This window comes from Salarias fasciatus, chromosome 14 (assembly GCF_902148845.1).
Source record: "Salarias fasciatus chromosome 14, fSalaFa1.1, whole genome shotgun sequence".
Classification (NCBI taxonomy): Eukaryota; Metazoa; Chordata; class Actinopteri; order Blenniiformes; family Blenniidae; genus Salarias; species Salarias fasciatus.
In genome coordinates, this window is record NC_043758.1 from 5,974,308 (window position 1) to 6,035,255 (window position 60,948).

At 42.9% G+C, this 60,948-nt stretch overlaps 1 protein-coding gene across 1 annotated transcript; it reads right to left on the reverse strand.

The window, feature by feature from the left end:
- Window positions 1-25,406: 25,406 nt before the first annotated feature.
- On the reverse strand, window positions 25,407-39,412 carry abhd15a (abhydrolase domain containing 15a). Its single transcript, XM_030109140.1, has 3 exons — window positions 38,569-39,412; window positions 29,510-29,862; window positions 25,407-28,294 (listed from the first exon to the last, which is right to left on the reverse strand). The coding sequence occupies exons 1-3, from the start codon at window positions 39,070-39,072 to the stop codon at window positions 27,640-27,642; spliced, it is 1,512 nt and encodes a 503-aa protein (XP_029965000.1). The 5' UTR covers window positions 39,073-39,412; the 3' UTR covers window positions 25,407-27,639.
- Between the last annotated feature and the right edge of the window lie 21,536 nt (window positions 39,413-60,948).

Below are 60,948 nucleotides of genomic sequence, written 5' to 3' on the forward strand. Positions count from 1 at the left end.
AAAGATAAAATAATGTAGTTTAAGTCTGACTCTCAACACAAGGCCTTCTGTTCAGTAACACCCTCTATGTGTAAAATCAGTGTGTTTATAATGTGCTCTGCCACCCTCACCACCCGCAGGTCCTTCCTGTTCTCCACTGTACAGAGCTGGAGAACCACACCGTGCAGTCAGGAGGCTCTCTGTGGTTCTCTGTGGCGGACCGGTAGAAATGAATCAGCAGGGTCTGGAGGAGACAAGCCTCCTCCAGCTTCCTGAGGAAGTGCAGTCTCTGCTGGGCCTGTGGACACCAAGGAATTTGAAACTCCCCACCCCCTGTACCTCCCGGCCATGTATTCAGAGTTCAGAGCGCTCAGTGTGCCTCCATCGTCTGAAGCCTAACAGTCTTTATGTTGTTAATGTCCAGAGTACACAGGTAGCTAAATATTAACTGTAAGGAATAGCTCACATTCAATACTGAAACTGAAATAAGATGTTATAAAGACTAAAATACCAACAGTAGTCAATCAAATCAGTTATTTCAGAGCTGCCCAGTGGTGTGGTGGCTATCATTCTAGTTTCAGAGAGATGATCATCCAAGCAAGACCTTTATTTGTAACTTTGTTGAAGAAAGCAGATTTTCGCTCATTGGTCATCCGTCCTGTGAATAACTGTCAGCTTTCCAGTTTCATCACCTGTCACAAGACTTTTTGTCAGCTGGTGTAAAAGTGATTTGGTGTACAGGTGTTCACCTTTTATTGCCAATACCTGTGGAATGCTAAAATTAATATTTATCTTTCTCTGTTTAAGCACGAGGCGACTGCACTGCAGATAAAGAGAGAAAAGTGGGGAGATTAGACATTGGTCCAAAGTGCTGTCATGCTGCCTTCTTGGTGCTTGTCGTGCTCCATTGCAGTTGTTGAACTGTAACCGCTGGCCTCTGTCTCTGTCACCTCGCCGCACTGAGCTTGTTTGTTCCAGGAAATGTTCTCACTTGAACCCTGAACCCTTAGAGGAATCACCTACTTTCTTCACAGCTCTGTCCAGAGGAAAAGAAGCAGCTGTTTCCTCATTGATTCATGTGACATGAATCCAGCTGTTTCATAAGCCTGTTGTGGCTTCCACGTCACCCTCGTTTTATTCGTGCATCTGTACTTCTGCTTCGCTCCATCTTTCATTTGTTATATCACTCACCTACACATTACCTTCTACGCCCGGCAGAGAACTCTGATCCCTTTGTATGTCAGGACATGGAGGCCATGGCAAGGTGCAGTCGTGCCCGAAATCAGCATTTCCACAAGGTTTATCTTGGTTGCCACACTCAGGGCCAAGGCCTATTTACTGATATGATTAGCCTTGCAAGTGGAAAAGGAACACATTATCCTCAGACAGTCTGATCCAGCCTCTCAGTCTGTGATGTCCAGGCCGACTAGTGATGAAGTCAACGCTCTTGTTTCTTAAAAATAGTTTTAAGAGAAAGTGAGAAGTGTCGACGGTCATTTATGGAAACAGGAAGACAGAAGGGTCCGAGAGGGAGGCGCGCTAGCGACGGGTTGGGACTATTGGAGCTGACAGGCCACTCCTGGGCTCCCTCTGCTTCTTGGCATCAAAGAGCCACGGCCTGCCTGCGATTCCACACAAGCAGGTTAAATATTGATACCAAATCTCTTGTTTCACTTTAAAGCAAAAAAAAAAAAAAAAAAAAAAAAAAAAAAAAAGCCTGCTCATTGGATCAGCTCGTGGCAGTTAGTTCACCTCCAGCCAGCCAGTGGATTGTCAGCTTCCCATGCTGTGACACCATGTGACAGCGTTGCGGCAGACGGGCCAGAGATCTGCCTCAGCGCCCCGACTGGCACTCTGTTTTCCGACGTGCACTCTCATGGATCAATAACCTCTTACATAACATTCTGGTTTGGACTGGAGGCGAGATTCCAGCTGACTGGAACATGTGAAAGGACTTTGACTGTGTTGACCCACATTTTCCCTTCCTCCCTTGATCCCTCCCTCCCCCCCTCCCTCCCTCCCGTCTCCTCTTCCCTCCATTAAGCCTAAGCCCCTCTCTACCCCTTCACACCCTTCAGGAAAGCGGTCGTGTTCAGACCTGGGTGGGTCAGGGCTTTCCACGTCGTGCCCAGACATGCGAGCAGACGGGACGACGGACAGCGGCGGGGAATAGCTGCTGGCCGGGCGGCGCTGTTTACTTGGACAAATGACATAAGTGTGCAATAGTAGTCATGGAAAAGACCTGACGTTGTGTGGTATTCCAGAAGGAGGGGATGTTCCAGCATGATGCTTTGGCTCAAATGATCAATGTTTTTCCAAATGCTGTAATGATATAACTGCGGCCATTAATGGAGACCACATTCAGAAATGTTGTTAATGTATTAAAGTAGCAAACATCAGTGACTCACTTGATATTCAGAATTACAAGAACTGTCAAAATATATCTTCTGTTTTACCAGAAGTGATACAAAGTTGATCAGGAAAAGAAAAACTCTTGGGAAGTGTTTGTGAAGAATGTACTAACTTATTAAGCCTGATTTTACTCTTTTTTTCCAGAGGGATTTCTTCTTGCCTGATTTAGGTGTTGCACCATTAACACCATCAAAAATAAGCTATTTGAGATGTATGTATAAGACACCAGGAATGGGAGGGTACTGAGATTCTAAAGTTCTGTATAAATTGGAGCTAAATCCACCAAAATGAAACAACTTGAGTTGAACATGAAGTAGCTGGGTTGAATCAGCGTTCGGCCTTGGTTCTCCCATCATGCACTTCATCAACCAATAATCACAGCTGGCTCCATTTCAGGGAAACCAGCGATTTTAAATTTTTTTTCATTATCTCGTTGGACCTCTATTCATCTTAGTTATGTGAACGAAACCTTAAGAGTAAACAATAATGATTTTATTGACTGCTTTTATCTGTTGAGTGAGGACAATGAGGTCAATATGAAGTGAAGTGATCACGTCTGCAGGCGGCCTCACTGCGGATCTGTACGGTCACACGTCCATCCATCCATCCATTTTCCGCGACCCTGAAAAGGACGGGCACACGCGCTTTTTCCAAATGGTAATGTCTCCGAATGCCTCATACTGAATTTCAAATTAAAATTAAAATAAACTCTTTTCAGCTGTTTCATTAGAACCACGGATAAGAAAAACTGTTTGACGTGCATCATTTAAAAAAAGAAATTAATTATAAGCATCAGCACAGTGTTCTGTTGTTATGCTATTGATGGTTGAGCGCTGTTGATCAATCTAAAATTTGAACTGAAATAATTTATTCTGCAGGAAGGCAGGGCAAACTCTGTCCATGTTATTGACCTGATGCTAACACTATTGGACACATCAGCTGCAGCTCAGCCAAACGTAATATATCGTGTTATGTCAGTCCACGTGGAGTCACGGTGGCAATATGGACACGAATAAAGCGCAGACAACCTCGACCCCTGCAATCTGACATGTAAAGCTAAGTTCATATCATAAAACAGTCTGTTTCTATGAAAGATTATGATTAATAATTAACCAGTATTTGACTGATCTCCACATTATTTGCAGGGACTCAGCAATTTTACTTGTTTATTGTTTTTCCAAACATGATCACAATGTTCCAGTTGTGATTGTGCATGAAACATTATTAAAGTCAATCGCATTTCACTTCATCTATAAGAATATTACACTATTATGGTGTTGCAGGATGGAGGAAGACTTTGATCTACAGACAAACCTAATTACATAAGACCTTAATTCCCTAATGATTAGTACTATTGCAATTGATTACATGAGTTATTTTCTCTGTGGCATAACTTTGAAAGAAAGAGAAACTTTGCTGTCAGACTTGCGGTCATTTTCTGCAGTAAAATAGTCTTTCCCCACACTCTTCCCACAAATTGTTTAAAATTACAGACTATCAAATTAGGTTTTGTAATTTCAGTAATCACTGGATAAATATAATAAAATACCATGAATTAGAATAAAACAAAATATAATAAACAATTTGAAGGGACAGGATGATAGTTTATCCAACATGACTGCAGAAATGAGAAATGAGAGGAGACACTTTGCATGGTTTTTTTTCTCCATTTGGGAAATGTTCTAGCTGTGAGCGGACCCCTGATGGCTCTACGTAACGGACGCACGCCTGCCGGTCACAAAGAAATTGTCGCACTTCCAAAATACATCTTCTCAGTGGCCAGTTTTTTTTTGCATCCAAAACAACATCCAGGCGAGGAAACATCGCTCCAGTGATGCAAACAGTCTCTGGCGTGAAGCGAAGTTCAGCTGTTGATGGGCAGTGGAATCCCCTCTAACCGCAGGCTAACTGTTTACTGTAGCAAAGATGGATTTTTTCCATATACACTGTTTGTTACTTGCAGAATATAAAGCAAAATCATGACGAGTGACCACGCTTTTTCCAACCTTAGACATTTTTAACATAAAATACTCCTAAAGAATTATTCCCTGATAGCTTAACTCTGCATGTGTATTTTCTTTATGACTCTTTTTTATTTCTTTTCCCACATTTTAAGATGGACCACCATGCTCATGCAAAGACAACTGTCTGGCGAAGAAGCATCTTAAAAAAGTACAGTCACTCTCGCCACCACAGTGAAGCACAGTTCCTCTTTGTAAATATGTGTGAATCAATACAATTTTCCATTAAGCAGTGACGTTAATTGTGATGAAATGGTTATGAGCAAAGGGTGACTACTTAGTGTTTCCATAGACAACATTACCTTGTTTTACCTGTAGGCAAGAAAAGTCGTCATACCACCGTATACCGTGTGTATTTGTGCTACACACACACACACACACACACACACACACACACACACACACACACACACACACACACACACACACACACACACACATACTCAGAAGATACACCAGGCTTACATGCATCACTGCATGTGCAAAGTTGCATGATGCTGCTCAAAGCAAACAGACAGTATTACAGTGCAGGACGCCAGCCCCAGCGAGGTGGAAACCTTCCCCGTTTCCTGCCACATTAACCTGTCTGACACTGCATTACAGTAAGCTGATTAAGTCACCACAGGTATCAGATTTAGGTGTTTGTTTCAGTAAAACTTCCTCGCGTAAGGATGTCCGCTTGTTGCGAGTGAGTCTGACGGTTTATCCCCTGCAGCTATAAGTGACAGCTGGTGAATCAGCTGAGAAATACAACCTCCATCACCCTGAGAGTAACTGAACAAGCCAGTCGCAGCTTTTTTTATTTCTTCTTCTTCTTCTTCTTCTTCTTGTTACTGCCTCGTCATGACTCATCCTGATGGAAAAAATTACTCCAAGTGTTCTCCATAACATGACGGTAGAAAAACATAGCTCTAACTCTCATCTCAGTGCCCACTTTGTCTCTGTGTTGTCTGCTTGGTTTCGGTATGTGGATAATTAGACGATTGTGGATTGAATGCGTCCTGCATTCAGTTCTTTAGGAAACAGCCGTGAGTCATCAGAAGTTTGCTTCCTGCTTCTATAAATAGCCAATTATTCACTGGCTTGAACACGAGGTACCAATCAGACCACAGCCATGTCTTCTGCTCTCGTTTTCTTTTAATGTACATATCAGTCAAAGGATTGTTTCCTCCGAGTAAACTGAACTTTATAGATTTAAAAATGTATCGCAGTTGGATCTTTTCTCTATATAAATTGAAGCAATGAAAAGTTTGAAGTACTTCCTGCACAATAAGTTGTGATGAAGGATAGTCATGAACAGTGATTGCTGGGTTAGTTTCTCATTTAAACTTTCTGTTGGCTAAAGTTTTAAAAGAAGCTCCTCACCGCTCATCATAAGTCCTAATTTGTGTTTAACATTAGTCTCAGGGTGTCTGGTTCAAGGGTATTTCTGAGAGCGAGGAATTAATGCACTGAAAGGAAACTGAAATTATCAGATCAATGACGACTCATTTCCAAGAAGATGAACAATTCACGAAACTAGAAGCAGTGACATGACGACGGTACTAGGTCAAAGTCTTCAGAGAACCAGTCTTAGCCTTCATAAAGAACTTAAATCACTGATGTGGAACACATTTAACATAGATGACTCAGGTGGCCCAGTTTGATCATGTTCAGCTAAATGCAAATACATTTAGATAAATACTAAAAACCATCACATTTATTGTACTTTTTAATAAACTGTTCATGAATTAGCAGTTTAAGTTTTCAAAAGTTCAAAAGCATCTCTTTCATAAACTTACCCTCATGGTTCGGTTTCTGTGCTAATGGTGTTTCATTAGCAGTAAGGTTGCTAACCATCCCCTCCAGGATTTCACGATGTTGCGATCGCAACAATAGTGCAAATTCAACCAGTCTCTGTGAATTCTGCATGGCTTTGCAATTTTGTCCTATCAGCACTACTTTTTCTCAGTTTCGTCCAGCCTCCCGTGAGTTCCACCAATCAAAGCATAAAGCTTTGAAGGCGCTGACATGTGCTATTCTGTCTCTCATTTACCAAAAAGAACACCCCCTAAAGACCAATTCCCTGGTCTTCCCTGAAATCAGTGGTCCACAGACCAGACAAACCAGCGCGATGGAAGCTGGTGCAAAACAACAGAGTTAAGTTGGATTAATTAATTGTTGTGACAAGCTGTGACTGTGCTTGAATACATCTGCCAGGATGTGAAATTAACTTTATAAGTCACTGACAGATATGTCCCAACATGATTCATTTAATAGTAAATGATCATTCTGTGCCTTCAAGCAACCAACTGCTCAACAGTATCTGCCCGGTGCTAATTTCCCACTGTGGTGTGTGTACCTGTGTGAATGGGCTGCAGCGTGTTGAAGTATTATTTAAGGCACAAATAGTTCTAAAAGTAATTTAATTGTCTTTTTGAAATGCTAACAGTTGCACGTCTTTTTGGATAAGTAAAGACAATATCATTAACTATCTGTAGTCCTCTTAATCTCTTGTTTGTCATGTTAATTTTATGTAGAGGAATAATGTAAAAAAGAAGTGAAACACCGATAAACCACCCCAACATTAATCGCGATTTTTCTAGAAAAAAAAATCAAGACTTTTGAACCCCAACAATTACATAAAAGACTAGAATTTGGCACTCAGAGAGCGCAGACCTCCGCCACAGCTCAAATCAGTCACCGACAACAATAAGAACACCATATATACTAAAAAACATTGTATTTCTCCCCAACACAAACAATGTCTGGGAGAAGGCTGTTTGTTGCATGTTCATATCTCAATGTGTTTCCTCACAGTGACTGACACTCCGGAGTCCCCCTATTTTTGTCTGTTCTGGATCCTGGTATCCGGAATACTTCCGTGATCTGGATCAGCAGCTGATATCTCTTAGAGTCATTGAAGAACTTACACTGTAATTTTTTTGCTAAGCCCCCTTGTCATTTATTGTTGAGTTATGCCCAACTATGTGAAAGACTGCCCTATCTCTCAATGATAAAGAATCCTTTAAAAAATTCCTGGAACCAGACAGTGATCCGGATCCATCCATCCATCCATCCATTTTCTACCGCTTATCCGGGGCCGGGTCGCGGGGGCAGCAGTCTCAGCAGGGATGCCCAGACTTCCCTGTCCCCAGACACTTCCTCCAGCTCCTCTGGGAGGATCCCAAGGCGTTCCCAGGCCAGCCGAGAGACATAGGCTGAATCCCATTTCACCCCTTAGCCCTTCCCCTTGGCCCTACCCCTTGTTTTGCGCGTTCACGTGGAGGGGTAGGAGTGTCCCAATTGTCATTATGACGGAGGGGTAGGGCCAAGAAAGAGGGCCAGTCACCCCTCCAAAAGGAGATTCTCGAGAGGCACACTCCAAACGGAGGGGTATCGGCCGATGGCGAGGGGCGCTTGTTCTTTCAGCCTAGATCATGCCTGGCGGGCGGGGTTAATTCACTTCCGCATTGACTGGAGTGATCGTTTCCACACCCGCGCATTCCAGGCGCATTCCAAACACAACAGATAGACGATTATTTTCAATAAACTGGTTTCTTCAACACGGCCCGCCTGGAATGCGCGGGTGGGAAACGAGCGCCACCGCCAATGCGGAAGTGAACTAACCCCACGGTCCAGGCGAACAAAACAAGCGCCCCTCGCCACCATCGCCACTGGATGACAGATTTCTCAGAAAGCCTTCCAAGATCGGCAAGATGGCGGCGTCCGCAACGAAAGACGTTCATAAATGTCAGTATTTTGTCAATTAATAAAGTTTTAAAATGTAAGAAAAACATTCTTCTTCGGCAGATAATTGTCGCATCTGCCTACGTCATCGGCAGCGGTGACTACTGATGACGTACGCGATTGTCGGAGGGGTGTCCCAATTCGGAGGGGTTGACTTTCTCCCCTACCCCTTAGCACTCCGTTTCATAGGCGGAGGGCTAAGGGGAAGGGCCAAGGGGAAGGGCTAAGGGGTGAAATGGGATTCAGCCATAGTCTCTCCAGCGTGTCCTGGGTCTTCCCCGGGGTCTCCTCCCAGTGGGACATGCCCGGAACACCTCCCGAGGGAGGCGTCCAGGAGGCATCCTAAACAGATGTCCGAGCCACCTCAGCTGGTTCCTCTCGATGTGGAGGAGTAGCGGCTCTACTCCGAGCTCCTCCCTGGTGACTGAGCTCCTCACCCTAGCTCTAAGGGAGCGCCCAGCCACCCTATGGAGGAAGCTCATTTCGGCCGCTTGTATCCGGGATCTTGTCCTTTCGGTCATGACCCAAAGCTCATGACCATAGGTGAGGGTGGGAACGTAGATTGACCGGTAAATCGAGAGCTTCGCCTTTCGGCTCAGCTCCTTCTTCACCACGACGGACCGATACAACGACTGCATCACTGCAGCCGCTGCACCGATCCGCCTGTCAATCTCACGCTCCATCCGTCCCCCACTCGTGAACAAGACCCCAAGATACTTGAACTCCTCCACTTGGGCTAGGGTCTCTCCACCAACATGGAGGGGGCAAGCCACCTTCCTCCGGTCGAGGACCATGGCCTCGGATTTGGAGGTGCTGATCCTCATCCCTGCCGCTTCACACTCGGCTGCGAACCGCCCCAGCGCATGCTGTAGGTCCGGGTTCGATGAAGCCAACAGGACAACATCATCTGCAAAAAGCAGAGATGAAATCCTGTGGTTCCCGAACCGGACCCCCTCCGGCCCCTGGCTGCACCTAGAAATTCTGTCCATGAAGATTATGAACAGAACCGGTGACAAAGGGCAGCCCTGCCGGAGTCCAACATGCACCGGGAACAGGTCCGACTTACTGCCGGCAATGCGGACCAGACTCCTACTCCGGTCATACAAAGACCGGACGGCCCTTAACAAGGGGCCCCGGACTCCGTATTCCCGGAGCACCCCCCACAAGACACCACGAGGGACACGGTCGAATGCCTTCTCCAAATCCTCAAAACACATGTGGACTGGTTGGGCAAACTCCCACGAACCCTCGAGCACCCTATGGAGGGTATAGAGCTGGTCCACTGTTCCACGACCAGGACGAAAACCGCATTGTTCCTCCTGGATCCGAGGTTCGACTATCGGTCGGATCCTCCTCTCCAGTACCCTGGAATAGACTTTCCCGGGGAGGCTGAGGAGTGTAATCCCCCTATAGTTGGAGCACACCCTCCGGCCCCCCTTTTTAAACAGGGGGACCACCACCCCGGTCTGCCAATCCAGAGGCACCGTCCCCGAGTGATCCGGATCATCACCAAAATTTAATGGATTCTAAGTTAGCCCAAGACCCACCTTTCCACAAAGTTTCATTGCAATCCGTCCATTACTTTTTCCGTAATGTTGCTAACAAACCAACCAACAAACCAACAAACCAACAAACCGACGTGATTACATAACCTCCTTGGCGGAGGTAATAAGCAAATTCCTGGCAAGTTTTACTTCATTATTACTAAAACAGTCCAGTCCTGTTTGGACAAACTGAGCAGCAATTCCTTTCATTGAAAGATTTTAATTCATGTTCTCATAGTATTCACAAGGTCATCGCTATAACCAGACAGAGGCTCTTGCAGGCCAGTTTTGGCACACATGCCATATGTTTGACACCTCCTATTTAGTTTAAGAAGATGGACATGAGGAATGCAGGACTGGAAAAAAAAAAAAAAAAAGAAAGAGAAAGAGAAAGCCACAGGAGCGGGGTAATGCCTCCACCATGCTGGCTGGCTGCTGGTGACAGTGGGAGATGGTGGGTGGTTGATCAGGTGCAGCAGGATGAGCAAATGGACTTCACAGCAGTGGAGGAAGTGAGAAAGAAGGCTGGTATTTTTCCAGGGAGGCTCGCTCTGCACATGCATGCACGCACAAACTCCATGACCGCACGCGCTCCTCTCATCTCTCATATCTGTCACCACTTCAAACCTCTCGGGTGCACTTAATATCTTTCCATCCATTCATCCGTCTATCCTATGATTTTTACTCCGTCTTCCTCGCCCGCATGTCTCACCACTTTTATTTTTCTTTAAGCTCCACCAGATTTACTTTCCTTTTCCTGCTTTTGCACTTTTAATATCTTCATTATTGTCAGTATTATCAGCTCCCTGCCTCGGCCTCTTCTCGCTTCCCGGCTCTGTCTTTCCTCCCTGCCTCCCTTCAGTCTGCATCCGAGGCCCCTGTCAGTCCTGTCTCGCCTTGACGGGCACCAAGGGCAAAGCCTTGCTATCACACAGGCTGATACCATCGAGCTGTCCACACAAGAAACCTTTGTCTCTGTGTTTGTGCAGAATATGAGCCTGCCGATGTTTATGTGGCGGCATGTATGTGTGTTTGTGCACGTTATGCAGAAAAGAGGAGAGGATTCCTTCACAAATGCAGCTGCTCTCAGTCTGTTTGCTTATGTAAGCCTGTACTGTAAGACACAGCGGAACAAGAACAAACTGGCTGCGCAGGACAAAGGCCCTGCCCTCCCCGCTCCGCTGTCAGACGACTGCGCTTTCTGTTTGTCCGCATCCGAGGAGACACAAAAGCAGGACGAGACAGAGAGAAAATCTAAAGTTTTAGTGAGGCGCGACGCACGGAGTCCGAGTCCTGTTGGGTCGTACTTCCCTGGCCTGGTGTGGATGAAGGGAAAGCTGAGCCCCGCTGCGTCCTGGAAGCCCACCTGCTGCTCTCTGGCCCTTATCTGCTGCTGCTCCGTCGTACAGCACATCCACTTGCACAAGCCTCCTTGGGTTTCACAAGGACAAAGGAAAAAAAAAAAAAAGGAGGAAAACAAGATAACATTACAGACAGAGGGAACGAGTGTGAGAATACAAATAAGAGGAAATCAAAGCAAAGTGTAATGCAGATTATTGGCAGAGTCTTTTCAATCGGAGCTGCAGCCTGGAAAACTTGCTTCCCCTTTATTCTCTTATCTGTGTGCGGGTTTCTCAGTAAATCTCCTGTGACTTTTCTCTCCCTCCCTTCCTGAACTGTTCTGGTCTGCCTTGAACCGAGCTCGCAGGTAGATTTGTCTCTTCAAAAAAAAATGATGAAGTAAGAAACCGATAAGAAACTGATTGCTCTCAGGTCAATTATCAATGCAGGTGAAATTCCTGGAGTTTCACTGAGCTTGTTACTTTTCAGTGGGTGAAAACTGTTCGGAAGCTGCTGTCTTCCTGCTTTAGCATCAGTTCACGTTAGCCTGCCTCTACAGAGTCAGATAAGTATTTTTGTCCAACATAAGAAACTTAACTTACCTGGCTCATTTTCTATATATTAGTTTATCTCAGCTGTTTCATTACAATATTTTGGTTCAATAATCTGGTTTTAACAAGAGCAGATGCTTTGCATGTGAGATGTGTTTGCAATCGTAAATATTTGACTATAACAATGGCTAATCAACTGGAATAACCAAAATAATGTGTGTGCACCTAAACATTTGACTTCCAAATAATTCAACTTAACTTGAACTTTATGATCAGTCGTGAAATTGACCCACACAGTACTGAAAGCTCAGCTAATGTGCCGCTGCAGCTCAACTTTCCAAACAGCGTTAACCTAAACAAGGGAGACGGTAATGTATTCAAGAACTCGCCCAATGCCGCCCTTTTCTCAATACAGCTGGCATGTTACTCAACTATTCTGATCACAAGTATATAAAACTCAGCCGCAGTTTTATTTTCCCGAACTTGACGAACTGAGACAATATAAATGGTGGCGGACGCGTCTTGGAGGTGCAGCGCGTTCTGCGGCCTTGCTCAGAGACGCCTTTAGTTGCTGGCGCTGTTTAAACTGTGCGCGGAGACAGTTGGACAGACCAGGCTAACTGTCATGTTGCATTAGATATTCCAGCATTAGCTGACTCCAGTTTAGCCCGAAGGAGAGGTGGTTACTTACCAGCAACCTCTAATCGCACAGAAGGAAGAACATGCATGCACATGCAACATGTGCAGACCCAGATGCACGCAGATGCAGAGCAACACACGCGGACAAGCAACATGACAGTCTTTGTGTCTCCGTCCTCTGTTATCTCAGTGTCATGTGTCTCTGCTCGCCTCTCTGTTTGTGCGTTGCAGACCCAACAGAAGTGAAACTGGCAAACACAAACTGGTGAATATGCAAAGCGAGGCTGTAAAGCGTAACCAGTAAAGAACGACCACACCCAGTATAACCCCTGTAATGTGACAGTCAAGGAATTTGCTGCAGGCGAGCCACAAATACTTGCAGCCTGAGTGCGCCGTGCTCGTACGTCACTGGTGGTGTGAATGACAAGAAAATTGTGGTGTGGAGAGTCAGACGCGCTGAAAACAATTTCCAGCATGTTGGCTTCTTCTTTTTAAGCTTTGCAGGTGCTTATTGATAAATATATGGCATTTTAAAAATTCCTTTCAACAAATTTGGGAACACAAACAAGTCATTTGAAAGTCATTTGAGTGACTGTGTGGTTTTCATCCAGACTGGGGAATCTGACGGAGGCTGACTGGGTGCCGCTGTCACAAAATAATACAAATAGTAGTAGCATCACATTCAGAAGATACAGTTACTGCTAGTTTGGATGGAGTTTGTAGATAGACAGCATGGAAATTTAACAATCCTGTTGACTACAATGTATAAATCTATTACAAGATGTTCAAGAATTTCGAAGAAATCCTTGGTTCCTGTGAATTGTTGCATCATGATTGCTATAAATACAATGGTTACTGTCAGTTTTTGACTGATTAACGCCTGACTTCCAATGGGGAATCTATGGTGAAGCCAGTCGGACTTCACCTCCTCAGTGGCTCTGTGAAAGCTGCACCCCTGTAATGTGATTCATTCGGATTTTCCTTCCTCCTCTATCTCCTTTTACACTCACATTTTGGAACATGTTCGTTTCACACTGAGACAAACTGGCAACACAAGTGTCTACAAAATAGCAGCTCATAAACCGCTTTGTGATACTTTTTCAAAGCGGCTCAGTATGAAGTGTTCCTGTGTAAAGTTTAGCACCTCTTCCCAAGGTTACTGACTTCAGTATTTGTCTGCATCCCAAAATGGGTAGAAATCTGTTCGATCTATTTAATCTGAGAGCTTTCTAATCTGATAAAGGCCTACATAAAGTCCTTTCATTAATATATTTGTTATATAATTGAGATGTTTTCTATTTTTACAGAATGAAAAGGAACAATGTAACTGGAGTAAGACTGATACGCTGTAGGAAACTCAGTAAAGCGAGGGGAATAAATGGTAGACATTATAATGTTTATGATGAGATATTATTGTTTATGGCTGCTGCTTGGATCCATCAGCGATGAAAAGCACAACCCTGGTTAGAGGCTTTCAGTTTGGAATGTGAAATATAAATCTTAAGAAGTATTTGGTGTGTAACTGTTATGGTTTTGCCCTAAAGCTTATTTCACACATCTATTTTGTGTCTGTTCAATTTACGATAATCTAATTTCTATAAGCATGTGCTTTCAAACAACACTAAACAGTTTTGCTTTCTTTTTCATCATGATTTGTTTGAGTAAAAAAAAAAAAAAAAAAAAAAGAAAATCATGGTGGGAAAAGGCATTTTCATCAGGCCACCGTCTGCCTCGTTGTTTTAAACTCTCTGATGGACAGTTTCTGACTCAGTCCACATTTAATTCATTTAATTCATTTACAGCAAACACATATTTATGGATCTTCATGCATTTCCACGCATCTTTATGTCTCACACTTTGATTTCATTCAACTTTTCGCTCTTTCATGTTTTATGGAGCCGTTTGGATTATTATTGATCCTGCTGGGGTCTACGTTTTCACATTTTGAACGATGTGTCTCAACATGCACTGACAGGCCACATGTGGCTCGCTGACATCGACTCAGTATTCAATTATCTATTGATCTGACCAGAGGCAAACATGAAACAGCAAGTCATTTCAGTGTTTTTCGTGTGATGCCAAACAGAAACACGGAGTTTATCATGGTGCGAACCCAACAGCTATAGCAGGATGCTATGTCCAGCTGTTTAATTGGAGTTTATCACTAATTAGCGACGGCATTAAAAAAGCATTCCGCAGGATATTGCGTTACAATCAGATGGGCCACAGTCCAAAGGAGCACCCACACAGAAGCTCAGAGTCCAGCCACGTGGTGCGCTGACATGTAAATCAGCACTGAGGTGCACCGTTCACGTGAACCCATGGTTAATTTTTAAACCCGTGCAACCAGTGTGAGGAACATTTCCATTGTCAGTCGCACATTAAAAAAAAAATGTGGTTTGGGTTGTTGGATATATCTTGCTGCGTGCCACTCCTGCAACTGAGAATCTAGAAAAACACAATTAATGAATGAAAAAAGTTCATAAACACACATTTCTCTAAAATCTCGTCCATGCATTCATCCTCTGCAGTGGTTTATTCATTTCAGGGTGCAGCTGATTCCAGCTGACAGCGGGTGACAGGTCCATCACTGACTGAAAAAACACACTCATAATCATATATGTGCAAATCACAGACACCAATCACCCTCTCAGCTGCATGTTTTCAGAACTCTGAAGTACATCAATAAGCTCCTGGTTGGGCCACTCTTTGCAGACTGCTCTGGAACAATAAAACAAACACATCCAAGGTGGAATGTTGCTACTCCACGAGAGTGATGAGTTCAGTCTGGTGGAGTAGATCCACTAATCAGTTGAGGTAATTCAGGCATCTGATTAGGATGCCCCCTGGTGCCCCCCCGATTAGAGGTTTCCCAGGCACATCCCACTGGGTGGAGGCCCTGGTACAGCCCAGGACTGGCAGTGCAGATTAGATCTCTGGTTTGGTCTGGGAGTGGCTTTGGATCCAGGCCTGCAGCTCGGATGCTCCCATACCGGATTTACCCCACCCTCCCTCTTGTCCCCAAAGCACTGCACACACATTCATTGTAACATACTACTGTTCAGTTCTGTTCTGTGTGTTTACACTCAGAATGAAGAACATGTACTGGTGCTCTTTCACATTTGCTGTGTCATGGATGATCATTTTTACCTTTAATATATTTTAGATAATTTAACCATTTCATCATCATATTTGATAACTCCCAAATTTCTTCTTGTTACTTCAAAACGCCCCCCGATGAGTTTATGATGGTCAAATAATCCAACATTGTGTTGTGTAATTTGTCAGAGTTGAAGAATTTGGGAAATTCAGAGGATAGAATTTCTTACAATGTTGAAATTTGTTAGCATTCTGTAGGCTACTGACTGGAAAAATCTTTAAGCAACGTCCCAGGATGTGAATGTTCGATTCCATGTAATGGGAGCTTCTGTCGGTGCCTTTAGTTTGACTCGATTTCTTTATCCCTCTTCCGTGTGAAATCGTGGAAAATCATGACACATCGTAGAGTTTTTGAAGAAGTCCAAATGATCAAAACGAATAATTAACACTCAACATGCACCACAGAAAAGTTTAACTCCTCCTTCTTATGAAAATACGGCCAGGTGTGCGAGTCCAGTTTGTATGACTTGACAAATATCTATTTAAACTGCCAGCTAAATTTATTCCCCATGTGCTGAGCTCTAATTTTAAACAAGGTGCTAAATATACAGATAGTTTCCAAGCCAAAAGCAGAGATCGCTGCGTCATTGTGTCTGTCAGGCCTGCAGGAGTCAGGGGATCCTCCAGGACCAAACTTCATTGATGATGCTGCCCTCTTCTGGTCACTGTGAGGGCAGGAGGAGGAGGAGGAGAGGAGGAGGAGGAGGAGGAGAGGAGGAGGAGGAGAGGAGGAGAGGAGGAGGAGGAGGAGGAGGAGGAGGAGAGGAGGAGGAGGAGGAGGAGAGGAGGAGAGGAGGAGGAGGAGGAGGAGAGGAGGAGGAGGAGAGGAGGAGAGGAGGAGGAGGAGAGGAGGAGAGGAGGAGGAGGAGAAGGAGAGGAGGAGGACGAGAGGAGGAGAGGAGGAGGAGGAGAGGAGGAGAGGAGGAGGAGAGGAGGAGGAGGAGAGGAGGAGAGGAGGAGGAGGAGGAGGAGAGGAGGAGAAGGAGGAGAGGAGGAGGAGGAGAGGAGGAAGAGGAGGAGGAGGAGAGGAGGAGGAGGAGAGGAGGAAGAGGAGGAGGAGGAGGAGGAGGAGAGGAGGAGGAGGAGAGGAGGAAGAGGAGGAGGAGAGGAGGAGGAGGAGAGGAGGAGAGGAGGAGGAGGAGGAGAGGAGGAGGAGGAGAGGAGGAGAGGAGGAGGAGGAGGAGGAGAGGAGGAGAAGGAGGAGAGGAGGAGGAGGAGAGGAGGAAGAGGAGGAGGAGGAGAGGAGGAAGAGGAGGAGGAGGAGAGGAGGAGGAGGAGAAGGAGGAGGAGGAGGAGGAAGAGAGGAGGAGGAGGAGAGGAGGAAGAGGAGGAGGAGGAGGAGGAGTAGCAGGAGGAGGAGGAGGAGGAAGAGGAGGAGGAGGAGAGGAGGAGGAGGAGGAGGAGGAGGAGAGGAGGAGGGGGAGGAGGAGGTCGCCATGGCGACGTCAGATGACATGTTTGGATACTTTCGGTGGGATGAGTTATGTAGACGAGGACATCATTGTGAAACCAGGTCACAGAGAAGCACACAGGCCTATTTAAAGGGGTTTGGATGTAAATAGCATCAAATAATGATGTGCTCAGAACACTGCATGTTTAATCACAGATTACGTCCAACATGTTTTATCCAGTGCGTTCTCGTGTACGTTTCTTGTGTCTCCTGCTGTGTTTGAAGAATATCCTCCATGGCAGCGTCTCTGCAGGCCAGTATGTGTGTTCATTAATGCACTTTTCTCCTGAAGCCAATAATACTGAGTGTTTTGTTGGAAGCATGGTGATCTCACTACCTGGAAATCTCCGCTTCAGTTCCAGGCCTGTTGGGTTTTCTCTGTGACCCATGGTTGATACTCTGACATTCTTATTAGCGAAATCAAGTGTCTTTAAATCTTGTGAATGACTTTGCATCTGATTGTGTCTGTTCTGGACTCGGTGGTTTGATGACCAACTGTGACTCCTCCCTTTGAATCTCATTATTAGATATTGAGTCACACATTAGTGATATACACAAGTTGACTGTAAAACATCAAAATATGTCTTTGAATTGGATATGAAATCAAACATTCTTTGTAGTAAATATGGATGCTGAAAAGGTCATGTTGAAGTGAAGTTTACTCAGCAGCAGAGATGATTGTTGGTGTGGAGTGAGTGAGATGTGGCTACTGGAGGGTTTTCATTGATGTACTGATGGGAGGAAGGGACAGCTCTTATGTTGTATTTTTTCAAGGACAAGGAGCCCATGGAGGAAATGCAGTTGTTGTTCTGTTTTTTGTTAAAAAAAAAAAAAAAAATCTTGCTGTTCAGTTCTGTTCAGTTCTGGATGGACTCCAGCTTCTGGGTGGTTTTCTTTGAAATGAATCTCGGTGGTCCAGCCTGGAGGAGACAGATGTGGACAAGTTGCTGCAGACTCTCAGTGGTTATAGCTCTAGACTCACAGCGAGGAAGGAGTGACTTCAGATAGAGGCCAGGCGAGGAGTGTGGATTTTTTTCTCAATCTTAGCTGTATTTCTATATTTAACTGTGAGAGGATTAGGTCACTTTTTAAAAATTGTGTGGCATGCACATAGATTAAAAATGAAAGGAAAATGCTAATTTATATGGAATGAAAGTTTCAGGGAGCCACGTGTGGCTCCAGAGTCACAGATGGCAGACCCCTGAGTCTGACCTTTCTCAGGTCATCCAGTTCCCTTCCTACAAAAAAAAAGAAAAAAAAAGTGAAGTTATTGACAACCCCAAATTGTTGCATAGATGTGAGTGCATGTTGTTGTATATCTCTTTGTGTCTGAGATCAGCTCCTGTGAACAGGATGAATGAAGCTTGTAGATCCACTGTTTTTTCACACAACAGCCACAAGATGGTGGCGCTGCTCAAGGCAACTTTTCCAAGACATACAGCGCTGTTTGCTGTTTCTGTTTTTCAGTTGACGAAATTTAAAATGTTTTGAGTGCTTGATTCAGTTACATTTATAAACTGTCTAACAAGTTCAAACATAACAGCCAAAGGTAGAGATGATTTTTTTTTCTCTCCATAAACTCCAACAAAAACCAGAATCCCAAAAAGTTTTGACAGTCATGCAAACTGTAAGTATAATCTGGTAACATGATGTGTAAAATTAATACATCCCACATTTAATTGAGGACATCTGCACAGGATGCAAAATGACGGCATCTGAAAAACATACAGTATCCTCATTTTGAATGAGATGCCAGTAATTTGGTGGCATAGGTAGTTCTAGTGAAGCGTTTCAGGGCATTTCGACAGTCCTGAGCCACCATTATATCGTTATAATCCCACAAAGCAACGGCAAATACTGCAACACAACAGCAAAACCCACAACACAACAGCAAAAGTTGCAATGCAAATACAGATATCGCAATGGTGCAGCGGTCGGAACTTGGAAGTACAGGATTACTGATGTGTCATGAAACTAACATCATCAAAACAGTCCATCAGACAATATTGTCCCCCAGAAACAAAGCCTGTTCTTCCGTCTGCTGCTCAGCTTTACTCTCCATGTGCTGGAAAGAACACACTTGCTGTTGCGTTCTGGCTTTTGTTGTTGTGGCTTTTCTGTCGGCCCCCCCTGAGCCACCTTACACCCCATTTGTGGAATTGATCCAGGGCTTTGGGTGTAACATCCTTCAGCTTATAAGGCATGAGACAATCTGTCTAAGGGCCTCCTTTAGATGTTTGGACACCGATAGTCTCAATATGTGTCTTCTCATCCAAACAAAAGCCTCAGACTGACCTCTGCAGCATGTCTTAAAATCACAAAACGTTTTTTTTTCTCCATTCTTGTTTTCCCTCAATTTTATTGACCTATAATGCTGTGAAAAAATGTTCCTCCTTCCTGATTTTTTAATTCTTTTGTCACATTTGTCATTTTGACACATTTTTTGACATTTGTCACAGCTAAATGCTTCAGATCATTAAATCCACATATGAGAAAAGACAACACAAGTAAACACAAAATGCACTTTTTTTTAATGAAAAAGATGCAAATCTGAATGCCTCAGTGAGATAAAAGTGATTTCCCCCTGAACCTATGAAGTACTTTGGCCACTCTTTGCAGCAACAACTGAAATCAAGCATTTGTGAAAACTTATAATGAATGTTTTGCAGCGCTGTGGAGGATTGTTGGCCCACTCATGTTTGCGCTTGTCGTAATTCATCCACATTGGAGAGTTTGAGCATGAAGCGCCTTTTTACGGTCCTGCCGCAGCACCTCAGTAGGATTCAGGTCAGGACTTTGACTTGTCCACCCCAAAGCCCTCATTTTGTTCTGCTTCAGCCTTTCAGAGGTGGACTTGCTGGTGTGTTTTGGATCATTGTCCTGCTGCAGAACCTAAGTTGGCTTCAGTTTGAAGTCACAGACAGATAGCTGGACATTCTCAGATTTTTTTTGGGCAATAATGAGACGAGTTTTAATGTTCTTTTTGCTCAGCAGTGGTTTCGGTCTTGAACTCTGCCATGTGGCCATTTCTGCTCCCAGCCTCTTTGTTATGGTGGAGTCATGATCTCTGACCTTAACAGAGCCAAGTGTGGCCTGCAGTTCTCTGGATGTTGTTGTGGGTCTTTTGTGACCTCTTGGATGAGTTGCCATTGAGTTCTTGGGGTAATTTGTGGATAATGGTTTTGACAGTGGTTCTCTGGAGTCCCAAAGCTTTAGAGGTGACTTCAGAACCTTCTCCAGACTGATGGATCGCAATTACATTCTTTCTTCTTGAATTTTTCTGGATCTCAGTATGATGGCCAGCTTCTGAGGATCTGGTCTACTTCACTTTGTCAGCAGGTCTTATTTCAGTTATTTCTGGACTGAGAACAGGTGTGCCAGAAATCAGGCCTGGGTGTGGCGAGAGGAACTGAACTCAGGTGTGATAAACCGTGGTTAGGTTATATCTTAACAGGAATTTGGGGTGATTTTTTTTCTCTGTTAATGATAAATAAAAAACCTTCATTTAAAAAGAGCATTTTGTGTTTACTTATGTTGTCTCTGTCCTATATTTAAATTAGTTGGATGATCTGAAATATTGTGGTGTGACAAATGTGCAAAGAAAAAGAAAAAAAAAAATCAGGAAACAGGAATCAGCAAACACTTTTTTACACTGCTGTATATGGAAGGTGTTTTTGCTTGCTTGACTGAGCCAGAGCACAAAATGCAAATTGAGTATTAACCCCAAATTAATTTCTCTCATACAGGATGCTGAATTATTGCCTGAAAGTTGGAGATTATTTGAACACCTCGATTAAAACAACTGCAAATATTTCTGACCGTAAGAAAATAACTGGGCCTGGAGGCTGTGACTTCGGCCAACACAGCATTTTAAACAAAAACAATTCTGCTTTTAAAAATCACTTCAAGGGCAAGGGAACTACAAAAAGACCACATTGCTGATTGATCAGCCATTCACTGGATCTATACATTAAAGTTAAAACCAAACCACTGGCACAATGCAGAGATGTTGTCGCCCAGCCTAACCTCATTCCAGATGAACAGAGTCAGAGAAGAAAAGTCTCCTGTGGTTCACTGAAAGAGAATTTCAAAGTGTTCTGAAAAATAATGGATGCTGTGTCCTCCAGGCTGAAGAGCAGGGGGACCATCCAGCTCGGGATCAACGAACGACTCAAAAGCCAAAATTCATGTTGTTCGGGGCTGTATTAATGCGCCAGGCTCGGCGGGTTGTTCAGTCTGCGATTCTGAACTGCGAACACAGAGATGCCATCTCGATGAAGTCTGGATTATCTAAGCAACACATTCTCCCAAAGAGCTCCGATTCATCGACAAAAACATGTTTCGTAATTAAAACAGGAAACACGCTTCTGTTCTAATCCATTTGTTAAAGACTGAAACAAAAGTCAAGCTGGACTCACCTTTTTCAATTCATATGTGCATTTTTTTTATTGTTTCATAAGTAATATCACGTAAATATATGCTGTTGTACCGATTATTAGCATGGCACACACAAACACGTGTGACACAGTGGATATCGAGCAGAGGGCAGCAGACATGCCACCTTTTGAAGTTACTTTCTGAAACACAAATCAGAAACTGCTAGCTTAAAGTGACAGAATTTTAAATGCTGAACCTGGAGGATGGCTTCAAATTTTCTTGCTTTTCCACAACATTGTCAGTTGTGCTTAAAGTTGTCGTTCTGTAGACACTGGAAAGACAAGAGCGCTTCTTCCATAAACACATAAAGCAGCTCCTCCAGACACTCGCTGAGAGGAAAAGCCAACAGCTCGCCCCGCAAACACGATTCTTCTCCATTCTCTGATTACCATCCAGAATATGCACAATTAAAGTGTCACTTATCCAAATTTCAACATCTGTTCCATATTTTCTGTTGGCTCTCTGGTTGCTGGATTCTCTGGACTTGTCTTGGCTCAGCTGAGGCTCTGATGACGTAATGCTGTAGCCCGAAAGTGAATCCACAGATCAGACATTCCGGTAAAGACAAAGCCAAGCATCGCTTCCAACAGCTAAAGATATATACATTTTTTTTCTATGTTTGGTAATGATATGTACACAGGGAGACAAAAGGGAGGGGGATGAAGCTCTTGTTATTATAATTTTTCCCTCAAAGTATCAGTTTATGAAAATAATTTCCAGCAATATCTTAATAAAACCTGACGGCGCAATAACTCATATTATCCTCCAGCTGATTATCATGTGGATCATCCACGTCTCCAACTCCCGTCACGGTGATCCACTTCCCCGCCTCAACAATGACATGTAATTTCCACTGTTGTTATAGACTGATTTCATCTACGATGCTATGATTAAAACTGGCTTTCTGTTATTCCTTCCTCCACGGCTAGGCTTGTGCATTCACTCCGAGGAGCCGCAATTTAATATAATCAAAGCAACAAGAATGCCAGGTTCCACGGTAATTAAATATCAATCATTTTAATTAAATCACTCTCTGATCACTGAGGCAGACTATTAGGTTTGAATTGAATAAGCAAAATGGGAAAGGGTAATTCAATTTTAATGGCTCAAATTTCTGGAGGCTGATGAAAACCGTTTATCGTGAGGAAATAGTGTTGATTATTTTAGTTTTAAATAATGCGGCTGATGCCAGGGACAATGAAAGAAAATGAAAATGGAAGAAAAACACTTATATCACTTGTTTTTTTTTCTTTTTGAGCAGGGGTTTCAATCTTTAGTGAGCGGGTCGTGTAAAAAGATACTGGTAAAGTGCACCAAAGAGAGAAAACATTGTTTATTTGACTAAGTTATTGCATATGTTGTGTTCTCACTTGCACGGTGAGCATGAATCTTATCTTATCTCTCGGGCAGATATCATTGTGTGCTCATAATTTATGACACACAAAAGATAAGACACAATTATGAGCATATGGTAAATTAATCAACAGCACAAGGAACAATTATGTGGCATTGATGTGACAAAAAAACACTTTACGAAGCACTGTATGGAGCATTATTCTGAATAGACAACAAATGTATAAAATTAACAGCACAAAAAATTGGAGACAGTCACAGAATTCCTGTCCATGAAAATCGTAGGTCTGTGCTCCTTTAAAAAAAATGGCTCTCGCTCTCTCTCTCTCTCTCTCTTTGTTTTGTTATTTTGTAGTTTTGCAACAACTGTAAAAATCAGGTCAAATTCCAGTCTCGTGAAAAGGTCAAGTGAAATCCTTCTGGCTCTGGCACTGCGAGAGAAAAAATAGATTTCAAACGCAGAGGTGGGTCAGAGAAACCCCCTGCTCTCTGGATGGACGTGTGGGTTTTCTCAGGGTTCTCCTGGTACCCTGCCTCCACAGCACATTCTAAGATAATTGGTAACTCTAACTTACCCCAGGGTGAGTGTGTGTGTGTGTGTGCGTGTGTGTGTGTATGTGACAGACTGTCCTTCAGTCCAGTTTTAACCCTCCCTTCACTCAGACTGGATTTAGCCTGGTTCGCGTCGTTGCTCCTCCCTCCACAGCTGTGTGCTTGTTAGCAGATGAAAACAGTGTCACTATCGATGAACGGTGATTCCTGCAGAATCTGACAGTGGAGGGAAAACGGCCTCCTGCTGCCTCATTATACACTAAAACCTTCAAATGTTTGTTTCCCTCAGACTTTTGTGTCAGTTCCTTGCAGTGCTTTGAGCTCTTATCTGCATTAATAACGGAATTGTTTACGTAAAAGAGTCAATGTGCAGTGGACTGCTTGCGTGTGTGTGTGTGTGTGTGTGTGTGTGTGTGTGTGTGTGTGTGTGTGTGTGTGTGTGTGTGTGTGTGCCAGGGGCAGTTTTCATGACTATGAGCTCCAGTCTTCCTGTAGATAATGAGCATGTATAATAATATCCTCCATATGACAGTGTCTTTACATGCCTATGTGAGTTCATTATTACGTGTGTGTGTGTGTGTGTGTGTGTGTGTGTGTGTGTGTGTGTGTGTGTGTCCTTGTTTTTCCAAGGTCTCTAACCCATGGGGACTCCTGCCACCTGTCATATAGAAGATGGATGAGCGGATGTTTCAGGGTCAGATTCTGTTTACGTTCAGGCAAGATGTATTTTTTAAATATTATTAGTAATCTCTGCATTCAGGAAATGACTTTAAGTGAACATAACGGCACAAAACGGAACATAAACACAACTCGGGGTATGAGTGTGTGTAACCCAGTTTACTGGTGGGGATCTAATATAGAGTTATTTAGGTCGGGTGAGGGGAGACGCTGTTACTGTTGAATTCTGTTTAAGTCTGGAAGAATGTAACAAAAAATAAATAAATAAATAAATAAATAATTCTACAATGATTGTGTGCATTTGTACCTGCTGTTTGGACCTAAATCTTGTTTCACACTCGTATGTTGGGGTCAAACATCATAACGGCTGCGTTCAGCTTCAGATATGGATGAAGAAGAAGCAGCTATGAGTCTGCAGAAAAGTCAATGCAATGTCCCTGAGAGGCATGAAATGACAACATGAGTGTGTGTGTGTGTTTGTGTGTGTGTGTGTGTGTGTGTGTGTGTGTGTGTGTGTGTGTGACAGCGAGGATGCATGTTGACAATGTGTCTGCAGGCACACGTTTTGTGTGTGTCCGTGTGTACACGGCTGTGTTCCAGCTGTCTCACTGGATAAGGCTCAGTGGGCGGATAAACACAGCAGTGAATGCCACACACACACACACACACACACACGCCCAGTCTTGTATTTCTATCCTTGTGGGGACCGTCCATTGACTCCCATTCATGTCTAGCCCCTAACCCTGACCCTTACCCTAACCCTAACCCACACCACAACAAAGCCTAACCCTAAAGAAATGTTTTTGCACTTTTACTTTTTTCAGTAACAACAACATGGTCAAGAAAACACTGTTTCTCCTACTTAGGACCGGAAAAAGGTCCCCACAAGGCACGTCGTTCCACGTTTTGCTATCCTTGTGGGGACATTTGGCCCCGACAAGGATAGAAATACAAGAACACACACACACACACACACACACACACACACACACACACACACACACACACACACACACACACACACACACCACTCCGAATCGGAATGGCTGTGGGCACTGTGCTATAATAGGGCGTATCTCTGCACACTGACTCAAAGAGAGCTTGACAAGACCTGAGAGTGTAACTTCAATGAGATTTGCTACGTGGAACAAGGTCATTATGCAAAATAGTGGCTGTATGGGAATCTGTTCAGGAGAAAACCACCCATTAATGTTTTTAGTTTTGATTTTTTAAGGACATGTAGCTCATAAAAAGATCCAGAGGAAAGTTTGCCATCACTCACTCCATTATGTTACTGTTAAACTGTGTTAATCCTTTCTGATGCTTCTGACAATATTTACTTGCAAAAACTGACTGAATATAAATATTCTAGCCGCAATGTCTTCAGAACTCAAGAACCAACAATTGTGGGCACATATGCTGTTATAGTGATCTCTATTTCTGCAGCGTTATTATTGATTATTTGGTTACTGATAAGATTCACCAGAATGTCATGAGTGTAACATGAGCTCCTCAGCACCGTCAAACACACAAATACTTAAAGTAAAAAGTGACAAAACCCTCACTTGTACATTTTATTACAATTTTAAGGCCAAAAAAAAAAAAAATTTTACAGTATCAAATAATCATAAATGGGTAAAATGACTCAATAGATGGCATTTAACGTGTGTAGCATGTTTTCTTAAATTCCAGAAGATTCATTTTACAGACAGTGTTTGGTGGTTTGGTGTGCTGACGTACGCAGCTGGATACAATAGACCACAGCCTTTCCCTGCTCGGTAAATCATTAAGCTGCCAGTTGAAGTCGCTCCACCTCTGGGAACTGACATAAAATGTTTATTAGTCCCGATCAAACCGTGGAGGAATGGTTTATGGAAATGAAAAGTCTTGAATTCTTCATCACAGTGTGAAACCAGATGACACCAACTCCCTCACCACCTGCAGACTGTGATCAGCGAGGGAAATAATACGTGGAGTGCCAAGTTTATGTAATGAAAGGGGAGATCAGACTAAATGTTTCCAGCCTTACACTTCATTAAAATACCAAAAGCACATGACACACATTTTCCTGTAAAAGCAGACTGGCTAACAATCACAAACAAGTTCCTCTTTTCTGGGGGCTGGACAGATATTTTCCATCACACATGAGAACATTTAATAACATTCACAGTAAACTCTGTTTAACTTGCACAATGATAATAGATGAAAACAGAGAATTCCTTCCTTAAATATTATAACTAAGTCATTTCAAATGGTTTCTTATGTCTATAAACATGATGCCTCCTCCCCAATAAATACTCCGACCAGTCATAACACTTAAACCACTAACAGCTGAAGCAAATAACGCACACTGTGTCCACAAAGTTGATGATTTAGAAGTGGGAAATGTACTTGATGGGATAAGTTCCACATGGTGATGGGAAACTGCAAGTGGTGTGGGATGCTCCCATCTGCAGTGGCCACTGCTAATCAAAACGGCTCCAAGAAAGGAAAAGCAGTGGACAGTGCTAAAAGACACTGGTGGCTAAATGACATTCGTGTGGGTGGGAGGTGAAGACTGGCCTGTGTGGGGAGTTACTGTGGCTGAAACGGGAGCAGAGGAGAATGCCGCTTTTGCCAATAATAGGTCAGGTGGTTATAATATTACGGCTGATCAATGTTACATTCATGCTGTGTCAAGTTTTGTACAGAATCTACATTAAATACAGTACTTGACATAAGACAAAGTGTCAAATTGAGATTTGACACAGGAAGCGACACTGTGGTCTTCTTGGTCCGCCACGCTCTGCTGCTCCCGTCACTCTTTACACTCTGCCACTGGTTTCCTTTCACTATGCTCGTAATCACTATTCCAGCCACCTGCGGTCACACTGACCACCAATATTGGCCATTTTAACAGCATTTATCAAGCTGTGAAACAGTCAAAGGGTCTCAGGCGGTCAAAACTATCACGCATGTGGGAAGTGAAGATGAACCGCTGAAGCTCAAACTGACCCGGAAATGTATCCTGGTTCTGATAGAGAAGCATCGGCTCTTGCAGAATGGCGCTAATAAAGGGGGAACTACACAATACTGGTTATAATGTTGTTACTGGACTGTGGCAGTTCAGATTGACACGTTATTGTTTAAACAGTGAGGCAGATGAGCTGAATCAGTGATCGTACTGTATGTGTGATAAGACTGTTGACCCGCTGGCACTGAAGACACTTCAGTCTGTTTGTAGAAAAATAAATAGACTTTTCATACTGAGTTCAGCATCAACACTTCAGCAGTTAAATATAACTACCACAACAATGCAGTTACAGGGCCAGTCTATTTTTATCTCAGTGGTTTTTAGCTTAAAAAACAGGGGGAACACAAGGGCAGCACTTCCACTCACTACTGTGATAATTCACAGCCCCAGCAGTTTCTTTTCTTTTTTCTTTCGAGTTTAGGTTGTCATAACACTTTGTGGATGAACGTCACACAGGCAAAGTGCAAATCCAAAATCCATCGGAGAGCATCAATGCAGACCGTTGATGGTGCCCTGTGGAGTTTTTGACTTTTTATCGTGCTGCAAGTTCAGCCCCGGGATTGTTTTCTCTTGGCGTTGACACACAGCCATACCAATGGCATCCTAGATCAAGCCACACAGACGCAGGGCTGCTGAGAAAGAAGCCTATTTTTATAAACGTGGATGTAAACAATGTATAATCCAGGGTTGAAAAAAAAAAAAAAAACTGGAAAGAAGGTTTAACGATCTGTTTGACTGCTGTAAAACTCCACAGGGCACCTTTCATGTCCATTAATCCTCCTCATCGTGTGTAGGACCTCTGCCAGTTGTAAATGGCATGGATATTATGGGAACAAGCTGGCACTCTTTTGCATGTACTAACGCTGCGGTTGCGAAAAGCCCTCCCGACCGCTCCTCCGCCCAGCCCCCTCCTCCTGGCGGCGAGCTGCTTCGCTCTCTCCTCTGCGTTGAAGAAGTCTGTGGTCGCCCTGAAGAATTCCAGAAGGGCCCTGTGGCTCCAGTTACTCCCCTGTCTCTCCGTCCCGCTGCCCGGTGCGGCCGCAGGCCCGGCTCCGCCGCCCTCGGACCGGGTGGAGAAACCGCAGTGGCCTCCGCGCTCAGTGAGAAGCAGGAAAAAATGTGGGTTTGTCTCGAAGAGCTCCAGGGGGACGGTGGCCTGGGTGTCTCCGCGTACCGGGTCGTCCCGGGCGCAGATGTTCAGAACAGGAATAGCGACTTCGTCCACGTCTCGCAAAGGTTCATTGCGCTCCCAGTAAGCATCCCAGGCGCCTGGAGAAACGCTGCCGCCGCCGCCGCTGCTGCTGCTCATCCCTGTTGATGCTGATGTCGAGTTGAAACGTTCACTCTGACAGAAGATCGCCTCCTCAAGGCCACGCAAGGAGCAGCTGGAAAACAGCCCGTCTGTCTGCATGGTCTCACTCAGCACCGTCTTGTACCTGTGCGCACACACACCCATATACACACACATGTACGCGCACACATGCACGCGCACACACAGGAGACAACAAGTGAAAAACATTAAATCAGTAATGGAGCAGCTGGGTCTCATATTCCCCATTGGCCTTGATTTGAGGAAGTCTACCTGGATCACGATGTTTCTCAGCATCAGTGAACTGAGGAGGAACAGGCCATCTGTTGCTACAGTAACTTAGATTGTTTTCCTTATTGTGCCTTTCCAGTAAATCATTTGTGAGCGCTTGTTTTGTTCTGCAAGTCCACGTGTGCGGCAGCCTCCTTTCTTTGCAAATTAATACACTGCGGGTGAGTATTCACACCGCAGCAGCAGCATGAAACAATGTTCTCTCACTGTCAGCTTCAGGAGGAAATGGAGATTTTCCGAAACACTCCTCTCAAACAGAGGTTTCAGAATGTCCTCTCCTTCCCCTACGAGAAATTTAGTCTGGATTTGACATCTTTTCATACTTAAACGAGCTGATGATGGATCCCACACTGAGTCCTTCAGGTGTTGGTGAACTGACCAGTCAGGCTTCTCGCCAAAGGAAACAGACTGAGGACTCAGGCCCAGATCCAATACTGCATCACACAAGAATGGAGAAGTTTGCGCCTTTTTTTGGGAATAGTGTTTTGAGAAATAGACTCCATCTGGTTTAATCTCTGTTTTAATCACTCTCACACTCACTCTATGTCCTAAGACTAATGACATCTGAAAAAAAATTTTATCAGTAAGAACACAGAACAAAATGAAAAACTAACAAACTGAGGATTAGTCCTGTTTTCAACAAGCTGCCCGGGTAGCCCAGACCGCTTCTCTTTTCACTTTGATCTTCCCTTCGGGTTGCAGCAGAAAACAAACTTTGCTTGTGTAACACAGTGATGCGCTTGGAGCTGAAGTTCTAGCACAGTCAGTGTTTTCCCCCAGAAACAGAAAAATACGTCAGATCCGTCAACTTATCAGAGAATTATCTAATCCTATTACAGTGTGTTCTTTTTGACTTAATCAGGATTATTACTGCAGCAACACGTCATCAGTGGGGTCACAGTAACCTGTCTCATGATGAGCTAAACCCAGCTCACGTCAATGCACTCCAAAAAACACAACATTAACAAAGCATTGATACTTTTCCAAGCACTGCATCCATTCAGATTGACTTGAGGATGTTTCCCTGAGGCTCTTTTCATTCCCTTCGTACCTGCTGAGGCAGATCTTCTGGTACAGCACCAGCGCCCACTGCAGGGGCCAGCACAGCCCGCCCTCGAACCAGCTCTGACAGCGGAAAACCGGCGACAGGCAGCCGGCCGCCGTCACGTAACTCGACGACCCGCATTCCCCGAGGTAGGACAGGAGGAGGCCCGAGCCGGAGCTCTCGCTCACTGCGTACAGCCGTCCGGCGGGCTGGCGGTAGCGGATGTAGCGCACGGCCTCGCGCAGGTCGGAGGGGTCGCCGAACTGCTGCAGCTTCAGGGTGGTCAGCGGCGTGCCGTTGTGGCTGCGGCGGTTGAAAACAGCCGGCAGGTAACCGTGCGACAGAGCCATCTCACACAGCTGTGGAGAGAAAAGGTCAAAATGGACGTGAGGATGTCCGAGCACATGTTGAGACAACCTGCTCAGGCTGTGACAGGCCAGCAGGAACAGCAGATATCATCCTCGTTACACACCGCGTGCACAACATGACACGGAAATCTGTCAGCAGTCACTCATTAGATCTTATCCTGCAGTCTGAACTGAACAAAATGACCCAGAAACTAAAGAATGTTTCGACGTTGTGCCAACTTAAACCTGCAACTTCATTGCATTTGATTAACGTCGGGTTTCCGAGAGCACAGACAAATCCAAAAATAGACACCACTCAGGGAAAAGCAAGGATCAATTTAACGTGAACGGACTCATTTGGTTTTCGTTGCATAAGCTCATTATAGATTTAGCAGGCGACCAAGAGAGCTGGAAAGCACGCAGGAAAATCAGGTCCTGTGTGCAGAGTTTGAAACATTATCATAACAGAGGCTGAAGGCACTTGTGTCAAGAACACAGACAAAGGAAAGCTATAGGCGTCAAATGATCAACTGGTGGATAACCTCAAAAATGGCTCTTCACAAAGGTTTACTTCCATCTGACAGTGAACATTTCCACCTTGTAGCCTCTGTTTTGAATGAGGCCCAGTCCCTGTTTCCCCAGTTTACCGATTCCCTGCATTTCCTCAAGGTTCCTGGTGTAAATGGATTTTATGGTGTCGTGGCTTTGGTATGCTTTGGGGTTTACTTTCCTTCTCCTCCTTCATCTGAAGTGTTTTCTTGCTCCATCCTTGTGTCCTGCTCTCTTCTCTCAGTACAGCTGTTATCTGCTGTGCTTTGTGATCCCTCCACTCAGTGTGTCCATCAGTCAGTTCTTCAGTTCAGTTCGCCGGTTGCTCCTGTTGCTCAATGTCCCTCTTTTGATTGTGCTGGTTGAAGATGTACTGTACTGTGTCTGCACTTTTCCACACACCTCAGAACAGATCTGCCCATGTCTCCCGATATATCATGGCCTCTATTTCATTTTGCTGACTGTCTTCGGGCATAGAGAATGACAAATACTCACACTAATGTGAGTAACATCAAACAACTAGTTGAAGTGTTTTGTAAAGAATTCAATCGTACCAATGTTAAAGCAGTACTTTTAAAATCATTAGTTACTTTTGATTATGCTCACAATGTGAACAAACATTAAAAGCTTTGATCTTTGTTCTTACAGCCGGTGAGTCCATTATTAAGAAAGCTCATGATTAAAATCTACATTTATTTGTGAAAGTGGCATTTTTATTACTTTATTGCTAGAAAAATGTACTTTGAACAGAGGTGAACTGAATGAACTGCTTGCTATTAACAATGCCACTACATATTAAAAAAAAAAATAGTATAATAATAAAGCATATAATAATTAGTATTTTTGAGAGCGCACAAGTTTCACGCGAGCATTTTTAACCAAAAGTATTTCTACTTGTGATTGAGTGCAAGTTTCTTCCCAAAAAAGTGAGAATGAAAGAGACTACATTAAAAAGGAAAGCCTTCTGTTTCTCGGGTGCTTTTGATCCCTTGTTGAAGACTCGCGTTCCAGACAGTAGATACGTAGTGATATGACGGCAGGCAGCTGAGAGGCAAGCCGCCCCGCCCCGAGGCGCCGTGGAGCCGTCCGTGAACTGAGCAGCGTGCACAACTGGCGCCGAGGAGCTGGACGGCCGCGAGTGTGGAAACCTGTGAGCTCATGTTGCCTCTCAGTCAGCTGCACTGGAGAGAAAAACATCATTACTCACTGTTTTGCCAACTGAGCTATTTTTATAATGCATTGGTTTCATATAGCACTTTTCAGGACACTCAGAGACGCTTTACATTGCATTATTCATTCACACCATACTGGGTGGTGGTAAGCTACTGCTGTAGCCACAGCTGCCCTGGGGTAGACTGACGGAAGCGAGGCTGCCAATCTGCGCCATCGGCCCCTCCGACCACCACCAACCATTCACTCTCACAACTTTCATACCAGGCAACGTGGGTGAAGTGTCTTGCCCAAGGACGCAACGACAGTTTTACGCCTGCGGGAGCAAGGATCGAACCGCCAACCTTCCGGTTATAAGACGACCTGCTCTACCAACTGAGCTATTTTTATATTCATTTTGAGGCTGTAACGGCAAAAAGACAAATAGGAACTCGTGTCGCGCTACAGAAATTGAGAACATCTTTCAAATCATAAATAAATAAAGCATCATCGATTTTATTTTGTAGTTTCACTTTTATATTTTCAAACCAAAGATTAAAGCTCAGTAGTGCTGGAGCCACTCCCACCAAATCACACCTTTCAAAGATGAAATCGTTTGCTGGTCAGCGCAGAGCTTTACGTTATTAAAACCAGGCTGAAGCTTGAGCCATCTCAGACACGTCATGATTCAGTTCAGGGTCGCAGGAGGGGGGCTTGAGCCAATCACATACAAATCCATCACAGGACAAAAGCAAAGCACACAAATAACACATTTATTACAATGTGAGAGGATGGTGATGCTTCTGCTTCTCTTTCGATCTATCAAACCATGTCTGTGTGAGGAGCTCAGTAAATCCAAAGAGATGTTTAGACTACATATTTTAATTTCTAATAAAATTACTGATGGTGCCATACAAATCGCACTTATTTCCAATAAACCATGGGTGTCAAACATAGGAAGACTGGGCTATAAAGCAGCCCAGCAGAGGATCTGTTTCACCCAGTCAGATAACATTTCAGTAAAAATAACAAAATTAACGTCAACTATTATAATAAACTAAAGTAACTGCGATCTCTCAGTCATTTATTGGGGGATGCACTGTTATCGTCACAGTGATGGATGTCACGCAGCGAAGCGAGCTCCGTTACTGCCAGCAGTGTCGTGCTGTGAGGGTGAGTTTGTGAAGACATGAACGCTGGAACTCTGCAGAAATCATGAGCCTGGTTATGCTATCGAGGTCCAGCCCACCTGGGGACAGCTTGGACAGTTTGTCAACCCTGTGTTTAATTCAGTTGCCTTAGCATTTTTTTACTTCTACCAAATCAAAACACTTCACATCAAATTAGAGACTCTATCTATCTAAACACACAATTGCCCCCCCCCCCCCAAAAAAAAACCCACAAAATTATCTGTAAGTGAACTCAGGAAAAGCTGCCAGGCTTTGTTACTCGGCAGAGAAGAAAAATGACTCGAATTTACAATTTACAGATGACAAGAGCTCGAGAGCTATCCATTCAGCCAGGGCTTGGATATGAGAGATCGGCCCTGTCTCCGCTCTGGACTTTAAGAGTAGATTAAATAACCAGCTGAAGTGTCTGCAAATGCAAGAAGATCTGTCTACACTTCGAATCTGAAGTGTCAAAAGTGTCCTCTCCTCTCTTCATGCTGGAGAAGAGGAGGACTCTTTCAGTGAACAGGAGCAAGACACAAGCTTTGTTTTTTTTTTTTTTTCTGTAGCTTTAACGTCACATTTTAAATGAGTTACGTTTTGCTATGAATGTGCATATTTCCCGCAGGACACAAGAAGAGTGGCAAATCACGGCATTAAATATTTACCAGCTGAGAAAAACCCGCAGCGGCATTTTCTGCAGGTCTGCATGAAAACGAGGTTTAATCTAATAGATGTGGGCTGATTTCCACTGTGTTTTTCCAAATTATTCTGGAACCCAATTTTCTCCTTCATTTATAACCTCATCCTCAAATTGTTCCACAACGCTGTCAATCAGTGCGCTTCAAGAGGAAACACATGAGAGGAGGAAATGTTTTCAAATGAATATGAATCTCCTCGGAGTTCGGTTCAATTCCCAAACCTGCTGACAGACCGGGTTATGGTTCCAGCTGCACACTGGAGCCGAGGCTGGAGGATGGATCTAATGCAGCCGAGATGAAATTAGGTGAAATGAGTGTGAAAAAGCTCTGCCCTGCTTACGCCTGACTGCCTGCCTCAGGTATTACACACACACACACACACACACACACACACCGACACAGTGCTTCATGAGAAGCGCTCTGAATTCAATCCTTTATGCACAAAGGTAGAAAAAGAAACACTACTTTTGTTACTTTGACATGAAGTTTTAGTTACTCCCTTCAGGAGATCTGCACATTGGATATAAGATACCCCCACAATGCAACTTGAACATTTGGGGGTTAAAGGCCTTAACTGTTACCTGATCCTCTAACCTTAAGAACAATTGATTTGAGGTTACCATTTAAAGTACTATATTTTTTTGTTTAACTCAAACGATTGTGTAGCGTCTCCCTGCCATCTTCCTAAGTCAGAGCTAACCCAGCTGCTTTAGTCTTGCGTTCCCATTGTGCGTATTGACGGCGTTATTGAGCCGCTCAGAGAATTATTCACAGTGTCCCTCAAATAATTGCCCTGATTGCTGTGCAACCACAAAAACAATCCCCTCTGATACAGATCAATGTCCTTTCAGGAAGATCAGTAGTGCTGCCAGCTGTCACATGTGACACATGAGACGCTTGTTTTTCGCTTTTAGGCGTGTTTTCATTACCAAACCAAGTAAAAAGCTTCAGGTTTAAGCTTCAATGCGATCACAGAAATCTCATCGCTCCAAACTCACATGCAGCTTAGAGGAAACGTGGCTCTAATCCACTTTCTGATGAGATTTTACTTCCTACTTTCTTAATGATTTAACTATTTGAGAATAAATCTTAAATCTGCACTCATTGGGTCTGTTGTGCTTTTCACAGCAGAGAAGTCTGCTTCATCGCAGGGACTCCAGTTGTTTTCTGCTCCAGCAGATAAACTGTCAGCTGAGTGACAAATTCCTTCAGCAGGGTCTCGTCACACTGGCAACACACCCTCGGTCCAGACACAGGATCCACAGATAAATATTCAAAAGCATCTGTAACAGTCCCAGTGACAAACATTAAATAATATAAATCACTTGTGCAGCTGTACCTCCAGGGATAACGCAGTTTAACATGTCATCATAACCACGGTTCAGTTCAGGATGTTATTTGATTAAAAGCCTTTTAAGGACAGCGGAGCATGTCGGTGCAGAGCTCCGTCCTTTGTTTGGGTCAATAGCTGGCCTAAATACGGAACATACCAGCAGGCCTGGGACAGAGGATTCAGAGGGAAGGTCCAAATAACATTTCCAAATATTTCAGTTCATGCATAAAGAATCGAAAATATATAATTATTTCACAGTTTTAAATTAGTTATGGGAAAAAGTTCCACCATTGTTTCCTTTTTTTTATGCTGATTTCTTTAGAATATGATAAGCGCTTAATGTTTCTTGACACATATAGTTAAGGATCTTAATTATTTCAGTGCTTTCTCATGAACTAATTGAAAAATGCAGATTTCTTAGAAAGCAGCACAACCCAATGCACTGTCTGGTATTTCTGAAGATCTCATATCAACCTTTACTGGTAAATTTTCCAAACTTTTACAGCTTGATGGTGAAGCTTTCGTTGTAAAACCCGAAGCTTTGAATCGTCTGAAAATCAGTCTGAGTGAATTATAAGTGATTAATGCTACACCTCAAAATGTTACAAACACAAAATAATTAAATTGACCACCATGTTACTCAATCAGTTTGGTTGTTTTTGCACACAGGACCAAAAAAGACAGTAAAACTCTGAACATGGCAGGAAACTGAGACAGGTGTTGATGATATGAGGCGAGACGTCTGCCGCACCTGGATGTCTGCTTACAGGAATATTAATGGCTTCTGAAAATACAGCCATAAAGAGGGATATTCCTGCATGTTTTTAAACTTCTCCACTGGAAAGATAATATGTCTGGAGTCACTTTTACAACATTGGCCTGATTGATGTATTTTGAGTGAACTGAGTTCCGGAGACTGAAGAGAGGTTGTTTGGTAATAAATTATGAATTGAGGGGAAAAAAAGAAACTTGTTCACTTTTGTGCCAAAGACATAAAACACTGATTCTTTCTCTTAATTTTTTAGAAAAGCATTTTTTGTTAATCAATTAAACACTCTTCTTTCACCGTGGCACCGGGCTGTTTCTTGGTGTGAGTTCAGGACATAAAACCTTAATGTGCCAGTTTCAGACTGTCAGTGTGTGAGTTGTTGTTTAGAGGGCTTAGCCGTGTCAACAGGTGGATTTTCCTGAGAGTTTTGAGTGAGCAACAGGAGAAACAGCTAACCACTGGCAGCGGTGTCCAGCTGTGTGATACTGACCACTCAAAGATGTGAGCTCTAAAAGTAAAAGCCCAAAATAATGTGGGTGAATTCAGTCAGCAACACAGAGAGATAAAACACTGAAATTATTTCATGGTTATATGAACTGTGTTTGTTCAAATCAGCGTGCATACGTGGATTTCTTCTCCAGTCTCTGTGAGGTTGTGACGTCTCTCTGTGTTTTCTCTGATGGACTGGCAGCATTTCTATGTGCCCTCATCTGTCAGCTGGGATCAGGACGGATGTTTTAAACTCCGGCCTCAAGCCCCTGAACAGTCTCATTTTTTGTATCATTCTGTAAACTGATGGGGACCAATCCAGACCAAGTAAAAGAAAGACACATGGAACACAGCACGTGTAAAACTATGAATAATTTAGGGGAAATATCTCATTCATAAATTCATAAAGTCACACACCGCTCACATGGCCTGCGTTAGAAAGAGGAAGGGAGCTCTCAGAATAGCAGCGTTTCCCTGTTTCTTCTCAGTGTCACTGATAGGGGAACATGTATATGTACATTAATGCAAACAAGAGCTCTTTTCATCTCTGTCTCTCATGCACATGCACTCACTGAGGCTGCTTCATGTACAGTATCAGTAACCAGTGACAGAAACAGCCTTAATTGGTGCCTTTCCCTGATGGTGCCTCAGCTTACAGCCCTGAAAACCGTCCGACGGCATCACAGACGTTCTCTACTCCCACAGTGGATGTTCAATCGAAAAAGGAGGGACATATCTGTATGAATGCCACAATTAGTTTTAATCCATCTGTCATGGTGACAATTAAGTCACTAATTCATGTGTAATGCTCCAAAGCCCTCAATTTGTTTCACGTTCACTGTTGTGTTCCATTTTCCACACAATTATCTGCAACCAATTTCTCTTTTCTAGATGGATTCCTCTAATTAAATCCCAAGCACATTTAATTTTGTGGCAATATTCTTGCAGGGTTGTAATTTCTGACGTGAGTCTGGCAGAGGGCCTGTGAGGGATTTGCACACAGAGCTCAGAGTATGAAATCAAGCATGATGCCAGGTGCCCGGTATTTCCAGAGAGCCAACAGCAGCGCTGCGTTTCCCCCGGGCTTCACAAGTCAAGCGACGCTTTGTAATCCCTCACTCCATTACCTCAATCAGTGCATTGAAAGAGCAGCTGAAAGACCGCTGCTGCCTCTGCATCTGCTCGGCTCTCTTCCTGCGTCTCAGCCCGTCACGTCTTTACTTCAAGTCGCTGCCTTCGTCCAAACAGCCAAACGGATTTGTAACGGCACCGTCACACACATCCAGGGAATAACTGAAGCCCTTCTTCCGTGTGTAGAGGAAATAATTTGTGTATTTACCGTAATTTGTCCCTGCCACGGGTCTGCAGCCTTTCCCATCAAAAAGACTCAGTTCTGTCACTTCCCACCAAATAAAATTCTTCTGGAGCCACAAAACACGTTTAGTCACAAAATATCACACAGCTTAAGGAGTTACTCATGTAGCTCACGCCAAACATCCATTCATGATGTTTCATGACTGCAATTTTGCACTTTTGTAGACATTTTTAGCAGTTTTTACCTTTTTAGTCGATCTTAGCTTATTTAGTTAGTTTGGTTGTGCCACCATTTTGACTTTTGACCCTTTTTCTCTCTCTTCATGTTTCGTCCTCAGAACACGTTTTTTTCAGGGGGTTTTTTGTATTATCAACAGTCATTACTTTTCAAAATTGCAATTTTAGCTGTTTTTACCCTCTTTAATGATCACAACCAGGAGATATTTTGATTTGATTTGCCTCTGAATTTGAAAATTACTTTTTTTTTTTTTTTTTTTTACATTTTCTATTGTTTGTGTTTCCTGTTTAAACTTCTGATGTTGAGAAAGGACACATCTGGTGAATCCATGGTACTAAAGTTGCATCTGGTGAAGGGCGCAAACCTTCCCTGTGAGTGTTGCAAGTGTTTTTATGTAAAATCATCAATAATTGTGTTTGCAACTATTTAGGTTATATTTTAAAAACGTGCTTTGCAGCTTTGACTCCCAGCCTCTCCATCCCTCCCTGTTGCCTCTCAGTGAGGCTGCAGACCCACTCCCTGAGCCCTGATCCTTAAATACAGTGAAGCCAAACACAGGCAGACACACCCACTCTCAAAACACACAAAAATACAATAACAGCATGCAATGGTTTCCAAGGTTTGTTTTAGAATCTACAAATTGTCTCAGTCTGGCGTTGTTTGACATGCAAATCATTTTTTTACAATACCTGAACAGGTAAGGCGTCAGGCCTTCCTGTGACCTCTGAGTGATTTAAGGGACTCCCAAGTTGAGGAAAAACTGTTATAAATATCAAATGCATTCAATAAATAACACCTATACTTGAAAATTGTGTCTCTATGTTTAGGATACTCAAGTTTTTGTACATAGTTCAAGCAAAGACACAATTTTTTTAAAAAAGACAAAAGAAAATGGAACTTCCAGTTTTCCTTCCAGCTTTGTTTACATTTCTCATATTTTTTTTCATTGCCTCTTCTCTTCTGCCTCAACGAGCAGCTTTCATCAGTGATTCAACAGCTCTTCTTACCTTCACCACGTTTCTGGTGATCTTCCCAAAAGAGTTGGGGATGATGAGGAGCACGGGGCTGGTGGAGTGGCTGGACGTCCTGCGGCGCCTCTGGTAGGACGGCACAGCCCAGTCCAGCGCCACCAGCCCCTCGTCGCTCAGCTGCAGGTTGTCCCGCACAAACTGCACCGGGCTCTCGTGCGGCCAGCACGTCTCGTACACGCTCTGGAGGAGAGCGCTGGCCCTCCACGTCCAGCCGACGCACGGAGAGTAATCGCCGAAGGTCCTGCAGTGTTTCTGGAGGTAGTTCGCGAGGGCGGAGGGTTTGCATATGAGCGCCACGGCGGGCGCGCTCTCCTCCCGGGTCGAGACGCACCTCCTGCTCCGATCATCCCCTCCCGGCCGAGAAAACCCCAGTCCTTGAAGCAAAGCATCCGGCTGGCGGTCGGGACCAAAATATTTGGAGCCTGGCCAGACTAAGACCACCAGGATCGCAACGCACAAAGCCACGAGCCATTCCAGCATTGGCACGGCTGGAGGGAAGCAGAGAGACGCGGAAAACGGACACTTCCCACACTTCGGACCGGAGAAGTTGACAACTAAACCTTTACATTATGCGAGCCACTTCAAGGGAAGCTTCTCGGTCTCTGTCTCTTCTTTCGGTGCTCCTCTCCGGTGCCAGAGCGCGCCAGTCCCCGGTCACTTCGCGCGTGCGGCCGCGGTTACGCAGCGTCTCTTTCATTCCAGCTCGCTCCAAACGCGGCTCCGCGCTTTATGACGCGCACTGCTATTTCAAACAAAACAATAATGCTCACGTTTAGCGCATTCAGAGCCACTGAACCCTCAACCTACCGGCGAGCACACGCCTCTCAGCCGCACGGGAGCGCGAGGAGAGTCGGAGCGCGATACGCACGCAGCCAGTGCTGGAAACGCCCCCAGCAGGTCCAGCCCCCTCCAGAGAGCACAGCAGGTACCTCCAGGGTGGAAAGACAACTTCAAGTTACTCTCACGTTGACTGAACTGTACAAGAATCTCTCCATTTAAAGAACAAAAGTAATTCTATAACCTAAGTCTAAATGTTTCTGAAGACAGCAGGCTGTGAATTAACAGCTTTTCATATTAAATCAAAATGTAGACGTCTTCAACACTCAGAAGTTACTTATTATTTGAAAGCAGTGTCACAGATTGCATATTTTAAAATGTATCAATGTATTTGCTACAAAATTCTTCACATACCCCTCAAAAAACCTGTTTGTACAGGATTGAATTTGTAATTCGACACTCTGCCAGCACACACTGGATGATATATATCCTATTGAATTCTTCCCTTTCAGTGGGCCACATGCTGCATGTTTCCAAAACATAATAATGGAGTTTTGTTTTTTTTCACAGAATGGGAAAGAAAATACATTATTTTTCCTGGAGGGAAATTCTTAAATGTTTTGCACTACCCTTTATGGAAACAGTAACTGTCAGCTGATGATCATTTTTAGCACATTTTAACCATTTTTGACAAAACATAGAATATCAAATACAAACATATTGATCTGAAGCATAATTAGTACCTGTCACTGCACCAGTTGCCATGAATCAATGTGGCAGAGTTGCTCAATCAATATCACAGATGACGGGACTGTTGTGGTTCCTCATAATGATCAAAGCTACATTTCAGTGACAGAGAACATGCCTCCAAAACAGAAGAAGAAATAAAACACTTCTCAGCTTTTCACTGGCACTGGGAGACAAACAGACACATTATGTGACATCATTTCACCTACAGTCAGATTTCAGTTTGACTAATCATGCACACTGTGACCTGGCACTCAAAGAGAGTCAGAAAACCATTTTTTGTGCACATCCATTAGTGTAAGTTGTTAAACAGGTTTGTTCTGTAACAGCTTCATCCTGTGTGCAGCACTCTCAGTTTTCTAACTTTTAGGTGGAAGGAGCGAGTGAAAGTAGGCCAGATTTCATTGTACATGCAGATTCGGCGCTGCAGACTTCCCGTTCAATACAGACTTTATGTAATACGATAACTTCTGCTTCTATTTTTGCACTCCCTGCCAGTTTCACGAGGAAATTCAAACACACTGCGTAGTGATAAGCAAGGATGTCTAGACATCATCACATTAGGTGGCCATAAGGCTGGATAGTGCCGTTCAAACACAATGAAGATAATGTAATTTTGCTCAGGCTAAAAGGAAATACACAAGTGTGATTATCATTTGTTTAGGACTGCTAGTTGTGCCTGTTAAACATTTATGCTGGGAAGAAATGCGGAGGCAAACCACTAGTAACCAGCTAGAACTGGAAGTGACAGAGGACTTGATAAGTAAGAATTACAAACCTTCCAATAGCAGCTGCTTCATCCAGTCATTTGTCTGGTTTTAACTTGTTTTCTCTCAATCATTTATCAAAATGCCACAATTATTTCACAGAATATAAACTCACATTAAATGATTGAACAAGAACCTTCACTTTTACTCTTTTGATTATTCGTCTCGAACGTTAATTTGTTGTGAGGCTGAGGAGTTGACATCATCGTAAAAATCTCAAAAAATGATTTTTATTATTATTTATTATTATTATTATTTTCTGGTTTGACCTCATTTTTTTGGACAACATATTTTGAAAACTTGCTTAGTCACTGACAACAAAGTGAAGTGCTGTGTCCCTGCAAACACAAACTGACGGTGTTGTGAAAACACAGAGAGTCCAGGCAAGAGGAAAGAAACCCCACCAGGAGTGGACGGGACGCTCCGTCACTGTTCGCTTCAGTTTCTGGAGTTACATCAATCCTCTGGCAGATTAAAGCAAATAGCAAAATGGCTCAATCCAGGCCTGGGAAGAGAAAATAAAGACAAATGAGTGTCTGGAAAGGTCCAGTTTGACCTCTGAGACACTTTAAATGCCAGAGAACAGCTTCCAGCACAAGAGAGCCGATAGTTTGACTGAATCTTTGTGTTGTCACAAATACTGAACATCAGAGTCCAAAATGACACCGTTTTGTGCAGGGGTCCTAAAATGGACCAAAACGTGTAACAGTTATCCTCATACATAATCAAGCTCTTTGAGAATTTCTCATGCTCATGTTCGCCATCATTCTTCTGTTGAGTTTTTACTCAGTCGACTGGATTTGACCGGCATGCTTCTCGCATCTGTTCCTCAGACTGTTATCTAGAAAAATAACTAATTAAAAAAAGAAGAAGAAAGATGGAATATAGATACTAGAAAACAGAGGAATAGAATTCTACACCCAGCAGCAGGACTTTGCAGCCATTCAGTCACAGAAAAGATCTAAAGCACATGTAAAACACAGTAATAAAAGATAAAAACATAATTTCCAGCAGCGATAAAAAAATAAAAGAAGTTCCAGCATATAGCCATAAGATTATTTAAAATAATACTTCGTGCATCGATTAAAGAATTGCTGTTTTTCAACATAAACCTGCCATAAAAGGATCAGAAAGAATCTGAAAACATGGTTCTGTCTTTATTGTTTTGGATAATGTGAAACAGTTTTTTTTTTAATGCAGATGAAGTTGTTTCTGTGTTTGCCAAGTAAATACTTGAAACGTCACATTTTATTTTCCTCAGTGATGTAGGTTTTGTAGTTTTGGGCTTGTTTTTCCATGAAAAGGAAAAACAGAATTTAGAGAATTTTTATAGGGTTAAATCAGGGGTTGAGGGCTGATAACTCTCACTCATAAAACTCACACAGCTGACTCTAAACTCAAGCCACCCCTCAGTCCGAGCAGATACGTCTCCTTTTCAATGCCAAGCTGCACTTTTTAGCTCTGACCTTACACTTGCGTTTATATCCTTTTTTTTTAACCCCTCATTGAGATTCAAATCTCTTTTCCAAGAGGGACCGGGAATTCCGTGTGATCAAGCAATTTTGTCAAACTGCAGTGATTGGACAAAATTGCAAGGTGGCTCAGAATTCACAGAAGTTGGTTGAATTTAAATCAATTGTTGAAGTTACAGCATCGCGACCTGCTGGAGGGACTAAACGCTTCACGTTATGAGCTTAAAACTGCCTCGAAATGCAAAACAAGAGAATTTTAAACATGTAATTCAAAATGTGATTTATTACCATTAACTATGGAAATTCAGTGATTAATCATGAGAAATAAACTTAATCTTTTGAGAGTCTTAGTAATAACGTTACATTTTTCAAAAATTTGAAGAGAAAAACATTTTATTTCCTTCTTTCTAAGTCCAATCAGTCCCACGCAGGTGAACTGAAAGTGCGTAACTCCGCAGCTCAAAAGAAATAAATCTCGAGTCAAGCTGGAGCCAGTCTTTGGCAGACCTGCTCTGTCAGCCTGGGAAAAGCCAACTTGTGTTTATTTTTTCGTTCAACCTCCGTGCAGCTCTTGGTGATTTTTGGAAAATGGAGTTCTCAAAAAATACTGACAGTTAACTTGAACAAATTTCTCTGGAAACACTGACACCATATCATTGTCCGGCCTGTTCTGCTGCAGACACCAATAAACCGTTATTCTCCTTCCAGTGTTTGGACTGTGTGTGTTAAATGCAACATAAGCTCTGGAGGATTCATCTCTCATAGTATTTTTTTGAAAATAATCCAAGAAAACTCGTCTTCTTCTCCCCTTTTATACTCTCTTGATCACTTGGTGTGATTAGAATTTATTTTTGAAAGCATTGCGGACTGCAATTTATTAGATATCTAATCATATTTAGTTTCTACCGGTGATGAAATGCTTCCAGAGCTCTTTCGTTTTGGCACTGAGTGGAGCTTTAATTTGAATTTGCACTGACCTTTGGACCAACGTAATTCCAATGCAAATCTCTGCTTTCTGATGAAAATGAAAAACATGAGACCAACAGCACAAGGTGAGATTTGTGCCAGATAGTGATGAAGTCATACAGATGTAGTTTGTTTGATCACAGTCAGTAATTTCAAAAAGGTCACGAGAGACAAAGAAGCACGAGGGCCAGGATAACACATTTTGCATTGATGAGAGGGGATGAGGAGGGAAAAAAAAAAACCCCAACAACAACAACAACCAAACAGCAGACCCAGGTTAACGCCAGGAATAACAACAAAGAAATGATTACATCAAGCTCCAACTGGTCAGGTGGTGGTTTGATAATATATGATGCAACAACCTTTTCAGTGACTATTGTGGGTGTAAAAAGGCAAAGTGCTGAACATTCAAAGGCACAAACTCATAATCCACTTACAAAGTCACACATAAACACAACGGAAGAATAATTCATTTGAAGAAACAGGCCTAAAGTAAGCACTGAATTTGGAGCATTTGCATAATGGAAAATGTCTTATTATCCAATTTGATAAACCCTAAAAAAAAATCAGCATAACCTTTCCAGATGGCCTGGAGTAATTATTTTATCAAACTATTCCCTTGCTATATAATAAAGTGAAAACAACACAGGGCCATCGAATCTACTCAACAAACAAAAGTAAAACTGGCCTCATCCATAACCAGACGCTGCTCTGCAGCCTCTGCAGTGCTGAGAGAACAGGAAATGCATCGGGCCAAAATGGAGACGGAGCCTCCAGCTTGCATTTTGTTGGCTAAAGTAAGCCTCTGGCCCGGCATCGTGCTGACATTTACAGTCGTCACTGTGGACGAGAGGGTTCAATCAACAGAAAGAAGTCAGTGAAATGCAGAATGGCAGCTAATGTGTATTAAATAGGAGAGAGTCTGCGTGATTTTGGTTGGAAAAGGCAAATGTGTAATCTATGCAGTTATCACATTATAGAGTTCCAAAGAAAATCGTGGGAGTCTATTAAATGTGACATTTGAATAACTTCAAGTTGAATCCCTGGAATTTAGGATTTCTCATCATTTACACTGTAGAAAAGCAGGTTGTAGAATAGTGGCTAAATATTTGGCTTTTTTTCCCTTCATATTAAAAAAACAGCAGGGAAAGACTGCTGAATCCGAGGGGAAGACAGGGAAGTGTCTGCACAGCATCATGACTCATGGTTTTATGTTTAGATCTAATTAGTGGGTTCAATCATTCCCTCCAGTAACAGTATCTTATTACTGCTGCCTTCCTGCAAACCAGCTCTGGTCACTTGATTTGATACTGCGGTTTTAAGACGTCTCGGTGAGAAGGGAGTATTTCTCTGCTGCCCTCTTTCTTCCCCTCCCTTCCTCCCTCCTTCTCTCCGGGCTCAGCTCGTCTTGCTCCGTCACCATTGGCAAGGCCTTGACCTCCGACATCAGAACAAACAGTGACTGTGCCACACATTCACACACATTCACACACATTCACACACATTCACACACATTCACACACATCACAGGAGTTCAGGGGAACTGAAGGGACATCCAAGTTGGTTAAAAACATTTCATCATGAGAGTTATGGTTTCTTATCACCCGACCCTCCACACATGTGACATTTGGGTTTATGTTGGCAGTAAAACATAAATCTCTATTGGTGTGGTGATACAGTTCATGTCCTTCTCATGAACCATGCCTTCTCAAAACCTGGAATCACATCCAGAGTCAAACAAGCGTTCTCTCTGAATGTCTGACTGGCTGCACTCTGTGGGGAAATGTGGGCAAAAAGAAACAAATCCGAAGTTATGCTTCAATATTTTTCCACTTTCGCTTTAAAAACATCAATAAATCTTGGAAGCGTTGAAAGCAGAAACACTGTATCCTCCACAGAAACACACATCAAGTCAACTTGAGAAGCTGGCTCACATCGTGAGCGATTTGCTTCACCACTCTCTCTCATGTCAGGAAGACCACATCCTCAGCTGCGGCCTTCCTGTTCTATTTCAATTTCCGGCGACATGAAAATTAACACCTAGACATACAGTAACTCATGTGAAGGGGAAACCTTCTGCAAGCTGACAGTGTGTGAAGGAATGTTTGTAATAAAGACAGACTTTAGAGAAGATACGAAATTTTCAGGAACTGTCAGCAACACACACACACACACACACACACACACACACACACGAAACACCTCATGCCACCTGTTGACACAAATATTAACCTTTACTAAAATCATAGACACGCTTCCCAGGAGTGTGTTGGAAAAATGTCTTGCATCCATTGTGTTGAAGAATGAATTAAACCTTATCTTGCAGTTACCGCTCGTCTCATTACACTTGGAACAATTTTCGATTGAAATCATTCATGAGCTTCATGGGTTGTGATCAGAGGTCGAAACTGCAGGTGAGCTCTTCTCAGACTTCACTCTGTCACAGACGAGCCAGGAGAGCACAAAACGCCAACTTTCTCCATGACAATACAACAAGGAGGAAGAGCACCAAAACCAGAAACGGAGAGCGTCATGGAGAAATAGTCTTTAAAACAACTTAAACATGTCAATGAATATATGAGAGAGTTTGAACTTGTGTATATTTCATTATTGTCTTGTTGGAATTGCCCTTTATTGGAAACAACGTTAGAATACATTTAGGATCTGGCATGCCTACCTCTCATAATAACACTCATAACTATTAAACACACAAGAAATAGAGTTTTTCATCCATAAAGCTGTCTTTATATTTTGGCCTCAGGGCTTCTGCAGAATGACTGAAGACAAGATTCACGTGTGTGTCACAGATTTGTAAGCCGAGCGTCTCCGTTGAGGACGACTCCTCCCTTCATGATGAAAACATGCTGTGTGGTAGAGTCTCGCGTCCTGCCGGGAGCTTCATTTCACCAACATGTGCAGTGCAAACAGACGCAGCAGAGCCCCGTGCAGCAGACCACGCTGCTACAAGCTGCAAACCAGACAGAGCCTGTGAGACGAGAGAGGAGCCAAACCTGAAATGATGAACGACAATTCAAATCTGACCAATCAGTGTACTCACAGCCAGACATCAATCATGTCTGAGAGCATGAAAACATTTAAAACCGTAACCAGGAGCTAAACTTGTTATTGAGCAGTTATTTTAAAGTAACTCCACTAATATGTTACCAAAAGCAGTAACTAGAAACTCCGACTCTAATCGAACGCTAGTATTGAGATTTTTGTTAAGTAATTCTTCAAATACAGTGTTTAAAGGTTGAACTTATAACTTTCATGAAGCAGAAATGTAATTATTTTATTCAACTAATGCAGCCTTGCTGAAATAATCTACCTGATTCACTCAAACGTACGTGTATTTTTGATTGCTCGAGATTGAGATCTGTTATTGTTTATTTTTGAATGCTGTATAGTCTCTGATTTAAAGCTCTCAATGTTCTGCTAAAGCAGCTGAAGCAAGAACTCATCCAGCGACAATAACCCCGGCCCCAGAGCCCCGCTCTAATTTTAAAGCCCATCAGCAGGAAAGCTAATCTGAGCCTTATTCCAGCTATATTCGCTCTCTCTGGAGTGAGACGAGACATTACAGAAGAGGAATTGATTGAACACCATCGAGACGCTTTAACAAAGATAGAATACTACCAAATGAGAGAAAATGTTGAAAAAACCGATACATAAAACACTAAAGTGATAAATGTTAAGATAATGCAAGAGAAGTGGAAAGTTTGTTTTTTGGAAGGTGTTGACCTTCCTCTCAGCTGAATCATTGACTTAACAGAGAGATTTCCATGTTTTGAATATCAGTGCTACAGTCTGTTCTCCTGCTGTTCCTGTGGTCTAGTTTTTTCCAGGGAGGCTGTCAGGAGGACGCGCCAGGCCATGTGCTGTATAGCTGAAGGGAAAGCCTTCACACGGTTTATTGGGTTCAAAGGTTTTTTTTCAGTTTGTTCTATGTGACTAGTGATGCCTGAATGCAAACATTACTGTGATCGCTTCACTTTCTTTGTACCAACTGTGATGAAGAAATAATTTATCTTAGTGAGGAAGATACCGACTGGCCCCAGGAGCACACCATAACAGATTTCATTCTGTGCAAACTAAGGTCCCCGGCCAAACATAGTTCTGGTGAATTTTTATTACTGATTTTCTTATCAACATCCTACATTACCCTGATATGCACGTGACCGAATGTGAAAATTATAGGCAATGATGCTATTTCGACAGCCTTAACCACTGTTTATGGATCAGTTGTGTACGTGTTGCTTGAACACAAATGCCAAACTCACACTGATTCAGGGGCCACAAGAAGACAGTTGGCAGTTGACCTTCATAAACCATCATGGCCGATGTAGTTTTTACACTTTGTGAGGTTTTGGGCTGCAAGCTGGATTCAACTCTCTTAAAAGCCTGTTTTGGTCCACAGGCCAGGTAGAGGCTTGATATCCCTGATTTGTATGATATGACACACACACACACACACACACACACACACACACACACACACACACACACACACACACACACACACACACACACACACGCACACGCACACACAATAGGAATCACAGTCTTTCTCAAGGACATTTAGAGGTTGGAATTGAAACATTAATGTTGGAATAAGAAGATTAAAGCTGTTTTTCTTCTTTTTCTTGTTGTTGTTTTTTTTTTTTTTGTAATTCTTACATTCACCAAGCAGAAGTCAACATTTCACATGTCACTATTTCTCACTGAAATCTGATCAAATCCAAATGCTGCTGATGGGCTGTTGAGTCAAAGCACTAGTTTCAACTCAGAAGCCTCCCGTGCTCAAGAGCCATTAAGAACACGAATGACAGGATTTATACTGAAGAAATGTTACAGTTTTATTAATCGTTTAAAGCAATGTTTACAATGGCATCAAAATATCTTGGGTCAACATGTATTCAAAGTGAAACTTGACGAAGTCTCCCCATTCTCTTCATCTGAGCTTAATTTCCTGCCTGAGGCTACCAGTGAAAACATGAGTTCACCAGGAGAGTCCAGCTGGGAACAGCCTGGACTCATAAAATATCAACTGTCGGCTAATGCGAGCTCTTATGACAGAGACTTTATCAGGCGAAAGCTCCTTATCTTCTTCTTTTCTTTTCATTTTTTTTTTTAATTGGTAGCAGAGTCGAGTGTGTGGTCAAGTACATCAGAGAGTGGGAGATGAGATTCGCAAAATAATTTAACACCACTTGGCCCTGAAAGGAAATTACTGATTATAACGGGGAAAAAAAGGGAGACAAAAACTGTCCAGCTAACCTCAGAGGTTGACTGTGTCAAAATTGCCAACATGTGGGCCGCTCCATTTAAAGAGTTTCATTTCAGGCCGCCACCCTTCCTCAGCATGCAAACCGAGAGCTGCCGAAAACAGCCATGAACACCGCTCTGTCCTACTTTACTTTTCCATTTTTCTTTGAGTTTTCAAACCACTGATTGATGAAACAATAGAGGCAAGAAATAATTGTCAGAATACTCAGTTATTTCAGGTGGAATAGATGATCTCTTGTAGACAGGGCTGTCAGAAGATTAGATTTAAATCTCATAGAATTTCAATATTAAGTCTTGATTGTTCGCATTTTGAATAGCATGTTATTTTGCATTTCAAGGCATTTTTAAACTTATGATTTCTTCGCAGAGAGTCTCAATAACCTTTTGTATTTTCACAAAAATATGTCATGTTGACCATTTTAATACAACGTCTACATACAGTTCTCAAATAGAAAAAAAAAGGTGCCAGGTAGGCCCTGTGGTCTACTTAAGAAATACAGCTTCAACAGGATGCTTCAACAGTCTGGTCATAGAGACAACATCCAAGTATTAAGAGAAAAAAAAGTAACACACTTTGAGAGATTCAAGATATCAGGTCACTTCACAAATAAATAATAGCACCATGAGCAAATAAATCATACTAACCCTCACCCTAAATCTGTGATTAATGGCAATTGAAAAAAAAATCATCTTTTGACATTCTGACAGCTCTACTTGTGAATCTGCAGAGGAGAAGTGTGCTGGCTCTGATTTCACTGCTCAGATGGGACTGTGTGACGCCAAAACTAACTTCAAGTGAGACTCAGAGACGCCACGGTTTATAAGAACAGAGTTTCTGAAGAGCTCGGAGATTCTCATCAGGGCCAACTGTATGAATAATAAAATGGGTGTTTTGATTTCTCTTTAAGCTGCTGTGAAAATAAACGTCTGTCCTCAAGTTCCTTTTTTTAAAATTACCGAGACTCATATTGTCGATTAGAAAAAGGTAACTAAAGAAGCTAAAAGGATTGGAGAACTGCTGTCATGTCTCTGGCCCCACATCAAGCTGCTCAGTGTTTTCTTCATATGAGGACGATTCATTACTATAATCATTTATAATTTTCTACAGTAAGTTTCAGTAAGTGCATACAGTGTTTGAATTCAAAACTCAAAATAAAATTCTGAGTCTTGATGTCACAGGGATAATCTCAATATACAGCTGAAACATTACTGATCGAAATAACCATGCGAGCAATGCTGATGTACGTCACGGTGTTTGAACTGTTGCCTTGTGTAAACTTTATTTTTGTTTTTTTAAATGTTTTTTGATACCGAATGTAATTTTAATCAAAGCACTGTGATCCTCCGGGCACACTGTCTGGTGAGAGGGCATCCGGTTCTGAAACCCTTGTCTCGATGCCTGGGTTACCATGGCGACAAATGGAGCGGTCCACCTGATTTTGCAAACGTCAACGAATCACAAGTTGCTGATGGCTAATGGGTGACATTTGCAGTCATAAACACAGTCAGCGCGGCGATCCTCAGATCTCCCTCAGCTTTTATCACTGCAGCATATGCGATCAACGAGATGAAAGCCAGTCCCACATGTTGATGCTGGACCTGGTCCCGTCACGGTCGCGGCGCTGTCATAAATCCAAGCTGCCGTGTTTGTGTTTGTCATGGATAGTCACGCTCTTTTGGGCTATACTGTGCAACAGGTTCCCTTTGAGGGCCTGTATAGTGTCCACATGTCTGTGTGTGTGTTTGTGTACTTTTTTGTTAGTACTAAATGTACCGTAAACATGACCCCTCAGCTCCAGTGTGTCGGCGGTCAATGAAAGGGGTGTACGGGCTCAGGCACTTGGTTAAAGGTCGCCTGGATGTACTGACATACGTTGCAGGCGGTTCAGAGGGAGGGCTGCAGTCGGTAGTCTGTGCTGTGGGAAGGGAGGGATTTGGATTTCAAGTCAGAGGAAATCTTCAGTCACTGAAGCTGAGATGGATCAAATGGGCTCCATCTGAGCTCGGAGGCCATCCGTGAAGCCTGAGAAGTGAATAATGAATGATGTGTTAGATTTATTTCAACTGTCCAAAAGTGGCTGCAACAAGGAAACAGATGAAAGCTGATTTTATTTATAAATTTTTTTTGTTTGAAAGGATGGGAAATGGATGGTCTGAAGTCAATATGATGATTTCAGAGGAATATGGTTCATGTGGTTTTCAAAGGTTTTACTTTTGTCAACTTTGCTGAGAGATCACCAAAGGTAGTTTTCAAGACGTGTTTTTTTTCCCCCCATGACAGTTTTACATTAAATCCATATGATCAAATCCAGTGGATTTCAAAGTGTAAGGCCTCATATTCCGGAAGTGAGCAGAGAGCTCTGGAAGCAGGTGCAGCTGGAGTGAAAGTCCGTGGTCAGGAGGATCTAGCTCGGCTTATTTCGCTTTAATTATTGGGAGGAAGTCATGATAAAAATCAAAAGGTTCAGGGTGAAAATACAAATCAAAAGCATCATCAGTACAAAAATATAATGGCGACAAGTTTACATTAGGAAATAACATTCAGCAGAAATAGTCTTAAGCAGAAATGTGACACCTGGCATGATGGGAAAAATACCTTTGGACCTTTACTGACCCTGACATGTGTGAGTCGTATCGCTCCGACAGCGGAGCTGAAATCCTGTTTCATATTGCACAGTGTAAAATACCTCAGAGTTCTTTGCAGACTCCTGAGCCTTGATTGGTCACAGCATAAGCGACATACAACTAGAGCCGGTGAAAATGAAACTGACTTACTGGCGTCAGTACTTCTCTTTTCAGTGGACGAGAGTCGGATTGCTCTCTCAATGATTTCACTTTGGGTTTTATAAAAGTTTTGTTTTTCTAGCAGCACGATGCTGCTCTCGAACAAATTGTTTTAAGACAAATCGTTTGCAATAAATTCAGAAATGTAATGCAGACAACACAAAATGACGAGCCATCAAAGTGCTGTTTTTTTTTTTATAACCTCAATTTGTGAAAGGAGACAGCTCTGAATTGCTGACATTTTGTAAAAGATTCATTTGACGTTTCGTTCAGGCTGCCAATGAACAAAACACCCTCCCATAATCAAAGTGTTTCGGCAGAATACGATAGAAATTACTTTATCAATCTCAGAAACTCCTCATTGCTCCATACAGAATACAAACAATAGAATAGAACATCAAATAAGACTAAAGAAAACATTAAATTAGAGTATATTAATTACAAGGCCTAATGGTGAATAAATGTCCACACGCACGATTCCACTGAAACTCTTGGTTTTATCTAAGACAAAAGGCCAAATAACTGGACAACAGTGAACTTTACATTCGACAATGACTGTATCTATGATATTATTTGGTTTAAATATAATTCAGATATTGTGATTCATTGTTATTAATGGTGGCTTTATTAAATTTTTTGGAAGATTAGTAACACTAAGATTAACAGTATAATAGAAACCACTCGACAGCAACTTTGATACTTAGTTTCTATAGAATTATGCACACAGAGATTTTACAACTTTTTGATTACAGTCGACATGCTGTAAAATAACAATGACTGGTGATTGTTGTTTACTTTATTCAGCAGGGCATTTTTTTTTAATTGCGCTATTTGTAATCATTTCATCATATTACTCACCACTGTGTTTTTTTCCCTTTTGAGAGTTTTTCTATTTCATATTGGTTTATATGGACTTTTTATGATGTGTTTGTGGAGGTCTGATGAAAGTTGTGTAATCGAAACCCACATCAGGCTGTATTTACAGACTCAATGCCACTCACACAATGATGACAGTTTGCACCGTGCTCTCGAAATAGCAGCGGTACCATCAGCAGTGAATGGCAGGAAGGAAGTTCCAACACGAATGCACGTAGAAAATGGCCTTTAGCGGAGTCTGCCACAACAATCGGACCTCATGAGCCCGGCCCATCACGACAACGATGCGATAAAGAAAAATAAGAATAGAGGCCCGCGGCCACTTTATAGCCCAGAGGAGAACAAACGCAGTGCAGCTCAGACCCAATTCACAGTCATGGGAGAATTCAAGAACAAGGCTTTTTCTCCTCTCAGACAGGAAACATGTGAAAGGTCTTTCATGTTCGCTCTGCGGTCTCAGTTTAATCTTTCTGAGCAGTGCTGCACGGCTCTCAACGAAAACAGTCTTTGAAGGTCTCGCCTGATTATCCCCTTACAGATAAATGATGCATGACCCTAAAGGTGGAAGGAAATGACGAGCACAACAAAGAAATAAAACCATCACCCCTTAATTATTGCTTCATTGCAATTACTTCAAATGAGAATAAATGAATTGCATGGTGGTTTTATAATTTTTCTTTTATTCTGCTTCATGACACGTTGATAATGATGGGAGATCAGATTTGCTGCTTTAAAGATGAACAAACTTAATTTAGGAACTATTAAATGAGATCACCTCCTTTCAGAGGGTGATAATATCACTGTGGATTATCTATAATTTGGCTCACCTAAAAAGGAATAACATAGGTACTTTGTATAACTTGGCTTATGAAGAAAATGTCACTCTTTCGGTCATTTCTGTTTTTCCTTCTGTTCCTGGATGCATTTATTATAAGATTTCCTGGGAGAAAGACGGACTAAAAACTCCCTCATGCATTAATAATTTCACCAGCAGACCAAACTTAAATGTGAATGAAGCAGTTCAGCCCACTCTAATGCAGCACTCCATAAAGCTCACACTCAGCACAGTCTCACAGTGAGGGATGGGGTCGCCTGGTCTCCCTCAGCCTCTGGCTCTCACAAGTAGATTTGCACATGTTAAGAAAGTCCATAATGAGAGGATTTTTACTAATTGGAGAAGAGCTGGGGAACTTGGAGTGGATTTAAAACCAATTCAGTCTACAGCTGTGACGGTTCTTGCTGATCCAGTGGAGTCCCGGTTCTGATCCCAGACCTGAAGGAGCCACCGATCAGCTGATCAAGATCCACATTCTCCACTATGAAGACACACATCTGTTTTATTGAAAATAAAAAGAACTAGAATTTGGCACTCAGAGAGCGCAGACCTACGCCACAGCTCAAATCAGTCACCAACAACAATAAGAACACCAGATATAATCACACAACATTGTGATCGGGGTGTGATTGGAGCAGAGCGCTGCATTGTGCGGTGGCTCTCTGTCTGTCGCCCTGTCGCCCTCTCTCCCTGTGTGTGTGTGTGTGTGTGTGTGTGTGTGTGTGTGTGTGTTTATTTGAAAAGGAAAACCAAAAAGCAACATAATTTATGTGATTGTACGTCATTTTAATTTGAAAACTGACCGGATTGTCTCGTATTTTCTGTTCCCGACTTCCTGTCTGGTGCGATCTGCTCTGTCCAGCTTTATGTAGCCAAGTAGATGATTTGATTTATTTGTCTTGTTGTTTTATTTCTATATTGTTCTATTTGATTTATACCTGGTGCATTTGATTCTTGTGAGCTACCAGTATGCACGCATGTGATTGGTTGGAGGAGCGCATGTCCCGCCCCTTCGCGGAAGTGCCGGTGTTGTGCCGAATTATGCATGCCTGCCGAGATCTGCATCCCGTGGTTGCGGGAGCACATCCGCTCCGCTAAAACGGAAACTATGAGACGCCAAACTGTTTTCTACGGCAAAGTACTTTTTGATAATGGAAAGATGCCATATGAAAGCTTGGATTTCTTCGCAGTGTAGTCTGTTGAAGCATTTAATTAAAGTTCAGATTCGAAATTCAAAATGTAATGCCGAAAAATGTGTCCGAAGCTCATTTATTTACAGTAAAGACAGGATAGTTTATTCCACGTTTATTTAATTCATGTGGTTTGATTAAAAGACCCACATCTGTAACGTGTTTTGTATCATCTGATCTAAAAATGTCCATAAAATTAAAGGTGCTGTAGGCAGGATTTTGCTAGTTATTGCTAATTTTTCTGTGTTTTCTTTGGATTAAATGTTAGAGTATCCATTGATAATCCTTAAGGAGTGTAGCATAATTGCACTACCGCGAGGGCACAGCGTTTCCATCTGTCTCTGTTCTGAGCTGAAAAGGAATCTCGACAGCTCCAGGTGTCTTTGACCAATCAGAAGAACCCATGAGGCTCTTACAGTGATTGGTCGAGGGGCGTTCGTCGCACGTTCTTGCGGAAGGAGCTTAACTTGCGTAAGGGCGTAATGTCCGAGAAAACAGGACAGGATTGGCTGTGCTGAGTTTCAAATCGCCCTCTTAGATGGGTCAAATCGCCATCTTGCTTAGGGTTACCTAAGCAAGATGGCGGAGATGCAGAATCCTGCCCCTTTAATGAACTGATGCACTGTTCGGCAGGACACACTACGTCTCTGCCATTTGCGTGTCCTGTTTTTTTTTGTTTTTTTTCTTTTTGGAGGGCGGTCAAGTAAGTCTCACATTCACCAAACCATGTGAATTATATAAACGTGGAACTTATTTGGCCCCAGAAAACCAGGGAATGCAAATCTCGGCACAGACAAAATGTGTCCTGTCGAATAATACATCCTCCCCCTTAACTGCTGTTAAGCAGGGGATGCAGATCTCGGCAGGCATGCAGAACTCGGCACAACACCTGAGTGTTGGCAGGAGCTCACATGTGTGCTGCAGTGCTGAAAGCTATCAACATCTGTGATAAAAGAAATACGTTAAACTGCTTGTTATCCCTCGGGTGGCTGGAGGAAGACCTCTACCTGAGTGAATGGATGATTCTTGGACCTGTGCATCAGGAGTTGTTTTGTTTGGTTGAGCGTGAGTCTTGGTCAGTGCATGGAGCTGAGCTAAAGCAGCTAACTCTATTAGCCACACAATTGACACGAGGCACTTTACAAAGCATGTAATTTTACTCTTATTTTCATTATGCTCTTGAATGTTGGAGTTATAATCAATTGCAGATGCATTATACACTGATGATCTGATAAGGAAAAGATGTAGGAAGAATCTAAGTTTTATTTTCACTTTGAATATATTTTGGATGAAATATGGTGTTTAATTTTGTTTAATATGATTGTTATTGAATGTGAACGTGTGTATGTGCTGTTATTCAGTTCATGATTTATGCACTGGAGAGTTAAAAAGTGTTTAAATACTAATTCATGAAGTTAAAATGGATTTGTTTGTTAAAAATGGGATAAAAACTGTTCTATTAAGAGAAGAAGCTACAGGAAAAGGTGAAGATGGATAAATAATTCATTGTATCACCATTATGTTGCAAGAATGTGTGACAGATTTTCATTTTATTTCATAATGGCCATAAAAAATTGTTTGATTTCATTTAGTAATAGCCTTGTTTCAATACAGGCTAGGTTTTTTGAAACCTTCAGAAACCTTTGGATGTTTGAGAATTGGACTCTCCTTGACGAAGGAGATGGCGAGCCCCAGCGAGTGACCAGAACCCTCCTTAATCCAAGGAGCAGATCAATGCTATTTCAATTCCTGCTGCTGAGGGTGGGAATCCTTCATCACCCAGCGAGCAAATGATGAGTGGTAGGAGCATCCAACCACATCTGAATATCCTGACTGAACTTAAGAGCTCTTAGACTTGACTTGACTTTTGACTGAACTGAACAGATAAACCAGGATCTAAAGGAACACTGAACTGAACATTTGAAAGGAAATTTTCACCCCTTTTGGGAACATTTCATTTCTGAGGAACTGATTTTGATATGGCAATACAGTGATTGTTTTTGTTGATGAGATGGTTATGTTTTTGTTGAAGAATTGAGTCATGCACTGAATCTATATTTTCTATTTCATATAAACTTCATTGTTAGTCAAGTTCAATCATTTTGTGGCTCCATTTATGCATTGTGAATTTCCACTTCTCTTTTAAACCCTCCTCTGAACCTAGTTTCTGGTCCTTGTAAATAAGTTAACCCAGGTGGGTTACATTTACAACTGGTGGTCCACGGCGCGCGCGATTCGCGGAGAAAATAGAGACGAGCGGAGCAGCCGCGGTCCACGGCGCGAGGCGTGGACCACGCCTCCTGTATGAGCTGTCAGATAGGTTAAGAGGTGCGCCGGTCTGAAAGTCGGTGCTCGGCGCTTCTGCCTCCACGCGCGGCTCGTCCTGTGTGAACCAGGCGTTTGTCGCCCCCTGTCGGCGGGCCTGCCCAACTATGTGAAAGACTCCCTATCTCAATGATAAAGAATCCTTTAAAAAATTCCTGGATCCAGACAGATCCGGATCATCACCAAAATTTAATGGATTCTAAGTTAGCCCAAGACCCACCTTTCCACAAAGTTTCATTGCAATCCTTCCTTTACTTTTTCTGGAGTCTTGCTAACAGACCAACCAACAAGCCAACCAACCAACAAACGGACGTGATTCCATAACCTCCTGGCGGAGGTATATAAAATAAAAGAAATCCATCGGCTGGTCGGTCAGTAAATACCTGCTGGAAGAATCTAGAATCCAGTCACCCCTGACTGGAACTCTGGCCTCATGTTGGTTTCAGACCCCGTTTACACCCAAAAAATTTTCAAGTGAAAACGCAAAACTTTCCACAACGGTGCAACACACCTTTTTTGACAGCTGCTCCGAAGTGGAACTTTCCGAAAACGGTCTGTCTCCATGGGAACAAGGAAAAACAACACTTTGTGGCAACGTTTGGGTGGCGATGCTAACAGCTAACCACGTCGTTTTCAAAGTTTCCGTGTAAACATCAAACTTTCCTGAAACAAATAAGCTAAAACTTTGCGTTTTCACCTGAATCATCGTCGTGTAAACGGGATCTTCCTCTCTTGGTTCTCAGAAATGGACAGTCTGTCAATCAAAAGACGTTTCCTGATTCGTTGCTCCTAACTGAAGGTGTTTTTGTCATGTCTTGCACTGCAGCAGCCTCCTAGTGGCGCTGTGCGGGTTCTGGTTTTGTTTTTCAGGTGGGTGGAGCTGGAGAGGAGGTTTGCTGCAGCGGGGGTTCAGCTCGTCAGCAGGATGACTTTCAGCTGCTTGGGGCACTGGCACTATTTAAGTGACGTCCGAGCTGGAAGTCGGCGCTGGATCGTAACATCAACGCCCGTGTGTGACGTGTGTTAGTTCTTTCAGCTTTGTAGCCGCTCGAGTTAACCTAGTTATTCCTTGTTTGCAGTTTGGAGTCTCGACCAGCTCGCCACAGCGCCCAGCAGCTCTCTGCCTCTCCAGCCGCCCACCTGCCCCGGACAGTCTCAAGACGCAGAGCTTGGACGCCAATTCCGAACCTCGCCACTGACAGTTCGGACTCTGCCCATTCTGACCTGCCGTCTGGACTCGCCGCTTCCTGACCCCCAGAATAAACTGATCTTTGAACTTTCCAGACCCGCCTCCATCTTGCTGTCTGCGTCTGAGCCTCAGTACAGACCTTAACAGTTTTAGTCTCGTCAGATCAGACCGAACATTTCAGACTCTGTTTCTGTTTCCGTCTCTTCGTGCTGGTTTGTGCTTGAACGATGACTGAGCTGCCGCTCCTCAGTGTGTGAGTGTGTGTGTGCGTGTGAACCGTCAGGGTGTGTTTGGCCACCTCCCCTCCTCACTGTGTCTTTTCAGTGGACTGTACATAATACTGCAAACTGCCTGGTTCTCCAGAACCCCGGGAGAACCCATGCAACGATCTTTAAGAAGACAGGCTAGCTGGCATGTAGTCCTGAAACTATGGGAGAAAAGTGAGTTTTATTTGTTTACATTACGTTTACAATGGCACAGTTTTCATTTGTAAGGATTATGTAGGTATAAACAAATATTTGCATATTTATTGCCTAAGGTTAAATGATATAACGTGTTTTGTGTTCTCTTCTCTCATTTGGAATATAATGTTACGGTCGTCACCTGTATTACTATCTGGATGATTTTTGGTAAAGTAGTTGATCATTTTTATGACTACTAAGTGACTGTTTTTTGTGCCTTTTTATCGTTACAATGCATGGTTAACTATTTATTATGATTTGGAGTCACTGAGATATGTATTTTTGTATTCTGAATAAATAAACGGTTCAGCTTTTGTTGTACATTTTGGAGGTGCCTTAAAAAAAAGCTACCGATTCATATCTCTCTTCTTCAATAAAACCAAATACAAGCCGAGTGTTTCAGACTCCTTCCGTCCATCTTCAAGGTGTTTAGCTGGAACAGCAGTCGAATGTTTGAGCAGCAGTGGAAATGATCTGGCCTGACAAGAAGAGTTTTATTGGCATGAAGTAAATTCCACTCCCTCCTCCACTCAGCCTCATTGTTTAAATCACTATGAGACTCCCCTATCACGGTCTCACCCTGATCCTGCTCCACCCGTCCCTCCATCTCACCATCAGACGTTGGACAGGACGACCCGGACAGCCGGCTGGACCGGGACGAACCTGTCCCCGACTCCACCACAGAGTTGGCCTGCTCCACCTGGTCCAGGAAGACCACCACGGCGCTGTTCATCCCCACAACTGACTTCACATTATCGTCACCCACCTTCTTCCCCACAGCCATGTCCTCCACGCAGTCTGCAGGTGAGCTGTCTGAGGTTGGTCATGTCAGCAGCCAGACCGCCAAACGGACGGCAAAACCCACCAAGAAACCCGAAAACGATATAAACTAATAAATGTGCTCTGTGATTAATAAACCACAGTGAAAGTGAACATTCGCAACTTAGACAAACAGAAAAAAACAAGCAAAAAGCAACGCCACACACACCACAATCTCACACACTCCTACTACCAATCACTCCCAGCATGCACTGCAAGAGAGAGAGAGAGACAGACAGAGAGAAGAGCTGGATCATATGGAGGAAGAACAGGGAGTTCAGGAAAAATAAGCAGGTTTTTAACCAAAGAGAAAGGTTTTGATGTGATTGATTCCCTGGGAGGGATTCCCTCTGCAATCTAAACATTTAAATAATCTAGAAATTATATTGATTAAAAAAATTCAAACCAAAATAAAGCAAAACAATGAATGTTTTTAAAAGGAGGAATTCATTTAATCAAAATAAATTCCTGATTATATTAACATTTGGTCACAAGAAAGACAAACTGTCTTGGCAGAGTTTTTCCATTGTTCATCTGAGAAAAGGCTTTAAACGTAGCATTGTATCAGACAAATCAAATAAGATGGCTGCTACTGACAACACAGTAAAACATCCACTGGTTAAAAGAAATAATACTCTGAGCAGTTTATCTAGAAACATACTTTGCAATCCTAAGTATTTTTCTGACACCAGCTTTTTTACATGCAATTGAGCTTTAATCAGTGTAGCAGTATTTGTACTTCACGACTAAATTTTCAGAGCTCCTTCCACCTCTGGAAATTTGTCAAAATAAATTTCTATTTTTTTCATCTTCAGTTGAGCAGTGGCCAGAGGATCCACCTGTCAGCCGTTTCCTGGATAATGCTGCAATGATGTGATTCAGGCCTGTGTGAGAATACTGATTTGCCCAAGACTGCCAGCTGCATGCAGGGTCAGAGGTCACTGCTTGAGCCACTGACAGGTTTAAGGAAAACCCTTAGGATGATTATTCAGGGTTAAAGAAATCAGACAACCTGTATTTGCAAGGCAGTCTATTTTTTGAAAAATGTTAACCTGCATGGTGTCTGTTTTAAAATGACATGAAAAAGCTATTTTTATTCTTAGTTTTTTTTTTTTTTTTTTTTTTGACAAGTGGGGCTGAAACTGCAGCGTCATTTCCAAACTGAGATCTGATTGGCTGCTGCCGATGTAGGCGGGTCCTGATTGCAGACGGTCCTGATTAGTGATTGACAGATAGAGGGAGACGCTAACACTAAGGCTAACAATCGGAAATCAAAATGAATGAAGGTCGTCAAAGTTTATCTAAAAAAAGAACCGCCGTGCACCTTTCTTTGAAAGTGAGTCCGCAGCTTTGGTGAGTGAAAGCATGTTAAAGCTAGGGTTGGCGATTTGAATTAGATACATTTTTTTAAATACTGGTTAAAATTATCTTTATGACCCGATGGGAAACAATTCATGGCGTGTTCTTAAAGTAGTTTGGAAAATATCCGCTATCTACAGCAGGAGTAAAACGGGAAAAACAGCAACCAATCGTCTTGACGGGACACCTTTTTTTAAACCAATCAAATCCCTTCGCCGTTGGACCTGCCCCCTGCGCGTACATGTCAATGGCGTGCACTGACCCTGGTTCAGTGCGCGCGTAGAAGGGCGGAGCGTCGTTGCAGAATGGCGGAGAAGAATGTTTGGGGCTTTACTTACCGGTGAGTGTGCCATAACTTGGCGTTGTGCAAATAAAGAAAAACGAAGAAACGAAGCGCTGAGGACAGGTTACGCCAGGAACGTACTGGACGCAGACGCGGAAGCGCCGCGCGCACCGCGCGCACCGCGCAGAACGCCTCCGCGTCTCCGCTCCCAACGGAGCTC

Excerpts from the sequence above, each read along its gene's own strand:
- abhd15a (XM_030109140.1), bottom strand. The coding sequence starts at position 39,072 with ATGCTGGAATGGCTCGTGGCTTTGTGCGTTGCGATCCTGGTGGTCTTA. Across the intron at positions 29,863-38,568 it reads TCACCAGAAACGTGGTGAAG|CTGTGTGAGATGGCTCTGTC; the intron begins GTAAGAAGAGCT and ends TTCTCTCCACAG. Across the intron at positions 28,295-29,509 it reads CAGAAGATCTGCCTCAGCAG|GTACAAGACGGTGCTGAGTG; the intron begins GTACGAAGGGAA and ends GTGTGCGCACAG.